The 53793-nt window shown below is 40.8% G+C and overlaps 1 protein-coding gene across 5 annotated transcripts; it reads right to left on the bottom strand.

The window, feature by feature from the left end:
- Nucleotides 1-450: 450 nt before the first annotated feature.
- LOC115056204 (kinesin-like protein KIF21A) lies at nt 451-51519 on the bottom strand. Of its 5 annotated transcripts, none has more exons than XM_029522475.1 (34): nt 51116-51519; nt 32652-32874; nt 30379-30561; nt 29011-29151; nt 28605-28736; nt 27582-27752; nt 26843-26958; nt 26352-26547; nt 26019-26208; nt 25857-25923; nt 25127-25333; nt 22583-22670; nt 22368-22482; nt 21777-21965; nt 20682-20881; nt 20361-20468; nt 20196-20264; nt 19844-19989; nt 19531-19675; nt 17263-17448; nt 16986-17087; nt 16066-16231; nt 15528-15548; nt 14791-14848; nt 14281-14335; nt 13982-14184; nt 13238-13363; nt 8711-8847; nt 8217-8391; nt 7548-7712; nt 5343-5460; nt 5013-5183; nt 4044-4243; nt 451-2548 (listed from the first exon to the last, which is right to left on the bottom strand). In XM_029522475.1, the coding sequence occupies exons 1-34, from the start codon at nt 51157-51159 to the stop codon at nt 2458-2460; spliced, it is 4704 nt and encodes a 1567-aa protein (XP_029378335.1). In that variant the 5' UTR covers nt 51160-51519; the 3' UTR covers nt 451-2457. The 5 variants fall into 5 exon arrangements, with proteins under 5 accessions (XP_029378335.1, XP_029378333.1, XP_029378334.1 ...); XM_029522473.1 differs by having other exon boundaries at nt 25130-25333; XM_029522474.1 differs by having other exon boundaries at nt 13238-13351; nt 25130-25333.
- Between the last annotated feature and the right edge of the window lie 2274 nt (nt 51520-53793).

The raw sequence follows: 53793 nt of genomic DNA, 5'->3' as shown, positions 1-53793 counted from the left end.
TACTCTTATTCTTTGTATCAAATAAAATACAAAGAATAAACTTTGAACAACAGATGAAAGTTCATGATGAAAAAAAGTCTGTTCTCTTTGTGAGAAACTGATCCCTGTGATTGCAAATTTCAAAGATGCGGTCGTATCTGATTTTGGATAAAACTCAGCACGATATGGACATAAAGACAGATATGAAATTTGTGCTCACATGTATTCCTTCAGTTAATTTATAAAAAGTGACAAAAGCATACCACTTAATGACTTACATCACGATAATGTTGATTATAACTCTTTCTGTTGGAGCCATAACTGAACCGATGATGAATACCAGTGCCCGTTAATAAATTCAAATTTATACAAAAAAGAGGCCTGACTATAGATTTTTACAACACCAACTGACCTACAGATAATAATGACAGCAGAGAAAACCTTTAAAAACCACAGTGTTGCTTGTTTTTGACAGATGGTGTTTATTCTCACCAGGCATCTGACATTAGAATCGCTACAGAGTCCGCCACGTGGGAATGGCCACTAAAATTTCAGAGGGGGACACCCAGGGTGTGTGTAACAGGGACAGGCAACAAAACTAAGAAAAAGAAAAAGCATAGGCCACTAAACATAACTCGCCACCTCACTGGGGGAAAAGCTCCATCGAAGGCATTATTAATGCCGCTTGTCAGTCTTCCAGCCAATTCTGGTCCTCTCGGCTCTTACATGGGACCCGGTTTGGATCAGTGGTCCCACAAAGCTAACATTCAGTTATTTTTAAATACATTGTTTATATACATTAGATATGTATTTGAATAGTGCCTACAGCTGCTGTTTCACCGAACATTCAAAAGTGACAGCACACAATCATGACAGACACATCAGTTACATCATGGAGACCTTGTGTGTCTCAAGGAAGGCCTCACAAGGATCAGAACTGGGAGACAGATGCCAGTTGATGTGGTTGGGCTCACAAAACTGGCAGAGTCCGAAGGCCCCTCTTCTCGGAAAAAAAAAAGAAAAGATTCTATTACATATATATACACATACACAATGCTACTGTACTGAGCGGACCTCACCCAGAGTCAGCGACTAGAAGCCCTCATATAGGGTGGAAGAAGGTGAGCACATGACAGTGTGGGAGTCAGACAAGAACAGTGAAAGTTCAGCAGGTGCTAACATCAACGTGAAGAGTGAACAGTTTCATACACAATCAAACATGGACAAGTGTAGAAGATCTTCAAATGCTTCAAAAGTCAAACACTAATTCAGTTTATTTTCACAGGTGCGAAGGACTTAAAGGAGAGCTTTGACATTTCGGGGAAAGTGTAAAGGTTACTGCTGAGAGTTAAAACAGTAAGTAGAGCCAGCAACCAGTTAACTTAGCATAAGTAATGAAATCAGAGGGAAACAGCAACCCTGGCTCTGGATAAAAGTTATAACCACCTCCAAACGCTACAGACTGTCACAGCTCGTTTGTTTATTCCTAATGAGCTAATAAACTATTAAACTATTAAACTGCAATTTTTACACAGGCTTTTGCTGGATTCAACAAAAAAGATGTGTGTTACTCAGAGGCTTTACAGCTGTTGGCAGGCAGGCTGTTCCCATGTTTCCAATCTTTATGCTAGGCTAAAGCTGTGGCCTTTATTCAACTTTCTGACATCCTTTATAACAGATACACAGTGGTATCAACCCTCTCTTCTCTAATCCTCAGCAAGAGAAAAAAAAGCAAATAAACACATTTTCCGAACTGTCAAACACTGGTGTGAGTGGGCCTGTTACTGTGAAGTCTCATCATGTTGAAGGACAGAAAAGAGAACCAGCTGCACAATTTTGGTTGCTGATCTGAAGCAGCTGCACAGCTGGAAAAGGGAGGAATCCAAAAAGGCAGGGGAGGTGAGTGAAGGTGATTCGCCTTTTTCAAATAGAGTAAAGCCACTTTTATTAATCAGGGTAAAAGGAACACGTGGACATTGGTTCTTCTTCAAGCGCAGAGAAACAATCCCAAGAAACTGGAGAACTGGGTTGTGAAGACCAGCTACCAACCTGTTAGCTCTGCCATCTTTTTCTCCTCTAACACTCTTTTGCCAAACCACACATGCTGCCACCCTCTCTGTAGGTAATTGCGTTGTGTGTGGATGCACAGCGCCGAATATATGCTAACCTGTGTATCACAAGTTCAAGTTCCTCTTGTGATTCATGGCAAATAACTGTCTACAGCGCAAAAGATAGAAAGAAGAGAATTTTATACTACACAGACTCACTAACCATACAATAAACTGAATGTGATTAACAGGAGCCTCTGAAAGCACAAGAGTCAAACAAAGCAACTATTGTGTTTGTGTCTTTTGAGACAGAGTTCTTGATGCAGTTTTAAAGGTTATATGGTGGTGACATTGTATTTAAGGAGTGAGTGTTGGACTTCAGAGGTTAGCGGTCAAAGGATGCTGTCAAACCCAGCACGTGGCGCTGCACTCAGTTACTCGCCACCTCATCTGCATTGTCAACTGCGTCTAAGGTGCTGTCCAGTCCTCCACGTGCTCGCCAGATCTTCACAGTCCGGTCACTGAAAGAAAGGAACACATAATGTGAAGGAACAGCAGGCCACTACCTGCGGGGTTTGACGTCCACCAGAGGAGTCTGGTTTAGGTTTAAATGAAAACACATTGTGATCTAATTCAAATTGCTTCTGTTAGTACTTTCTTCCAGAATATATAAAGACTTCACCGATAGACATACACCAGGTTCCTAAAGTCATGAAATCAAGGTCCCCAGGCTATGTTCCTGTTCAGGCAAGACCAAGTTCAAGATCAAGGTATAAAGTTTAACTGCCCAGGGCCCTGTTTCACTTTAGGCATTTGCTTTATGTGTGTGCAGGTGCTTGCGCTGCAGATTGTGTGAAACAGGTATGACAGGTTACGGAAGGCTCTTTAATCTGAACCTGTCAGAAGTTGATGCTTAAAAACATCAGAGAATGAATTAGGAAGCTGAGAACAGTGCATGACAGCTGCTCAAGGAGCCTCTGCCTCTGAGGCAGTTGGACAATACCTGAGAAATCCTATCCTTCAGGTGTTTTGGTTCAGTTTCTGACTGACTGTTAATCTAAATGAATTAAAAGCAAGACTGCTGAGTCAGCAGTAGGCGATTGGCAACATCATGGAACCTAAGAATCTGGACAAATCAGTGAAGTCAACTATCTGTTACTGACAGCAAACACAACATGCTGAAACAATGATGAATATGTGTTTGACCTCTGGCCCTTCCAACAGAAGAGTGCTGGGGATCAAACATGGAAACATGTTGGTATTGACATCCTTCCTTGAAAACACAACCTTTACACTGCTCTCAAGGAACATGTGAACCAAACTGGTCACTGAAACTGAAATCTCAAAAGTCAAAGCAGTGACTCTACAAAGTGTGTGTGTGCCTACGTGCCATTGCATGCATTTAAGACTCGGGCTGCATAATTAAACAAATTTTAATCACGATTTTGGCTTCTCACGATCAAATCTGCGTGATCAAGTGATATTTAAAATGCGTCATTCTGTTCATAGAACGCTCCGTATCATAGGCTTTGTTCCCAAAGCCAATCTAACGCTCTTCAGAGTGACAGAGAAAACACTCTCTCTTTAAGCCTCTGGCGCTCTGTAAACCACTGTCTGATCACGTGCCTCAATGAGCCAATCAGAGTCGTTCCCTGCACCACCGCAAAGCTTAGTTTCTAGACGTATTAACAAAAATGTTTAAGTAGCAGAGGGCAAGGTGACACAAACAAGAGCAGGTCATATGCAGTTTTTTTTTTTGTTTTCTTTACATTTATTTATTCTTTAAGGAGAAGTGCTGAATTTTGGTGAATAAGAAAACCTATTTTATTTTGATGCCCATATTTGTACATTAGCAGGAATGTGGCACCATATGGATGTGAAAGCAGTTATAACAAGTACGTGACAATAAAATTTGTTTTGGTTGAAATTTGACAAACAATCGTGATAGTTAATCATGATGAAAATAATCCTGATTATCATTTTGACCATAATCGTGCAGCCCTATTTAAGACTCACTCTGAGGCTGTGAACAAATGGCTGCCGTTGGTGGAGATACTATTAATGGGGCTCTCATGACCCTTGAGCTCGCCAAGGGTCCCCAGTGTGTCGGTGCTCCACAGCTTGAGTACCCCACCCCTGCATCCGCTGAGAAGGGCCGGAGAGCCAGGGACGACGCCCAGAGCACACACCCAGTCACGGTGAGCGTTGGGGACTTGCTGGTGGAGAGAAGTGGGTTGAAAAACATTTTTAGCTTCATAATCTCTAAACACAGGAATGACTGAGGAGTCTGAGGCTCCCAAAGCTGAGCAGGTGTCTCTGAACAATAACCCAGAACAATACATTTTGCAGTTGAAAGATCATTTTATGCATTAGTGATTGAAATTTAATTTACAACTAGTCATTTGTACACTCCAGAAAATTCTTCTGGAAGAGCTGGAAGACTTTCTGAGCCATACATTTTCCTAATACGCAGACAGATGACAGAATCTGTATCTCGTCTAATCAAAATGTACTTTTTTAAATTATGCCAGAAAAGCTGAGCCAGCAGGTAACCCATGGTGAGAAAATCAAGGGTTGAATTCTTTTAAACTATCATCTCAAAAGTAAAATCAACATGAAAAATATGCCAGAGAGCAAATCCCACGCTCATGAGTAGTAATGACACAAAAACAAAAAAGTGCTGTTCAAGCTAATTGGTCACATTGTTTGTATATTTGAAATTCACAATAAATGTGAGACGTACTGCGATGTAGGCAAGTTTGTGGTTTGTATTCCTTTTGTCATTTTATCTTATTCTACTCTACAATGGGATTTATATGCATTTTATAATGTCTTGTGTATCCTGTCTTATTGCTTTTTTATGTTACACACTGAACACATTGAATTTTCATAGTTGCAAAAAGATGATTGTTTCTATCAAACTCAACTGAACCACCACAGTCTCTGGTTGCGGTGCATTTGTTAACCATGTGACTCATCCAGTACCTGCAGCAGGTCTTTGCGGTCTAGGTCCCACTTCTTGATACCGTTGTCTCTGGAGCCGCTGAATAAAATGTCCCCCTGCACCACCAGAGACTCGATTCCGTCATAATGTGGTGGCTCAAAGTTGTGTGTAGGGCTGATGCTGCCCAGGGAGCCTTCAGTCACTTCAAAGAGCTGCAACAGCCACAAAAGCACAGAGCTTTGCTGTGAAGCATGCAGCAGCTACTCACAACTACAAGTTCTATTCCAGCCAAGCAGTTCATCTCAGAATGTTTTAGTTGAACAATCAGAAGATTTTTACTCCTTCTTCAACAGGACTCACTAGAAACACACCTTAATGTAGTGGTCCTTGGAGCCGGTGATGACCAGGTCTTGGTTGCTTCCGGACTGATCTACAGTCAGACACATTACTGGACCAAGATGACCAGTAAGTTTGCCAGTGGATGCAAATCTGTCAGAGGAAATTGTTACTCGTTACATGAAACGTAATTCCATAACTTCAGAAAGCACAGCAGGAGAAAACCTGAGCCTAAACCAGTAATGTTGAAAGAGCCAAATTTGAGCAAAACAAAGTCTACGAATAAAATTGTAGTTTTCAATCTCAGAGTAAATAACAGTGTGCTGTTATCAGTTACACTGATTCTGCCTGTCAGTCTCCAGCTGTTATTTTCTCAGAGGAGCAAAGAGGCAGTTCATCAAACCTGACACCAGCACTATCAACCATGGATGACAGGAATGGATGAGATACCAGTCACCCTTCATACAGTCGGTAGTCCAAGCAGACACTGTGTTAACTTAACGTGTGCGTGCGTGTGCAAGATGCATCGAAGGTTGTGGGAACGATAATCAGACAGTTTACTTTACATATATAGAAATTCTTCACATTGACAATATCCTCCATCCAGCCATACAAGGTCATGGGGGGTTATTACTTCATGATAATGTCTGGTGTTCCTTCTGTGTGTGTACATGTGTGTGCCCCCCTCTCCCGTTGTCATTGTTTGGGTTAACGTGTGTGACGTAATCCCTGAGAGGCTACCCTGTGAGCAGATCTCCAAAACTGATAAGAAAGCAGCAGACACCGGCGGTGTCCGGTGTGAGGCGGTCGAGATGAACTGCGAAAAAAAATTCCCAGTTTACGTGTGCAGAGCTGGTAACAGATGTGTCTGTGTCCAGTAAACGTGCTCATATGGACGCAAACATACAAAGGCAGTGTGAGGTGAGAGTAGTTCAGCAACTGTGAGCAAATGAAACCGCTGGAAAAAATCAGCTCCACAGCAAAATGAAGAACATCACTAAAGATTTAGTTTTTTGTTTGTTGAAGTAATATCTTGTGAGGGCACTTTGCATTATTTTACATTACACTGAAAACTTTGTGAGAAATATTTTGGTAAAGGTGGATTTTCTAATACAGAAGAGGTATTATTTAGTAGATTATTTCATACTATTTATTTATTTATTTGTCCACTAAGACTTGAAAAGAGAGCTATTATTTTACAAGTTGATTTTTCTAACACAGAAGAAACATTGTTTCTATCATTATTTTATAAGTAGGCTATCTCGTATCCTGTTTTTTGGAAATCAAAATATGGTCACCCTATGCACTTCTAACAGAGAATCTAAGTTTTTAGAAGCTGCCAAACAGAAAAAAAAATTGCCTTTATGACGAGAAAAGTGGATACAGGTAGGAAGACGAGAGGCATCCACAGAAAAGTTATAGGCATTCCTAACAAAAAGGAAGATTGATAACAAACACTGGATCCTCTTCTCATGCCAAGCTTTTATTAGAATATTTTGTAACATGAGGAATGTAATGTTAAATTTCACATCGATAATCAGAAAGTTTTTCATTGTACTGTTTTTTCTCTGGTACAGCTAGCATGTTAAAATAATCATTAGGTACGTTGAAATAATGTTTTAAGCTTACTACTGGACAGTGTATTTTAAATTGTTCCGCCTGTTGGTTTCCCCTGCTCTGTCTCTATCGCAGGGTTTACATATAAAGACGGCAACCATCCACACTCACGCCTACAGGCAACTTAAAGTCACCAGATACACCAAAGCTGCCTGTCTTCTGACTGTGGGAGGAAGCCACAGTACCTGAAGGGAAACAGAGCTGTAGGCTTAGGCCTACATACAGTTCAAACTTTACTGCAATCCATCCAACAGTTAAAGCATTCACCTGTTAGATCAGACAGTTTTACATCAATACCGCCTCAGCATCCATATTGTAGGATATAAAAAATGCATTAAATGGAAAAATGTTCATGATGCAGTTCATTTTATTTCTACTTACATTTATATATACATATATTGCATTTATTCTTCATAAATTTGTAAATTATTATTTTTGTTTGCCTTTTTCTGCAGCTCCCTTGTATAAACACAAGCTAATCAAGATAGATAATAACTAGATAAAAGATAACAAAAACAAGAATAAGAATAGGAATAAAAGCACCTGATGAGCAGCTAGAAATGCATCAAATACAAGGTTTTACTACTCTCTGGACAACAACAGCAAACAGTCGTTGTGCTCACCGTCTCAGATCCCAGACTCTGACTGAGTTTCCAGCGGCTGCATACAAGACTGTCCCGTTGGGGTTGAGAGAAATCTGGTTAATCTGGTTCTCTCCTGCTGGGATGGTGACAGTTCGGCTTGTGTTAGATGCACAGCTGTCGCCTACATTTACCTGACCAGAGGACCTGAAGAAACAAGCGTAAACATATGTATTATGTGACTCAGGCAGAAAACACAGAGGCAGCCCAACACTCAGCAGATGGAATCATTAAAATCAAGTGGCAGTGTTGTCCCGGTCCCAGTGTTGTCAGCTCTAAGGCACACTAATCAACTTAATGTAATTAAAAGGAGCTTTAACGTGAGAGCTGAATTTAATGCAGTGTACAAAAACGCACAAATCTAAAATCATGAGATTCATGATGGCATGACATTGTACTGTATGTGCAGAGGGTGTGTGTGAGAGATTGAAAAGTGGGTGAAAGAAGATGTAAGGTGTCTATTAAATTGTGTTAGACCACCATGCATTTAACATCCTTAAACAAACTTCAAAGATTTAAGGATTTGTAGCTGAGAGTTCACTGTATAAACATGTAAACTAAAAATGAGCCTTTGCTTGCTGATGTTAGTGTTAATAATATCAAGGCAGGCATAATCTCAGACTGCAGCATACAGTCCACTGAGATACTCACGTTAGAGTCCGGATGCACTTGGCTGAGTCACGGATGTCCCACACTTTGATGTAGGATGTTGATACAGTAAAAACCAAACTGGAGCTGTAGCGGACTGACACCACATTGTTTGGATGACCAGCCAGGGACATTATCTCCTGACCTGTCACCAGGTTCCACACCTTACAGGTCCGGTCTGCAGGAGGACACACAATCTGCCATCAGAGGCAATATACACTGAAAGAAAAGTTATCTTACAGTACAATACATTCTTCATTCCAAAAGGAACCAACACAGAGCAGCTGATTTATCTGTGGGCAGAAAGGAGAGTTGGAGTCAATGAGTTTTACTGTGTGCTCATTATTCCCATTCTGTGCATCTGAGAAACTTAAGCAATCCCTGTCGGGTTTTATTTGTTGTCATATAAATAGGAGACATGGCAAATACTGATGATAAATTCAAGTGAAGGAAGTACATGGAGGAAGTGTGATGGAGGGAGCAATGTGGTTAATGACCTTTGGATCCGGTGAAGAGGAGGTCATCAGTGCTGTCAACACAGAGAACAGCTTTACTGTGTCCTTCTGCCACATGGACACATTGTAATGTTGCCGACCGACTGCTCTTCGTGGAAGGCACCGGGTTGATGACGCCCCTGGAAAGACATACATCATCATCATCAATACCTGCATGTGGATATAAACTGACCTAATAGTCAGAGCGCAAAGCAGATTTAATTACACTCAGACTCATGCACAGCATGCCGCTCTCGTGGCTGATTAGCACGATGCTGCAAATCAGAAATAGAAAGAAATAGAAAAAACAGTGACAGTCCAAAGCAAAATGAGAAAGCTTTTAACAGTCAGCCTTATTATGCTGACGAGGGGAGGCTCTAAAGATAACCTGTACCTTAGATGCTTCTCTTTTGAAGAAGAAAATAGCTTGAGAAAAAAAAGCCCCAAAGGAGACAAAGAAAGACAGTCAATGAAACGCAGCAGTCCCAGATCATCAGGGGAGATTCTATGGCATCACAGGAATCTAGACTCAACACTGATTGGCTGCTTGTATTGACAAATTGGCATCTAATAGTGTAATTGTACAATCACTGCTCTCTAACAGCTGTATATATCAGTATCAGAAGAGCAGCAGGATGAGCTGCTGCTGTGATGTCAATATTCAGAAATGGTGATTGAATAAGCTTTAAAAGAATAGTAGTGGGAAAAAAAGGAAATGATTAGAGAAAGGTTTACTGAGGGTTTAGTCTTGATAGCAGGAATAAGCTCAGTATAATTACACCTTTGGGATTATTTTCATTACCCACTGATCCCAGAGAGAATATTCATCCACTGTTTTATCTGCCCTTTTTTTAGCTTTTAATCCACTCAATTATTATTACGTTTTAAAAATGATTTATGTGTTGATTCTATCTGCCTTCTTGTAATGTTTTCTGCATCTGTAAAGCACTTTGAATTACCCTGGGTTCGAATTGTGCTCTATAAATAAACTTGCCTTGCCTTTTAAACCACATTCACACAGGTTAGTGGAGGAGCCCACAAACTCAAAGTTGAGAGATTTCCCCACATACAAAATATAAGTGATGATGACAACAGGTTAGAAATCACACATATGTGTTGCAGCATTGCCCCTGTGCACTAGAGATGAAGTCTTTGAGGACCACATGACAGGTAAAATGCAGTGTTGCTTTGGTGGGACAAAGAGGTGGTGACACAGAGCAGAGGACTTGGCGGGAGGACAAGGGGAGGCATCCATCTATCCTGATGTGGAAGAGACGATCCTTAAAACCTGAGAGCTGATTAGGTAGGATGAAAACTCTACACTAGTCTGTTAGGACATAATATAGGTCCATTTCAGTGGTTTAGCCTAAGCAAACATTTATCTACCTTCTATGAAGCCATTCATTTCAAGACACACAGTTTTGTAGCTGTCACCTGGCCATCTGCAGTTTGGTTCACCATAATTACCCTCATGCTTTTGGTTTCAATCTTTTAAATATCAACCCACTGTTAGGCCATCCATTGGTCTGTGAACTGCCAATTTTAAGCTACTAGTTTGTAATTTGGCCACCATTTTGGTTTTTAAAACGAGAAAAAAGCATATTTGGAGGAGAAGGTGGAACTTTATCAATTTAAGAAATTATCATCATGTCACACTAAAGAAGACTTGAAATGAGAGACTGAGAATTTACGCTCATTCTGAGAATTTTTACTGAGATAATAAATCTATTTGTAAATAATCAAAATGATGATGATTTCAATGTATTACAGCCTACTGTGTAAAGTGACATGCTCAAAGCTTATTATTAGGAAATAATAAATAGAAGTTAATGCGGGAGATTTTGGGCACACAACATTTTCTTATTTCAAAAGAATGTATAAAATATAAAATATATAGAATAAAGAATAAAGAAAATAAGATTATAATCAAAACATGATATGACTTTGTTGCCAATATTTAGCTCTGATAACTCTAATATGAAATCAACCATCTACCAAACTAGATGTTTATGACAATGACCATCAAGTCTGCTTGGATTGATTTTCCCCTATATTAGGTACATTAAAAGGGCTGCATGGAAGGTGGAACATAAATTTGAAGACCTGCACCATAACCACAGGTTTGCAAAATGTTCAGTAGTAATCAGCATTCAAAAAGACCACTGGTGTCATCTTAGAAACACTTTGATCAACGTTTTATTGACATACCCTTCCATGATCAAAATGTCCATGTCCTTCTACAAATCAGCATGAATGCATCATGAATAAAATAACTGCAGAAATAAGACATTGTCCAGCAGTTGTTAAACTGACAGATTGTGGAGCGTAGTGGCCCTGCTGATCCCTGGCTCTAATCTGCCTGTCCATTTTTCTTATCTTTGGTTCTTACTTATTCTGCAGGATGTGTGCAGCATGCCCCAGAAAGCCTTTCATATGGCTAAACACAACTGTGTGCTGACTGAGATGAGCGATGTGGGCGGGGTGGGAAGTTGTGGGCAGCTCTTCGGGTTCATGATGACTGGGCTGTGAAGGAAGACATGAGGGCTGCCAATTGAGCAGCAGCATAATTAAAGTAGGTGCTAAGCTGTTTACACACTGCTGGCAGAAGTGTGGGAGGACTGCATGAAGACAGAAGGAGGACACATATGCTGCATTCATGTCACAGGGGAAAAACTGTCAGTACAGCGCCACAGTAAAATGTTTGAACTCATCTGAAGCTGTAATGATGACAATACAGAGGCGTCCTGCTAAGTGAGCCTTACTTCAGTCTATTAACAGTTGTGGAGATCCCTGCCTCACCAAAACTCCATAGAAAACATAACCTAGGGATTCAGAAATAAAAACCAATCAAGACTTTACAGCCTGCACAACAAAGAATCCTTTTATATCTGTGAGGCTTTGCTCTGTAAAATGGAAATATGAATATGGAGCAGGCAGTTTTTGGTGTGAAGATGTTAATCATACAATAATGTGAGTATTTTCTATGAATAGATTAAATCTATAATGCTTAGTGCACACCAGTGTTAAAAAGACTAATGAGAGCCAGTAAAAATGTCACATTCAGCCTGAGGTTAGTGGCACAGTAAATGCCAAAGCCTGAGGGGTTTATTCTGTGGAGTGTCTTGGTAGCTCAGTGGATATAACACAGCCCAGGGAATGGCAGGAGTTTAATTCTGGTCTGGGTCTTTTTGTGTGGCAATTTCCTCTCTTCCCTTGTCTGTCTATCTGCTTCATTAACAAAGGAAACTATTCAAAATAGAAAATAGTTTGGTTATTTATTCACTCTACGCTGACAAGGGCATTTAAAGGCCTAACTGTTTCAAATCTAAGATTTCAGAAGTTCAGAAAGTGGCATTTTTTGGCTTTTCCATATGAAACGAACAAAGTGATATACAGTTCCCATAGTGACCACATGCGCTCTCACACTGACCACGTGTGTGTGTGTCAGTTTGGAAAACAGCTCATCTGCACAAAGCGCAATGATAAGTGTATGCAAATGACTCCACCGGAAAAAGGTTGAGTTTTTTTTCCTAAGTTGACACTTGCCATTCATATGTATGGAGGCCCCAAAGTTTTTCAACAGAGCATTTGCCTAAAACATCACACTGCCTCTGCACATGATGTAAAAGATCACCAGACCATCTTCCTTCATTTCTCTGTAGTCCAGGTGTGATGAGTGTGTCCATTCTAGGAGCTTTTGGTGGTAGACACCCTGGCTGCAAATCCTACAGTACGGAACATGAACTTTTCTAGCAGTTTGAGCTACTGTTGCTCTTATCTTGATCAGATCACACAGGGCTGCCTTCATCAATGAGCGCTCAATCGTCTGCCCATGATCCTGCCAGTTTTCCTTTCTTAGACCACTTTTGGCAGGCCTTGACCACTGCAGACCAGAAACACTTCACCAGACTTGCTGTTTGGAAATGCTCTGATCCAGTTGTCCACTTTCCTGCATGTTCATTTCCTGCCTAATAAGCCCCACCCACTTACAGGGGCCACTGAAAGAAAACAATTAGTGTAATGGACTTTATATGTCAGTGGCCATAATGTTATGACTGATCAGTGTATATTCTGACACACGATGTTTAACTCATGAATTCAAATATTCATCACTCAATCATTTTCAAGGTCACACTAAGCCAGTCTTACTGAAATCTTTCTCCCTCACTAACAGGAATTTACTCTTAAGACAAGGAAAAAGAAAGGAGAGAGATTTCCTGAATAATGAAGAAGTTTATCAGCAGCAGAGGGTTGATTAGCAAGTTCAATACTGAATTTCAGTCAAAAGAAAAATCACCAATTATCACCATTATAGTTTAAAGAAGGAGTTAGACAGAATATGACTTTAAATTCAGCATAGAACTTGGCACTGCAAAGGTCATCACACCAGGCAAACTGCATTTTTGATTTAGTTGAGGCCACATGCTTCTCCAAAGCAGGAAACTGAGAGATTAGTAGTAGTAGAGCTGGAGTTGAAGTTATTTCTCTTTTTTCGGCTTTGCAGCCTGAACAGCTGCAGCGGGCTCTTACTGTTTCATCTCCTTGATCTTTGCCCTGTTGGCCGCTGCCTGTGCCTTGTCATAGGTCTTCCTGCGTGAGAGTGGGGAAGGCTCAGGAGTTCGCCTTTCCACGCCTGATGAGGTTCTGGAGCCAGAACTGATTGTTCGGTTTCAACAGTTTATCCACAAACAACACAAAGACAGTATACAGAAATAATGATAAAATGATAGAAAGATGTAAGGCAAACAAAAAATAAAGGACATGATGCAGTACACACAGAAACAGAGTTACCTGATGCTTAAAGTCCCAAAACAGTTGTGGTTCTCCGCCAAGCTCATGTCTAACTACTGAGGACACTGTGCAGGTTTGTTCTACCTTAAAATGAATGCACTGATGTATCTGCTGTGTCACTGTGTCAGCCAGGACTCCCTTTCACAAACGAGTCAATGTGCTCTCAACTTTTAAGCATGGCCTTTCAGAGGCCAGTTAAAGTGGTCTGTTAGTATTTTTGTTTCCAGTGTGTCACTCAGCTGTAACATTTGAGAAGTAGTTTATGCAGGGGCCATACAAATGTTAATCTGCTCCTGTCTGCATGCTTGTGCCTCAAAGAGCTCGTCAGGTGGAGGAGGCTATGGTCATTTGATCTAAGGAGGCATCATGAATAATGTGAAACAAAATTAAAAGAAGCAGAGGAAGCTGAAGCAACATCAAACATGCAAGCGGCAAGGAAGAAGGATTTAGTATGTTAGCAAAGAGTGCCGGGCCTGGACTTACATGCTGCCCATTTTAGAGGAAAAGCCGGGGGAGAGAGCTGTGTAGTCCCTGACTGATGAGCCTGACGTATCAACGTCTCCTCCCCCATCGGGTGTCTCCGCTAATGGCAGCATTGGACTGGAGAAGTCTGCAGTGGGTGCATCAGGAACAGAATCTGAGTTTGCGTACAGCAACTCCATCTGAGTGGTCGTCCTCCTTCGAGCCTGAGGAGCACAGATACAAAGAGGTTAGGACGAGAATGATGCCACAACTTCTGAGGAAACTGAGGAATAAACAAAACAACAATAACAGCGTAATACCTTACTCCTTGTTTTGGTGTCTCCACAGAGTTTCATAAGATCTGATGCTAAAGTGCTGGGAGAAAAACACAAGTCTTGGATGTGAGTAAAAAAACTAAACAACAACAACAAAAAAAAAATAAAAAATGATACTTTCTTTATAACAACATGACACAATAACATATTACAAAAACACAACATAAGATGGGTTACACCAGTGTACAAAACATGAAAGACATAAAATGGCTTGATATTACGTTAACATAATGTAACAAGATAGCAAAGGTACAACAAAAAGACTTTTAGTTAATTTTTCCTATAAGTTCAGTAATCTTTTGTCAGACTGTATAAGACCTTAGCTAATATGCAAAAGAAGAAACTTATTAAATAGGAGTCCCTAATTTAATTTCTGTCAGTTTAGAGGTCTTTGATGTGAAAAAGCTCAAAAAGCACTGCCATATATAACATACCATAACAGAGAAAATGACTATGATATAATAATGTGAGATAAAACATTATAATTGTACTTACGTGCCCTCAGCTGAAGGGCTCTGGGCAGACTCATCACTGCTGCTGTCATCTCCATTTTCTGCCAAATGAGATAAATGTATAATATGAGAAGTTCAAAACACCTTCAGAGCTGATGAGGAAGATAGCAGCAAAAGGCTTTCTGTATCCCTGTCCTGAGACTAAATTACCCAGACTTCTTTCTATTTCACTTCAGAGTGAATAGTCATTATATTATCAAGAACAAGGGAAGCAGATGAGCACAATGTCAGCGCATTGCCATGCTGTTCTATCCACAAACAGAAACTTGGTCCTCACTGAGCTCAGTCTGATCAGATGGATTGATAAAGGTGAGATGTCAAAGGTCAGACAGCAGCCAGGTGGTGACAGTCATAAAGAGAGAGATGTGTGGGCAAGTTGCGGCAGAAGGTCAAAGATCCAACATGAGGCACAAGGGGGAGGACAGCAGTAAGTGTAAGGAGTCATTCATCTGTTGCTCCTGATGGGGTCACCTGACCTACTGGCCCCGACTAAGCTAAGACATGTTGTATGGATCCTATGGAGGGGGTCTGGGGTTAGGGTGGAAGGAGGAGGAGGAGTGTGTCCAGATGAAGGGAAGTGAAGGGCCAGCAGACAGATGGAGGGAAGCCTGGTTTCATTCTACCTCATGCACCTGTTCATGTTACGTTGTTAGTTTTCAGTGCAGGGGAAGGAACCATGCATCATTAACACAGATAAGAGTCTAATGTGACGTCACTTACCAGCTGGGATGTTACCTAGCTCTGTAAAAACATAAGAAAGAAAAAAAAAAAAAGACAAAAAAAACAAACAAACAAACAAAAAAAAAAAAAAAAACGTGGGGGGAACAGAAAAAAGGCAATGCACAAATCAAAAACACAGTCCCCCAAATTCTACAAAAACAAAAAGAAAACAAAGTGCATCTACTATAAACACAACATACTGCTGAATAGCGGCTGGCAAACATATATAGCACCTATAAATTTGGTTAAACACGATTTTATTGTCACATGAAAACAGTGGAATTGCAGTAATTCGAGTCATAATGAGGTCAGCCTCTATTCAGCAGACGGTGACAGGCAACAGCATGTCAATAAACCCAATCATGCAACTGAACAGTAACACTGTCAACTGACATGTGGCTACATAACTGACTCTATAGAGAGAAACACCATCACCATGAACCCCATTTTTGATGATGCTCCTAGGACGCAGACTGAGTGAAGTCCAGGCTCCTTGGTTCCACTTCCCTCCCTGATCCCAAACATGTGCTGCTGTTACCTTGCAGAGCGTTCCCCAGCAGGGCGTCCAGCTCCGGGTTGAACTCGGCTTTCTCCTTCAGCATGTGAAAGAGCAGCTGGTTCTGTGTGGCGCTGGTGATCTCTGTCTGCTTCAGCCTGCCCTCCATCACCTTCACCTGGGACTCCTTCTGAGCTGCCAGCAGACCCTGAGGAGTTCAGAGTGCAGATACTGAACAGTGAGTTTTCACTGTCTTCCTCATCTCATCTGATATCTGTTTGTAGCTGATGCACTTTTCTGACTTCAATTATAAAAACCTAAAAAAACTAATTTAATAATTACTTTCATATTTTATGTATTCATCATGGTGAGAGTGTATTTTGATTACTGAGCCAATACAATTGGATTAAAAACATTTTAGCTTTATATCACAGAAATGGTAATGTTGTATAGCCAAGGTATACCTTTTGAAAAACCTGAACATAGTGATGAATGAACATAAGGCTAAACAACACCTGTCATGTTTCTTTTCCTAACACTCATACAACCCCTTGGAAAAAAAAGCCCAACACACTGCATGCAATGTCTTTCTACTTTCCTGTGTAACATGTCAAATTGCTTCCTCTTCGACCTCCTCTGTAGGATACAGTTTTAGGGCAACACAGCAGAACTGATTTTATGTGGGTATGAAATTACAAACTTAATAAGTGACACTGTAATAGATGAATGCATAGACTGAATTACCTGATACAGAAATTTAGAATAGCTAAGGAGACACGTCTATGAAGACATTTTCAAAATGTTTTCATAGCTGTCTCTTTACAAGAGATACTAACTCATTTGTGCAGTCCACACGTTCAGTATTTTGTCCTACTTAGTGAAGTTTGTTGTGAGCAGTGACATTTTGAAGCTGGTCGGTTATGCAACCATTTTCTCCCAGTGATCATTATCAGTGCTGGTACCTTGTTTATTGCCATTGACATGAAGTGATCCAACAGAAAACGAGCTTCTAACAGGGTACAAGAACCAATCACAGCAGAGACATCCGCTGTGTCTCCCTCCTCCTGGAAACAGACCATGAATGATTTGTTATGTTAAACTCACTCCACATTTCTTGGAGATTACCTGCTGAGACCATTGAGACCACACAGCAAAGGATTTTAGAAGAAGAAGACAATGAATTGTCAGGTTCATCTTGATTTTACTTTGAGCAACTCCCAGCTCGACGGTCACACTCACCTTGGTTTCCTCCATCTGCATTATGTTGGCCTGACAGTCAGCGATGCTGTCATTGATGTAGTCAATGTTGGCTGTCAGTGCATCAACTTCTTCGTTGAGGGGGGGCACTGCCTCTGGCCCCTCCCTCAGCAGCCGGTCCCTCCTCCTGATGACCTTCTCCTTTCTCTTGGTCAGCTCCTCCCGTTGCTATAGACACAGACAGAGAGAACAGGCCGTTTAAACACCTGTTTTTGGTTTTGCAGCTCAGTGATGATGACGACTGTAAACCTAACCCACAAACCGCTACTGAGTCACGCAAAATGATTTGTGGGTTAATTTCTCCAACTTCTTTCACAAATGAAACTGTCAAGGACTGCGTCTTAGATAAAAAACTAACAAAAGAGTGAATCGTCTGTCAGAGACCTATCAGTCAACTGAGATTCTCCCTGTGGAGCAGCGATTTATTTATCTTTATTTTGTCAGTCAGTTTGCATATCAGGATAAAGCATATAAGCTGACTAAAATGTCCAGGGAAAAGATTTCAATGAGGTAATAAAACTAGAGGGAATCATAAATATACCTCTACATTCGAGCAGGACTGGCTGGCACTTGCTAAAAGAAAAGTAAATCTATGTGACAATACGTGCTGGAAATGTTGTTCATCAATTTTAGACCATTTCATTTTTTGTTTACACATTTTTTTATGTTTAACATGCAATAAAAGAATAGGTTATAAGCCTTTAGCCAAATATTTTTTTGGTTTTTAAATGCTCCATGACTATGCTGCATTTGACTATGTTAATGTGGTTGAAATCAGTGAAACTAATGTATGAACATGAAAAAAAACAAACAAACAAGAAAAACAAATGGTCGAATCATCATATTGGACAGACGAATCCAACTAAACTGAAAAAAATTGAATCAAGTTGGGTAGAGCCCTATTATGCATTATGCATTATTGCATTAAAAACAATCAAATTCAAATTCTTCCTTTCAAAGAATGGACCCTATTTATCAATATGACCAAGTGTCTGTCTTCGTCTCCAATACCAGATCAGGAGAGACAAAGGATAAACACCAAAGTGGCAGATGGCTGCATTTTATTAGATCCTCTCCTGAGAAGACATATGTGTCTGTAACAGGGTTAGGGTTAGTCAATCAGAGTCACGTTCTGTCAACAGACATAACCCACAACTAATGGAACTGATTGAGAACGAATCTGTTAGAGCAGCGGTCCCCAACCCCCGGGCCGCGGACCGGTACCGGTCCGTGGGTCTTTTGAACCGGGCCGCGCAGAAAGAATAAATAACATACATTATTTATGTTTTATTTATTATCTGAATCTGAGCTATGTTTTATTTTGAAAAATGACCGGATTCTCTCCGTTACATCCGTCTATGACTCACTCTTGAGCTTGTCTCGGTCACGTGATACGTTACCGCTAAAATTAAACCCACAAGCTAGCGAAATGATTAAAAAAGGATAGTTTCTTTGTGAAGGGGAAAAGGCCCAGTGAGGAGACAGAAAAAGAGCCTGTGACTTCCATGAAAAAGAAAGCTGCATTTAGGTTCGGGGTCAGGGGGCAGAGAGGATGTTACGATGACGCTGCTAATAAAGTTGCATACGAGTGCACAGTGGATTCACGTTTATTATGACATTTAGAAAATAGCACAGTTTTTATGCCGATCGGATAATTTTATTTTGTTGCATTTATGTGCCACACCTTAAAGGCTGGTCCGTGGAAATATTGTCTGACATTAAACCGGTCCGTGGCACAAAAAAGGTTGGGGACCGCTGTGTTAGAGGACACACAAAATACAGTGGCAAACAAGAAACACATGAAATAGCAACATTCAGTGTTCTTCACATGCACCTTGTAACATCTTAGACTGTTGAGATTTGGGTGGGTGTACCTACAGCAGTCTGGACTCAGTGCTGTTAAGAGCATTGTGTGATGCAGGACATCTTCGATAATAGCAGTCTTTTCACAACAATATGGCAAGACAAAGAAACAACTAAAGCCAGTGTATGCATATACAGCAGGTAAAATAAGCATTGAACACGTCACAATTTTTCTCAGTAAATAGTTTCTCCATACTATCATTCCAAATATATTCAATATATTCATTAATTTCATAAACGGCATTCCATAATATACATTTAAATACAGTGAGAGAGAGAGAGAGAGAGCTCTGCTTTCTTCAGACTTGGTCCAGTGTTAGTATTTTGTTTACAAACAGGGGATAAAGGGAGGGAATAAAAAAAAAATGTAAATCAAAAGTCCTGCACCTTGAGGAGGCGGTTCATGTCAGCTTCCATGTTGGAGATGGTCATCCTCTGCATGATGACGTCACAGATCCGCCTCTCTAGAGACTGCCATTTATTGCGAGCGACTCTGGTGGAGTAAACACCAACTGTGCGCCTGTAGGACAAACTGCACACAAAGTGTGAGTCAGTTGATGAATTCATTGAATGACTTAGCTCTATTTTCTTATCAGTATCTTATTAACAAATGCCTCCTCCGACAGCAGAGGATTTTGTGTGCAGACTGAGTAGTTTTCTATATTTGCCTCTCTGGTAACATGAACCCATACACACTTACCGAGTACCATTGGGAGCTGTGTTGCCAGAGGAGTACATGCGACCAGATGGAGGCCTGTGGGTGGAGTCCTGGACCGGTTCCATCACGTTTACTTTCCTGATGACCTTACCAGAAGTGGGCCTGACTTGCCTCCTCAGAGCTGTCACCTGACACACACAAGGCAAGCAGACGTGTTATGACAGGTGAACACCTAAAGTAAAAAACTGCTGGATTTCTCCTTTTTCACCAAGATTAATGGAAACTAGAAGAGAAAAGAGTATTTTGAAGCACAAGTGCACATGAAGGAGCAGCAGATTTTCCCCAAAAAACTATTTAAAGCAAACCCAAGACTAAATCCAATAAATGTTTTCACCTCCTCAGTCTTTCTCCTCAGGATGAGCTCCTGCTGCCTCTTCTGAGCCTCCAATAACTTCAGTTGATGCTAAAGAAGAAAGAAAATTAGAGCCTCAACAAAACGAGCTAATCAAAAGCAGAATCGAAAGAAGGGAGCTCCCATCAGGAACCCCTTGTTGCTGACCTCCTGCTTGCGCTGGTCTTTCTTTAAGGTGGCAATTTCACGGTTCCTGCGAGATTCATTCATCCTGTTCTTCTCCTGCTGCTCCTTCATTTGTTTCATCAGACGAACCTGAAGCCATCAAATCCAAAAAAATGTACAATATAATCATTTAACATGGAGAATATCAAACGTGTTGTTTTATTTGTGGATCTAAAATCCATCTTTACATTTTCTTTATCCATTTAAATACTGCTTGTTGATTATTGTATGCTGATTGAACATCCTCATTAAATGTGGATCTTTTTAATTTTAAAAACAATCAACTTCAGAAATGTATCAAACCTTTGTCTTCTTCATCTCTGCAACATCCATCTGAAGCTTCTTCAGCTGTTTCTCATACTGTGACTGGTTCTTCAGCAGGCGGGCGTGCTCCTTCTGAGCAGACTGGAGCTTATGCAGTTCCTTATTCATGACGCTCAGCTTCTTCTCATATTCAGCCTTGATCTTGCGGGCCTTGTCCTCTGTGCCACTCTCCACAGAATCTGAAAGCATACGACACAAAAATCATAGAATTGATATGTAATGATATAAAATGGGGTGGCACAGCTGTTAGTGCTGTTGCCTCACAATAAGAAGGTTGTGGGTTCGTTTCCCAGGCCTGGGGACTTTCTGTGTAGAGTTTGCATGTTGTCCCCGTGCTTGTGTGGGTTTCCTCCCACCGTTCAAAAACAGTGTGAGTGGTTCTTGGTCTCTGTCTGTCTCTGTATGTTGGCCCTGTGTTGGACTGGTGACCTGTCCAGGGTGTATCCCGCTCTCACTGCCCCCACCCAGAACCCCCCGCAAGCCAGAAATGTAAAAGTAGAAAGGTAGATGAAGATGAAGACACAATTATATAAAATGGTGTCAATTATTTAAAATGTTACAGAATCAGTTGATCCTATAGAGCTTTCTCTTTGATTTGAGAAACTGAACACTCCTCCATGCTTTTGAAATCTTTGAGAGAAAAATTTTTGTTGCCGGCTTCATCTGGTTTCTGGCACAAACACTCACAGCTATCTCTCAAATCTAAAGCATTGTCAGTGTTTTCTTAATTACTAAAGAACATTCATTCATTCATCTTCAACTGCTTATCTGTTTCTAGGTAGTGGGGGGTGCTGGAGCCAATTCCAGCTGACACTGGATGGGTCACCAGTCCATCGCAGGACCAACACACAGAGAAGCTGTGACCTTCTTATTGTGGGGCAACAGCGCTAACGACTATGCTGCCGTGCTGCCCATGCAGAGATCAGACTCTTTTAATCAAAGCAGGACAAGCAGGAATAAACTTTGCTTTTAGACTGAAATAAACGATAAAAGATCAAAAGACCAAACAAATATAGTGAAACATCTTGCATAGTCACTAATAACCCCCCACCCTCTATTGTATTCTTGTCTTACTCATGTTTTGGAGGACACGGTCACGCTCCAGCTGGGTGTCCCTGATCTTGCACTGAAGCATCATGAGTTTCTGCTCATATTGTTGTTTGAGCGTATGGAGACGCCGCTGGCTGTTCTCCAGCTCATCAATCAGCTTCTGCTTGATGGCGATCTCACAGGTGATGTTGGCCAGGTCTGCCTGATAGTTCTCTGTCACACACAGTCACATGCAGACAGGTGTTACATGTCATAGACACATACAGAGGGAAAGGTCTCTTCAGAGGAGTTATTCTTACATCAGATGCACTACCAGTCCGCTTTATGCAAACATGCTGGATATCATCTGATCCAAATAAATTTACTTTGGTGTCATGTAGATAAAGAGTTTGCTGCTAACATTCATGAGGCTTTTTTTTGGTATATATATCAGAAATAGACTGCTACAAAAACATGGCCACCTGTCCAACAGAGTGACTGGCATAAGGTTTTAGAGTAGGGTTAGCCATGACTTCACAGCTCCCCCTTGTGGACCATTTTCAGCCAACTGCGTTCATTCCAAAAGGTTTCTGTTCTGAGAAGAGTGAGAGAGAAATCAGACACTGTCACTCATACCTTTTTCATCTGACTCGGAGTCAGAATCCTCTGAGCTCTCTTCAACGTCCATGTCCTCCTCTTCCTCCTCTTCATCCTCTTCCCCTTCCTCATGGTCGCTGGCGTCCTGAACTTCCTACAACATAAACAAACACAACAAAATACATCTGAATGCTATTCTCAAAATATCTAACAGAGAGTCACTTTAAAGAAGAAATGAAAGCAATGAGTCTCACCATGTCTGCATCCTCATTGACTCGCTCAGCCATTTCCTTCTCGGTGCCCTTTTCCTGCTCATTATCAGGAATTTCCTCCTTGTTGGCGCTGAAAGATTTAGGCACAGTGATGAGTCAGAGACATCAAACATCTGCTGTTAGTGTGTCATGAAGATTTACTGAGCAGAGCACAAGGTATATCCCAAGTGCATCGTGACAGGTACTGTAACACCCAAGTAAACATGAAGCATATTTTAACAATACATCTGTGGGTAATAAAGACAAGTGAGTTAGTGGAATATAGCATTTGTTTCGTCTTTTTGGCAAATAAGCTTTTGAATAGTCTTCGCCCAGCACAGAGAAAAAGCTACTCACTATTTAGGGTTTCATTTATATATGCATAATCTGCATTGTTCACATGTGCCATAAACCAGCCACATAGAGGCAATATTTCAGACGAATGGATGATTATTGAGATGCTGCTGTTTAATTTTGCTTATTTGTGAAAAAGACAAGACTATTGTTTTAAACAAAAGAAGGAGGCATCTCATAAGAATCCCCCCCCCCAAAAAAAAAAAAAAAAAAAAAAAAAACAGAATGAAAAGCGCATGAAGATGCAGTGCACAAAAGGAACCAAATCCATGGAGCAGATCAGTTGGATAAGTGCTTTATCCAAACATGGAGGCCTGGAAATGTTGAGATGGTGAAGAGGAATTTGTCATTTTTCAGTCAGCTGTAAATATTTAGCCTGTGCGCTCAACCAGTACCTTCAAGACATTTCTGACCATCAACAATAAAAATAGGAAAGGATTCTCATAAACACATGAATTAGAGAGATGCTGCTGAGTTCCAGAGTGCATTAAATACATACTGCATTGTCAGCAAAAAAACACAAAAAGGTGCACTGGAAAGCAGAGATGTAGCATGATGGATCAATGGATGAGCAAATACATTCATACAGAAAAGCGAAAGAGAGATTAAAGTTTATTGAAAAGGCAAAAACAGTGCTGCTACACTTGCAAATTCTCACTCAAGGAGGGGAAAAAACCTTATTGAAAAATAAATCAAAAGCAAAACAAAAAACAAAATTTGACTTAGGGGAAGCAAGGGATGGGATTGGCAACAGGAGGGTGGGTGCTCAGACAAACCTGGCATCCTCAATCTCTTCCACCACCTCCTCACTTTCCTCCCTCTCCCTCTGCTCCAACAGCTGCTGGAGTCTTCACGGAGGGTGTGAAGGGTCAAACGAGAGAAGGAAGCAAGAGGTGAACGACGGAGGGAAAAATGGAGGGGAGAATGGTCAGAGATAGCTCTGCACCAAAAAATCCCACTGTTTATCCCCAAAGTGCCGACAGCGTAACTCTAATGGTACTGTTGCAAGCTACTGTGATGATTAGCGCCGGTGTATTAGCACATACTGAGGGATTCCATAGTGGTGAATGAGAACGTGGCCTCAGACACTGAGCCCACTGTATTTGTGTAATGTATGTAGATGTCCCATTTGTCAGTTATGGTTTTAAATGCGGCCAGTAAAATATATTTATGGGAAATTACATAAAAGTCCCAGTTTATAGATCGTGACATGAAGGGAGATATTTGTAAGTTTTGCTATCGTTACATTACAGTGTTGCAGAAAGAGGTGTCTGTGTAGGTGTTCGCTCATCCAGGACATAGTTCTCAGAGAAAGTAGAGTCAATGGCAACAGATTTTACACTTCATCAGTTCTGAGTGACCGGTGGTTTCCCTACATGATCCCACCAAGGCTAAATACCTGGATTTCCCCACCAGCCACTCAGAACTGATGAAACCTCTTCACGGAGGTGAAACATCTACAAGAACTTACAACTAAATCCAGTTGTCCAGTTAGAGTAGACTTTCTTTGGGATATGAAGAGGTGCTTTTGCTGGACATTATGATGTTGCCATGCCATTGGCCTATGACCTTTGGTTTAGGAAATCATATTATTTGCATTTTATAAATATGGACTCCAACCAAATGTGTGTTCCAAATGCCAAGACCGCACTGGTTGCATGAATTGCGTTCACAAGAATGAGATGACAACCTAAAAACATAAGACCACCAGCTTTGATTCTTGAAAGTAAAGAGCAGTGATAGGAGTGATAAAAACAGCTTAAAGTAGTGATAAAAAGAGAAGCAACAGAAGCGCTGTTTTTCCATGTAAACAGCCCTTAGTGAATAAAGAATTAAGTTTCAAGCTTCTGCATTTTTAAGAAAACAGCTGCTAATGCCAAAGGTGACCCTGTAGCAATAGCAAAAATTACAAATACCTGCTCCATGTCCAGAGGAATTTAAATAGGCACGCTGGAACACTAAAGCCATATTTCTAATGGTAACGCCTCAGTAAAACTGACTGCTGGCTGCAGTCTTTGATATGCCTTTGAAAAAATATTTATGGTTTGTAATCAAATCATAGAAGAGCCAATCTAGTTGGAAACTTATAAAGATGCAAAGATAGCTGAATATGCAACGAGACACAACAGCTGGATGGCCTAAGCATCACATTTTAATGATGAAATAACCTCAACTATTCATAAGCAATCTTACTACCTCTTTTTTTTCTTCTTCTCTCGTTTCTTCAGTTTCTCCAGGTCCTTCTTGGCCAGCTCGATGATATCAGATGTCTCCTTCTCTGGGGCCAGCAGCGAAGAGGAGAAGGAGCCGGATCCTCCGTAAAATGACTGACGGTTGGAAGCGCGGGACAGATTCTTCCTCAGATTCTCATTCACAGCTTCACTCTCCAGGAGTTTGGCTCTGAGGGTGAAAACCAGGCACGGGGACCCGACAGTGCTCACAGCAGGGTTACACACTCTTATAATACACAAAGCTTTGAAGGTTTGAGGGTTTCAAGAGTTCTCCAGAAATAGTTATCTTTTAACTATCTCCACCAGCTCAAGTCACTGCAACACCTTTCAACATCAACACTGAGTAAAAGGTTTGAAAACTCAACACTTTTCAGTAGTGACTGAAGTATGAGACATGAAGACATTTACTGATTTATCACAAAACAATAAGGAGAAAAGGCCCTGTGATGGACTGGCGACCTGTCCAGGGTGTACCCCACCTTCACCCAGTGTGAGCTGGGCTTGGCAGCAGCCCCCGCAACCGGGAAATGGATAAGTGGTTAAAGATGAATGAATGAATGAATTACTAATGAATACAGCTCTCATTTATTTACACCTATTTCTAAAATGTAATGCTTTCACATGTCAGTGGGGTTGAGTACTCCAGGATAGACCAAAGAAGATGGAAGTAGAGCAGGATATGACTTATTTACCTGAGCTCTTCAATCTCCTTGATGTAACTCTGAATCATGTTTCCGATTTCTTCTGTTCCTCCTTCACCTGGAAGGGAAGCAGGGAAGATCTCAGGTTTTGTTAAATATTCACAACAGACCTCAAGACAACAGAATAATAAGAGTTTTACTGCACAGCCCTACCTGCCCTGGCAAGGGCCTGGTTGGCCTGGTCGCTCAGCAGTTGGGTGAGCCGCGCCCTCTGTGCATCGATGGTCTCCTGCATGGCTTTCACCCTCACCCTCAGGTTGCTGTTCTCCGTTTGCAGCATGGAGTTCTCATGGAACATGTCACTGAAACTCTCCACGCCATCTTCACCCACCATACGTTTGCCCTGCAGAGGGATGGGAGAAAGTGACTTATCATTGCATTTATTTCTGAGCAACAATTTTCAGCACACAATGGATAGGGTTAGTTCACAAACCACCAGAAGAAACAAAACAGTTTTTTCCACTCCCCTTTCTCTTCTTTCCTCACCGTTTTGTACTCCATCAGTTCCATCTGCAGTCGAGCAATTTCTGTTCTGAGAGCGCTGATCTGCTGGCTGGCCTTGTCCTGGTTTACCATCACTTTGTTCTTGATGTTCCGGGCTCGGTTGGCATACTTCAGTGTGTTTAGAGTCTCCATGAAGTCCTGGTCAGACGGGCTGATGCATGCGATCATCACTGTTTGGCTTATAGGAGAAGGAAGTGAATATTATTGTTTGCTTTAGCTGTACAGTTACTTGTACTGCACCTTTTTACTACTAACTAATAACCTAATTACTAGCTGAGTAAACCACTAAAATTACCCATTTGTCTCGGAATAGAACAAGGCTAGACTGAGTTCTCATGAATTATGCCAATGTTAAATGATGATGCACATTTCACATTTTGGATTTGTTGATTTTGTTCTTAATTCCTCTTGGGTCCTGAATTTTAACTAACCTAAAAACTATAAATGGTACTTATAAAAGAGAAATCATAAACCTGTTTCCTCCCAAAGAGTCCTGCAGGAGTCGGGTGAGCTTGGAGTCTCTGTAAGGCACATGGGAGGCCCGCTTGCTCCTGTCACCCAAAGCACTGATTACATTCCCCAGAGCGAGCTGCAGGAGAGAAAGATTCATACAGATCTTCACACAGCAGGAGGTCATATCAGGACTACAATACACTAATAAAATGACTGTGTAGTGCTACCCCGAAAAAAAAAAAGTTAAATGTAATTTGGGTACAACATGAAATCTTGAAGGTTTCATTTCTTTATTATTAAAAATGTGCATTCCCTTATGCATGCTTGCATTTAAATACACGTCTCCATTGTCACTGGAGTGCATGTAATTTAATTTAATTTATTCTACCACTGCCTTGCACTTCATCCCTTTGTACCAGTAACATGTGACATGACAGTGAAGTTGAATCAAATATAATCTAATGTACATATGAAATGCATACTATTCCTTCTAAAAATCGCTTCATGAAGTGTATCACTGCTGATAGCGTCATTTCAGACTAAAGCTGATGTGCTTTTTGTTGCTAAGGCAGCAAAAACCCCATGACATAATCATACATAGTACATTTTCCACTGATTCTCCACTCCACCTTTACTCTGTTGCACTTTGGTTTCACACTGAGCATTTAGAAATATCAGCCACAAGATGGCAGCATTGGACTATCAGAGCTGCTGCTCCTACTGCAGCAGTGCTTACTGTAAATGGAGGCAGAAACTCACCAGTCCACAGTTGATGGAGATGCCCTCTTTGGCTCGATCACCTGTTGCTCCCGTTCTCTTTAGTCTCTCAGAACCAGCCAAGTCCACAAAGTGAAACTTGGCCGTCAATGTCTCATACTCATCCAACTCAGAGTTTCCATTGGAGACTCTGTTATCAGTTTCATTGTCTTGCTGAATGAGGACACACACACACACACACACACACACACCATTAGCGAAATAATCACTCAATCAATAATCAAACTTGCACTTTTTTGTGCTGCAATACCAGGTCTCTAACAGTAAAAGTTACCGCAGTCCAATCAATTCAATAGGACAAAATAGACAAATACATACATAAATTGATTAAATCAGTTCAAGAGAAAATACTAGAAATCCTGCGCCCTCACATCCTCATTGTCCATTGAGTTAATGGAAAACCCTACTAAAAGCAATAAAAAAGATCATAAAAAGTTTTGAAATCGATTTTAAAACTGAGAGGCAACCAGTGAAGGGACTTGAGAAAGTGTCTTCTCCTACAGGTTTTAGTAAGCAAGACATGTTGCTGCATATTAATAATACATTTTATTTGAAAGCGCCTTTCTCAACAAGCAAGGCTACTTTACAAGTGGTAAAACCACAATTAAAAATAACACAATAACATAATTTAAAAACAGGAAACAATAGTTTTTAGATGTGATTTAAAGAGGGGTAAACAGTCCACAGTGATGTCTTGTGGTTACATCAGTTAGTGTGTTCATTACATCCTAGCTCTTTATCTTCAGAAGCCTTTATTTCTAATGTGACTTCCTACCCTACAAAAGGCCACACAGTGCAGATGGTTTGTAAATCGAATTATTTTTAATTTTTATCTTACTCTTGAAAGTCTACATTCAAGTAATAAAAAGACTGGACATCTAATCATGAAAGGAAAACTGAATTCACTAGCATTGAACTAAAATTCAAAAGTAAAGAAAGTGCATTAATATTAAGAGCTCATTTTGATTAAACACGTGACAGTAATTGTTGTGTAAATGTACTTACATTGTCGGAGGCACAAACGCGGACTTGGCACAGTTGGATGGTGAAGATGGCATGTGATCGAGAGCTCTGGACATTCATCTGGGTGCTGGCTGTGGTACGTGACAGAGCTCCCAGCTTCAAGCACTGCATCATCTGAACAGGCAGAGAAGGGGTTTCATGTGTTAACACACTATTTCAACTCAACACAACAACAAGGAAAAAAACACAACAAATCCTCTCTGATATTTAGAAGACTAAACAAGAGAGTAGTAACGGCATATGAATTGCAAATTAAAGTGAATGGCATTGTCCTGGAAAAGAGGTTTACCATCTATTAAATGTATATTAACAAAGGGTGTGTACTGCTGATGATTATATTAGCAATTGTACTGAACAAAATATTTGAGATATTCTCTCCCTCCTGTACCTCAGCCTCAGAGGTAACGGTCCGTGTGGTCACTCCCACTGTGTAGATTCCTCCCGTGGCATCTTCATGGATCTTGATGTGAGATTTCTGCTTCATATCTCGTGTGGAGTCAAAAAGGTCCAGAACCTCCTCGTTATAGAGCTGAACAAAAAACAGTTAAACTGTTGAACTGAGCAAATGAAACACTTCAAATTACTGAATGAAATCATTCAAATTATTAAAAAGTTGAATCATCTTCATTGAGATTTTTTTATCCTAACTTTGGTTACATTAAGGACCAACATAAGCTTCAGCTTCAGCTTATTTCAGAAAAATAATGTTCAAATTTTGGAAATTTAAAGAGGTGATGGGGTAAATGAAACAGACTGTGTGAAACAGACTTTGGCTGATAATATTAAATTTGATTATATTAACAATGTATAATATTTGGCAAAATATAAAAAAATACAATAGTATACTTATTTATTATTATGTATCTCTTTTGACAGAGCAAACTCATATTCTAAAAATTATACAAAGTCTCATAAAGGTGTAATGTTCATACAGAAAGAAAAACACTAACAGCTTAAATTGGATTGACTTCATCATAAAAAAGTATTGTGTTGTGATTACAGTATTTATACAGAAGAATGTTGGTTTCAGTTTGAATGGTCTTCCTTACATTTAATTTTTACTTAAAAAAATAAATGAATAAATGATTTTTTTTTTATTATACCCTGACAAAGAAACTGAAATTTTATACTCCTAAATACTTCGGTCCATTACAAAACAAGTTTAAATCAAAGGGAGCTGACATGGAATGCAAGAATAATTTCTGGTCCAGTTTAGCAAAAAGTGTGAAATACCCTTGGTTGGTAGAAAAAAAATGGGTAAAGCCAGCTTAGAGACTGACTGCACCAAACTTTACTCATATTGAAGCATGAAGTTTGAAGTGATCATTTCCTGCCAGCCATATCATTTCTGTGCGGGTCTCTTAATGACAGTTCATCCACCGTTTCCATTTCTTGGTCCAGGAATGTGAACAATGTAACAGTCTGACAGACCGACACAAGTGTCAACTGAAATCATTCCTGTTAACTCCCGCCGCCCAGACTGAGACCCCCCTGTGCCCCCAACACCTCCAACCCCCCGATGACAGCTGCTGCAGTTCAATTGTCAGGGTGGATATTTTCAAGTGATGGAGGGCTGGTGCCAAAGCTTGTTAAACGAGCTGTGTCAACTACATAAGTCTGACCCATGACATCTCTGTACAACCAGTCCCAACGCTAGTGAGTGACATATTTAATTTTTTTTTTTTTTGTTTGGTTTTGGCTGGAAGAAGCAAGAACAATATCAAAACATGGCAGCTTGTGTGAATTGGGTCTGTACCTCAAGAAACTGAGCATTGATCTTAAACTCAGGCACTGGGCGCCCCTGCTCCTGGGCGGCTTGTTGGCGCTCCTCGATGCCTCTGAAGAGGTGATGGACAGCACGGGGGATGATGCCCAGTTCCTCATCTGGGATGTTGACATCAAAGCCCGTCCCCATGGTGTAGGTTTTCCCTGAACCTGTCTGTATGTGGAGATGAAGATCTCTTGTAAAAGAACAAATACTGCAAACAATCTGAAATCAGGGTGAACCTCCCACAGATCAGGACATCAGTTTCACTGAAAGGTTTGAAATTCTAAAACTTCTAACACTCTTCTGCTGTATCTCTTTACTTGAGTAATTATGGTAACCTCCTTATACTATTTTAATGCAGTTCATTTCTTCTCATAACTTGTTCCTACAAAATTTGGATGATCTCAGTTTAATATTCTGTTTGACAAAAATAAAAGTATAATCAAGTTGTAAGTGAAGGATAGTTTGTTTTCATTTTTTAGTTTTACTATTACAATTATCTTGTTGTAGGGTATTTTTTGTGTTGTAATTTATAATTTCATTTACTGTTCAACCTTATTTCTGACTGTGGTTTTTAAATGTGCTAACTATATCAGAGTGAAGCCTGATAGAGGAGATGTAAACTGCATTGAGATGTTCAAATATATCAACGTAGTGTTGCGACCTTTACAAAAGACTTTGAACAATTCAGAGCACTTTAAATTAGAATTTTTTTTCTCTCCTCCCGGCATCATTTTTTTTTTTATCTTTTTACAGCTGAGTTCTTGTGATCCTGCCGAGTGGGTCGGTCTAAATCTAGATTAGTCCCTGTAAAGCCAGAGAGGCAAACAGTCTGATCTGGGCCAATCCAACCAGAAGTGGGCCAGCAGAAACAGTAACTGTGAGATATGGGTCAAAAACACACATTAAAGATGTAAAGCTAGTTACCTAAATGTATGTGAGCACTTCACTGTGAATTGTGTAAGTGCCATGTAGCTGGAGCTCTGTCACCACAGCAACCCAAGAAGTAGGGAAGGTAAGGGGCAGCGGGCGGAGGAGGGGGCCAGAGGTTGTACCCCAAAGTTGCACGTTATTTCCATGTCAAAAACTTGATGGAGGACATGAAGAATGCAAAGTATGCAGATAAGAAGAACAAATGAAGAAATGACTGCTTACAGTATCCAATAATCTTCAGATTATTCTCCCAGTGAAATGTTTGAACTATCAAATACCTGGAAAAAAGCCTGACCCTAATGTGTGGCATTTGTATCTCTATTCTTTCAGCCGTAATTTCTCGAGCACTTTGTGAGTGCAGTGGGGATGAAAAACATTAATCTCTGTACGTCTCAGCAATAGCAGGCTCACTGCCAGTGATGCGTTTAATACCACCGCTAAACCCCCTAAGCGTTCTTAAAGATACGACGTGATGGAGGCAGCAGCAGCACTAATAAATGAGATGGTGTGCATGCAGTGGAAACTGAAGTTTCTCTGGGCTTCATAAGAATTTTGGATTATGAGGATTATGAGCCCCATTATGAATAAATGAATAAACATGCTGTGAGGTAGACTCAGACAGATGAATCAGAGCTGAGCACTAGTTTAAAAAAAAAACAAAACTAATTTTTACAAATGTCTGTCTCCCACAGGAACAATACAAATTTGCTGTAACTCTGTCTGGGTTTTAATTTTTGTGTTGGAGTTTACGTCTGATAGAAATCAGGGCTCTCGGTGTAGAGGACTTCATACATGCCGAGGCAAATATTTTTGGGGGGTTTTAATAAAATGTGACCTAGACACTCAAATATACTCAAGTCAAGAAATCTGGAACCATCCAATGTTGAAAGATATTTAGATATCTCATTTGTTTCAGTCATACATACGCAGACTTTTTTTGTATCTTCAGGCCCATCCAGACTATTTCTTGTCACTACTGTTTATGCTAAGCTATGCTAAACGCCGCCTGGCTGTAGCTTAATATTAAGTGTAGAGAGGTAAATGCAGCATTGATCCCAAAAAGGAGGGGACTAAGTGCATTTAAAAAAATTACAGTCCATCCATCAATCTTCTACCGCTTTTTCCATTTCCAGGTCGTAGGGGTGCTGGAGCCAATCCCAGCTAAAGGAATACAAAGTATTCCTTTCAAACAATGGCTGAAAGGTAGTTTCAGTCTCTCTCCGCCTGCTCAACAGGCCTCCTTTCACATCCCACACAGACACCCACACACAGAGACCATCTCTCCGCACCGCTAGCAGTGCAGCTGAGAATTGAAGACAAAGACTTGCCTGTCCGTATGCAAAGACGGTGGCATTGTAACCTTCGAAGCAGCCGTCAATCAGCTTCTCGGTGCAGGTGCTGTAGATGGCTTCCTGCTGGGAGTCCATGTCGAACAAGTAGTCGTAGGTAAAGGCCTTGTCTTTCCCCAGGATCACCTGCGGCTCCCCTGGCATCACAAACGTACAGATGTGACATCCCTCAATTTTCTCCTTGGCCAGCTGGGGACGAATCCTATGCAAAACACAAAAAGCAGGGATCAGGTTGTGTTGAACGGGATGTAAAAATGAGGTTTGTTGTTTGAATAATAATGTTTGAAAAACTGCAAAAGTACCTGCAAACATTATAAGGGGTACATGAAAAAAAAAAAAAGTACAAAAAAAGCTAAGAAAAAAATAAGTGACTGTTAGGTTTAGTCAATGCTGAAGTGCCCTAAACCCACATTCTATCTAACTCCACTCACTTAATTCATTACCTCAGTAAATGGTTTAAAAAACCAAGATGCTGACAGTGGAATTGCAAACAACTAGAAACAGTACTGTCAACACGTTTACATTCATGTGAATGTAAACGTGTTGACAATGCAGAGTATATTCACAGTAAAGTTCAAGGGCTCGACGAAACAGGATGGAAAGTTACTGGAGCTGCTGTGTGCGTCAAGCTTTCTAACATTATAACCCATTTCTCAGCACCCTCATGGACCTGCTTCTCGAAACAGTAAACTGGTTTGTTCAGACATGGTAATTATAGCTGTGTCTGTGCAAGCATATTTTGGCAGGCAGCAATTAGCAACACAATTAAATGCCATTAGGTACCAAAAACTGTTACTGTAAAATCCATTAAACTCTTCATGGGGAGAGTTGTCTGGTGATTGATCGCTTGCAAAAGAAAGCTAGAGACCAAATTTTATTTTTTAATGTCCATCGCAAAGCCAACATACAGAGACAGACAGAGACCAACGGTCACTCACACTCAGACCTACGGACAACCAGTTAACCCAAACATGACGTCTTTGGACAACCACTACGCTGCTGTGCTGCTGTCAAAATGATATTTCAATTATTGCAATGGCTCAATTAATTTTGTAAAACACTTACAACATCAACATCCAACTCTGACCTAAAACTATGTTCCATAAAACCTGCAGGTTGGTTAATAAGTTACCACTTTAGTGTGTCTGTCTGTCTACTGTCAAAGATTAAAGTCAGAAAAGCTGAAACCTGGCAGGGATTATCTGGTTTGGGTTAGAGAGAGGGAGGGGTGAAGGGAGAGAGAGAGAGAAGGTAGGAACAGACGGTGCTGAGTCTGAGAGAGAAACAGAGGGACGGAGGTGAGAGAGAGAAGGACTGGGTGGGTGAGAAACCGAAAAAGACTGTTGTTTTGGTGGAACCAACAGTACAACAGACATGTCATACTCAAGGACAAAGCACAAAAATTAGAGTTCATCTCGGAAAAGATGAAAAGAGTTTATTCAAATCTGATTCATTCAGGACCGCTTCGAGTAGTTAGGAAAGACCAACGGGGCCAATCTTTGAGAAAATATCTCTGTCACTTTAAACTAACTCTCATCACAGGTTAAAACACTAGCTTGGGAGAAAACCACCTGATGGTGGGCTGGTCACTCTCTCTCCTGTGTGGATAAAAGCCTCATTGTGTCCCCAAGTCCACGGGAGAACAATGCTGGAAGCAGAGTACAATGCAGCCAGTGTCTGTCTGTGTGACACACAATCCCAGCGTTGACACTGATGGCACGGCTGTGGGATTACATGGCTGGACGATGGTGAGGGAGGAGAGGTAATGTCCTGCCAGAGTTTGTGACATGGCAGGGAACCTCTAAGCGAAGTCACAGGCAATAGACACAAACTGGTCATCGTTCTGCTGCTGATTGTTTTTGGTGACAGGTGGTTCTCCGAAATTCCAAAATATTTGTCATTACTTTAATATTGAGACTGACATATTCTTAACATTTGACACATGGTACTGATGGACTTCCTCATCACAAAACCAGCCTCAGGATGTTCCCTGTTGCTGTATTTTGCTCAGGAAGGAGGCCTGACTCCCGTTCCTATTTGTAACACTGTCTCAACTCTCCAACAGTTAATTTTCTACATGTATATCTGACTTCAAATAATAACGCAGTGACATCCAACGCACACACACAGTGAACAACAACATGTCTGGTTCATTCAAAACAACAATTAGCTCTTAGAACTAATCTTTCACATGAAACTGCATTTCTACTGTGGGAGGCCTTCAGCTGTGTCAATACTCATTTTTACCAGTGTTTTGGTGTGTTTTTTTTAACCTACATTTGTCATCCCGCCAGAACATATTTTCTACTGAAACATCTTCAGTTTTTAAAAGCCCTTCATCAGTTAGTATGTGCGTGTGCTCACTTAGAGGATAGCATATATTTCTCTAGGTTTCATGCCATTCCACAGCTCAGCAGTCAGTGGCAGTGATGCATTAAAAAAATGTGAGCAAAAATTTCAGCCAGCAAACATGAACAAAAAAGAAAATCTAAAAAGACAATCAAATCATCAGACAATCATCAGAGGAGGTAAAAGTTCTAATATGGGTGATCATGTGGAAGAATGATTTCTCTAATTTAGACTACAAATTGAGCGCATTTGCAAGAAACAAAGGAAAAAAAGGAAACACACATTGTGTTTTGGTTAGAAACGGGTGTCTGGCCGAAAAAAGTCAGGACAGTCAGACAATGAACCTGCTCAGTGAGTCTACAGTGTGAGATGGTCTTCATCGCTGTTTTTACACACACACACACACACACACACCAATGAAGCCCAGTCAGAAAATCAATTAACTTCCATGTCAAATTAACCATATTATCCTACTATGTTTTCTTCGCCTGTAGGAACATTCTTGAAATCTAATCTTTTCCAGTAACCACAGGAGGGGGATGGGGGTAGTATTTTTTGGGGGCTTGTCTTTGTCTCAGACAATTTAACTTTGTAATTGAGTGTCTAATCCTGGCGGGATCAACACTCTCTTACAGCACTGTCACATCCAAGAATTTCTCCAGTTTCCTCCAGTTTCATCGACATGCAAACACTGAGCATCTCTGTTGTACATCATACATGACTGTTGGTTCCTATGAATGATTTTTAGATTATTTGATTTGAGTAGAATTGGAGTAGAAGAAGCTTTAACTGTACTTGGGGTGAAACAGGAACAGGAAAAGCCACATACACTTCATCACTTCAGTGACGATAACACAGCAGATACTTCAATTGCCTTTATATTACAATATTATTATTATACTCTGTAGAATCATGTTGAAAGGTAAATGTTGTGTCAGTTTCTCAAAAAGTGTCATCGTTCAAATGAAAGATAGATAAAAGATTATACTATCAAAGGTTATGTTTGTCGCATTTCTTTTAATTAAATGATTCTATAAAGCTCCACTTCATTCAGTTCATTTCTCAACTAAAATATAATAGAATAACAACATGAACAAAAGTGAAAGGACACAACAGACCCTATGGATCTGGACATGGAAAGTAATGGAGTTTTCCATCAACCACAAATGAAATCAATACATCTGATTGACTGTCACAAGCAAATATTGAAGCCAAACTGATCATATGCGTGAAAATGAAAACTGATCCTCAGTACATAAATACAGGGGTCATAAAAACAGTTGTGGTGACTCATCTATTCTCATCTTTTCCTGTGGATTATGAACATTTTAGAATGAGCTCAGGTCAAAGGTAAAAAGTGTCAGGGGTCAGGGGTCATGATGTCTGCAGCAGAGACATGTAGTCAGACTATGATGAGTCAGATGCAAACAAAGCAGGTGGACACAACTAGATCTAAACTGACTCAACTTTCCAGTCCGAGTCATAACTTCAGCACTGACATGATGAATCTTTCACCATTCATTTCACTGAAAGGCAATTCATTGTTTTTCATTTAAACATATGGTCTCCTTTTCGCACATCAAACAGATAAATATTTTTAGGTTTTTGACATTTGCTCAGACAAAATAATACTTTTGAGAACACAGCATCACACCAACCAAAAATATCCAACAAGAAATTCTTTATGGTTTCTGAGTTAATATGAATTAAATAATGAATGAATTAACAAAAGAAGAACTAATTCTCGTTAACAATATTGTCTGTGGCTACGAGGTATGAGACAATGAAAGTCAAGTGAACAGTCTCTGGCATTTGGTGTATTCAGTCTGTCTGTACTGAAGAGCTAACACTAGCTAGCCAGCTGTGTGCAGACATCAGACTGTTGTCAACATAGAGAGCACAGACAAGTTAGCTCACTAACTCATCTAACATAAGGCCAATCGGTCAATGACATTAAACACAGTGAAGTTGGAGATTAGTGCCATATCCAACCCAAAGGTCATGTCACTGCCTCCAAATCAAATGCAGTTTACATCATTTTCCGCTGCTAGTAGTCAGTTCTGAGCATGCTCAGACCTGCAACCATGACGTCAACCGCCTGAGCATGTGTCTGTTTGAGACTGCAGCCTGTCAACTTTAAATTTCATGTATTTCAGTATTTCTTCACTAGGTGTTGCAGAAAACAGGTTTTTGGGTGATGAGGGCAATTTAAGTCATTTGGATTGAAACTTTGAAATTCTATCTTGTGACAACATGATTTCCTAGAAGAGAGAATATTATCTTATCTGTCAGTTTTTCACCAAATGACAACAAAATATTTTTATCTCTAGATGTGCCAATCTGAGGAACAGAGGAGTATCAGCTGATGTTTGTTCAATAAAAAAAAAAAAAAATCAGAAAACAGTGATTCATTATTACATTATTTTTGCCATCAATTAATATTTTAAACTGTGCAAGTAAGTCATTCCTTAAGTATAAAAAATAGTCTAGAAAATGTTTGTTGAAAGCCTTGTTTTGACAAAGATACTTCATCAAAAAGCATTGAATCCTCACATTTAAGGAAACAACACATCTTTTTCTGGAAAACTGAAAACAAGGCCCATGTCAAATCTGTTCAGACAGAGCTGTGCTGCAGTGGACCAGGCTCCAGAAAAGAGGAACCTTTGTTCTTGCGCACACACACAAACACAAAGCTCCTATCCCAGAGGTCTTTGCAGAACAGAAAGTAAGCAGAGCAGATCTTCACTTGGAAAATGTGCTGAGGGCAGCAGGGTGGCTGCTGAGGATGATGTCACCTGCCACTGTCTGTCTTTTCAACTTTAAGTGGAACATCTTAATATACTTCAGGAGAGGCAATTATAAAGAAAATGTGTGAGCACAAAACAGAGGCGGTGATAGGAGGGAGTGTGTGTGTCATACACTTGGCTCATTGTCAGACATTGCAGGTTGGTGGCTGGATTCTAATTGAGGCCAAACAAGAAGCTTTGTGAGGATCAGGCTTCACCTGCTTCTTGTGCCATGGCTCACTCACTGTAAAGGACTTCAGGCATCAGGAAGGTGGTGGCTGGTCAACACATCAGCCTATGTGAGGTGGGAACAAGCACGGAACTGCCGTGCAGCTATTTGCTGGGTTAGTCTCGCCATCAATTACTGTCCTAAAAATAGCAAACCCCACCCACAAAGATCTTGAAACTTGAACCCGTCCATGGATGGAAATGATAACATGTTAACTGAAGAGTTTAGATTTTAGGTTTTGGCTTTCTATTTTCAAACGTGCTTCCGGACAGCAGCTCAATTACCCACACAGGGAAAGACACGCTAACTCCACCTGGAGCGACAAAGATAGAATCCTGAAAAACAAACAAACAGAAAAACCTCCAAAATAAAATCCCCCAAAATAATTCCAGCCTTGAAAATAACTATCCCTCCACTGCGAGTCACTAATTTCTCAGGCAAAGTGTCATTACTGAAGTCGATCTTAAACACCACAGCAGATCAACAACCTCTTAAGCTCATCAATCATGTTCAACTAATCATTGCTCTATCTGTATTTTCAGTTCGGTGGCTCAATCAGAGTGTGTGTGTGTGTGTGTGTGTGTGTGTGGGGGGGGGGGGTTATTGGGGACTTTGATGGTATGATTATCAACTGTTACTCATGTCTAACGTTTTCTATATATCTACATGTGCACAGGATAATAGTCACAATTTAAATCATGGTTAATAGTAATTTAAGCTAATAGTACCATCCCTATTGTTAGCATTAGCAGAAATTGTACTGTACAGCACCCACATGCTCAGTTAGTTGAGCAGGAGAATCTACTATTTCATTGTTAAGGCCCTAAAGTGGCTGCAGATTTGATCTATTTATTAGGTCATTGTGATTTGTGTTATTTTGACTTGATATCCCATGGTTCATTTGTTCTCTATTTTGATTTCAGTTAGTTAATATCACTTTTAAGCAGTGTGACAAAGTGTGTGAGAATATACCATTTGTCCCTACTTTCACCATCAATGCCACGTAGCTTACTGATTGATTGTTCAGCATTAATCATTATTTTGCACACACTTACTATCCCAGGTTTGTTTGTTTGCATTATATTTGGTTAAAGTTTACATTCCAGTAACACCTATGGTTAAAGTAAAACACTGACAAATATTGTTAAGTTTAGTTATTGTTTATTGGATTAGTTCATAATTCAGTCATTCTTTCTCTGCTATTACCATACCAACCATTTGCTCCACAGACAAAAGGAGAAGGCACCCAATCATGTCCTAAAGTTATACTCTGGTGAGATCATTGGAGATGTCACTAGGTTGGACCATGTCGGGGGTGGTAGTAGATTATATGGAGTAAATTATTTACTGTGATGTTGATTTGTTTATGTATGGTTGTGAGTGAGTTATATGGTAAGTAATGGAAAATGGTTCACCTTGGAACTTGGTGAGATTGTTTTAACTTTATCTCTTACCTGTGTTTAGGAGAGACATGTTATATCCCTGCAGCAATGGTACAGTCCAGTTGCCTCTGATAGACTGCTGATGGAAGGGCTATTTAACGAGTTGCTTTTTAGCTGTCGGGGGGTTAGGACATCAGTGTGTAGCTGTGTGCACATGATGACAGTTACTTTAAGTTGAGTTTTGATCAGTTAACTAATAGTGTTTTTGTGCATATTTCTTTTTGTTACATGTGTAGCATGGTGCCACTTTTTGTAAATAAACCACCTTGTGATACCTGAACAAGGTTTCCTGTGTCTGACCAGCCACTCTGGTCAGGCTACCTCACAAGCAGACAGTTCAACATGTGTTTCCCAGTACCCAAACAGCACTACACAATGCTTTCATTGTACTAGGTTTTACTAAGCTTCTTTTTCTACAATGTCCACAGCATGCCAACATTGGCTGTAATTTGTGTGCAGATCTAAAGGGAAAACCTGGAGAAGGATATCAGAGTCTAACAAAACAGTGAAAGGTTTCAAACCTGCGTTTTCAGGCACATGATGCAATTCAGTGTGCAAGAGCAGGATGCTGATTAACAGTTCTGATTTGCTGACTTCAACAGTTTACTAGTGCAGTGAAATCTAAAACTATCCCCCAAATTAATGCCTTTCAAACTGAACATGGTCTGGTTTTCACTGGTCAATGTGCTGCAGTAGGGGACAGCACGACAGCGTAATGGTTAGTGCTGTCGCCCTGCAATAAGAAGGTCGGGACCTTTCTGTGCCGAGTTTGCATGTTCTCCCCTCTAAATTGTCCGTACTGCAGGTCTGAGTCTGAGTGGTTGTTGGTCTCTGTCTGTCTCTGTGTGTTGGCCCTATGATGGACTGGTGACCTGTCCAGAGTGACCCCGCCCTCACCCAGTGTGAGCTGAGATTGGCTCCAGCACCCCTGCAACTCGGAAATGAAGAAGCAGCTGAAGATAAATGAATGAATGAGCATATACCCATTTTCAGGACAAACAAATGACAAAGATTATCTGCTGCTGCTCTATTTAAGAGAATCCTTCCTACGTTCCCTGTAATATGATGAAAAGGTACATTTTTAGCATCAAAAACCTTCCAAGAAGTGGTTTCATGCTCTGCCCGTTCAACTAGACTAGACCACCTACAGCAACAAAAAAGAGCTCAGAGCAGTGTCTGCTTTAACTGAACGCCAGGCCACAGATGACCACAAGCACATGCAGTCTGTCTGCTGCTCTGAAAAGACTCTACTCCCTGCGTGACATAAAGGATGGGGTTGCCGTGGCAACCAGTAATAGAAGTGGAGAATTAAAGTCATAATCTGATCCCAGCAGGATATAATACTGGTCTGGCTGACTAAAGATTGCCAGGAGGAGGAGGAGGATGAAGAGACTTCAGGACAAAGCTAAGTCAGTGCTAACTCAACTGAACCAGTGTTTCCATCCTCATGACAAAAGTCTCAGAAAAGGGTTGTCATATAATTATTCTTGACGAGGGGTAATTTAAACAGTTTTATAAGCTTCCCCACTTGGACAGTCTATGGCAATACATAGTGTTAAGTGCACAAAGCAGTCATGTCCACTTGGCCTTGGTTTACATATGAAAGCGTTTTCAGCAAGAATTGTGTTTTTATGCTGCATAAATTAAACCAAGTTTTGTAGCAATTAGAATCAGAAATATTTTATTGAGCCCTGGAGGTAAATTCCTCCCTCTGGCTTATCTTCTGATGGTTAAGGAATTGTAAAGTGTGATGGCAGTGTGAATGAATGATTATGCCAGTAATGTTGGCAACTTTACTTCAAAAACTACAAACCAGAATGCAAAAAAATAACAAATTTATTTGGAAGCTGAAAAATCGTGATCTCTGTGATACAGTAAGTGTTTGTTAAGAAGTCACGAAGGTCGAATCAAATTGTCTGATTTGACATCTGTCATAGTGGGTTTTAGCAGTTCTTCACCCTATCATTGGGGCCTTATCCAGGTAAAAATAAATAAAGCAGCAGGGTAAAACAGTCTTTGCAGTCTTTGTCATTTTTTTCCTCGGTATTCACCAAAACCTAATCTCAACGTATAGTCTTAACATTAAACAGGTAAAAGCTCATTACTGTCTAGGCAGACAGAAAGCAGGAGGGAATTAAGCCCCAGGAATGAAACCAGATCAGCCCTACATTCAAGCATATTACCAGCCCAGTGCAAACTGAGGAAACATCTTTTTCTTAATCTTCAGACTGACTTGTGCCTGTGTGTCTAGAACAGACATGACTGGCACTTACTTGATATATATATCTATCTATCTATCTATAGATAGATATATATTGAGAGAGAGATATTTTTTACACTTTATTTACACTTTTTAACTATTCATTTACTATATTTAGAAAACCTTACTTGATTTTCAAGCATGTGTATTAAAAGGAGTTCAGAGAGACCTGACTTGAATCTCAACCTGCAGTATGTTCATGACGGTCTGGGACCTTAAACTGCTATAAGGTTCTGCTGATTGTAATTCCAACAATGGCAAAATGCTAAATACTAAACAAACTGGCAAATTAGTTTGATATAAAAATGTACATTTACTAACGACAGCATTTTTCTAAGCATAGTTGGTGCTGAGCTAAAACACACCATCAGTGTTTTGGGACCTCATCTTTCTGGAGTAAAGCTGGAGATATACTTGTACGATGTGGCAATGTGCCAAATACCCGTGTGCTTTCAAAAACAAATGAAGCTGCGAGTCCCTATGGCACGCTGATAAAGGTTTTACTGCTTCCTACAGTACAGGTCAAGGTTCAGGGAACAGACCACCACATCATCCCATATCTGGTGGGTGTTGGGGGGGGGTCAGGCAACAGGAAGTGTCAGCAGGGGAATCATCAATAGCTGTCTACACGCAGAGGAAACACCACAAGGCAGACGGTGGACACTTTCTGAGGGAACAGAGGCCCTCCATCAGTGGCAGAGTTGTCAGGTGGCGATAAAAACATCTAGAGATAGCCGTGTGAGCGGTCCCCACTTTCAGCTGTATTTTTAAATATAACACTGACTTGCTTGACTTACACATATTCAATGTGTTAAATTAGCCTGCTTAATTTGGGTAACCAGGCAGATTTAATAAATTGGCTAAATTAATTGATTGGGAGCCCAGCCTCGCCCAAAGTGAGCTGGGATTGGCTCCAGCACAACCTGCGACCCGGTAATGGATAAGCGGTAGAAGATCAATGACTGAATGAATGAATTTATAATTAATTAGTTAAATTAATAAGCTTAAATCATACCTAACAAAATGTGCCAAACATTCAGGTTAACTGTCCTGGCTTTTTTCTACATTGTGACCTAAATCCTTTGTTTGATTATGACTACAGTCACATTAAAATGGTTTAAGAAGAACTTCTCCTATCCAATTTGAATCAATTGTTGAGCCCTGGTTTAAATTTGAGTCAGTCGAAAGTTAGCGTCTTCTGTGATGAACATAAACTAGTTGTGTCACCTTCATGCTGTGGGTTTAAAAATCACTTGCTCACACATGCCACAACCAACCCGAGTGTCCACACAGTGCCTGGTGGTGGCTAGGACCACAGAAATTATAGAGCATCAGCTCATCTTTTCACTTTTAACAGTCACATGGCTGAAAATGGCTGGTACCCCTTATGTGTTGCGAATGATGTAACCTTTTGAGGAGTGGAAACACTCACTCAAAACTCACACATATATAACAGGTGTTTAATATCATTTAGGTGGACTCGCACAACATCTGAAATAATATTGTACACAATTATCAGGGCATCACTACTATATAGGTCTGGCGACATCATAATGCCAAACATATCACAGCAGTAGAGTCCAAAAGCAACAGAGAGGCATCATTAAACCAACCAACATGACAGTGAAGCCAACTACGTCCAATAGATACCTGCTCATGCTGCAGGAATGGAGTTTGGCAACAAGTGATGCATATGTTTGCACACTCACTGGCTGTTTTTAAATGCTCATTAACCTAATTATCTCATCAGCCAGTCACATGACAGCAACTCAGTGCATTTAGCCATGACATGGTCAGGATGATCTGCTGAAGCTCAAACCAAGTATGAAAATGGGAAGAAAGGTGATTTGAGAGATTTTGAGCATATCACAGTTGTTGGTGCCGAACACATGCATACACAGATTGGTCTGAAAATTTCAGAAACAGCTGATTTCCTGCGATTTTCACACGCAATCATCTCTTGGGTTTACAGAGAACGGTGAGAAAAATGGGAACAGGAATGGGAATGGAAAAGGGAATTGAATAGGAAATTCAAATTTTTCAGCCAAAAAGGATTTTGGCTGAAAAAAAAAAAAAATTATGTGCCTTCAAAAACCCACATCACTCAAAATTGATTTGTATTGTGGGACCAAGAATAATTATTGAAATTTGGTCTGACACAATATACAATCAAGCAGTCACTGTCAGTTCAGCCTAAACATTTACATCAATCATTCACACCAGTAAAAAAACTAACAAAGAATTGTACATTCTGTTTTTGATTTCTTTCATTCATTAAGTCAAATTTCCAATCAAGTGCCTTGATCAGAGTCATGTGTCGACTGCAGTGTCATTCAGACATGAGGTGTTGACATAGGAGTCCCATCTCTGTGTCAGCAACACAAAAGCTAAGTGTGTGTGTGTGTGTGTGTGTGCCTGACGGGCACATCAGCTAGTCACCATCTGCAGCTTTCAAGGCACCCAGATAGCAGATAATAGGTTAGGTAAACACACTAGTCAAGGTTGAGTGGAAGTCAGCTCAGCTCTACAGTTAACCATTTGCATCTCTGTCAGATTTGGTTTAATTTTTCTCCATTATATGCCAGCAGGCAGCCAATCAACACTAAGAAGCTCAACAGAAACGCCACCAACACTGAGTGTTCACACCTGCAGCAAAATTCAGATGACTAATATCTCATGAATATGCAGATTCAGACTCGGATTCACTGTTACTTGATGCCAGCAGGTGTTGAAGGCAGATTTACATCTTCTGCCTCCAGTGGTGTTTTAATACACTGCTGTATTATAGGTGCAAGACCGTCTGTGGCGAGAAGGTGTCCGACAGTGTCACTGTACAAAACGTCTGAGGAGCGTGTGTGAAGAAGCTGTTCTATCAGTACATAATATAGGACTGTTGTAGTGGAGTGCATTAATGTGGGCTGAGTATACATAGTAAACTGGCAACTGAATGCAATACAGTATAATGAACAAGGAATAAAAGGAATAAAAGCAGGTAGGACTGGCTCCAATTCCTTAATAACTATGAAAGTGTTTGCTACAGCTTGAGAACAAATGAACAAGTTATTAATAGTCTACTTCTATCAGCTTTTTTTGTGTTTTACCAACCAGGTGCTAATTTCTATCAGTGAACCAGTGGTTAATGTATTTCAGCTTGGTGTCTAAACACTTCATTCAACAACAAAAGATTGTTGCATTTGTCAGGCAAAAACTTGTAGCTTAATGTTATTTTAGCATAGTGGTTAGCTCTGTTGCCTCACAATAAGAAGGTCGTGGGTTTGGTTCTTGCGCCTGGAGTCTTTCTGTGTGGAATTTGCATGTTCTCCCCATGCCTGTGTGGGTTTCCTCCCACTGCTCAAAGACATCATGTTTGGGTTAACTGGTCTCTAAATTGTCTAAATCGTACTGCAGGTCTGAGTGTGAGTGGTTGTTGGTCTCAGTCTGTCTCTGTGTGTTGGCCCTGTGATGGACTGGTGACCTGTCCAGAGTGATCCCGCCCTCACCCAGAGTGAGCTGGGATTGGCTCCAGCACCTCTGCAACCCAGAAACAGATAGGCAGTTTAACATGAATGAATGAATGAATGGTTGAATGAATATATTTTGGATTTTTTTGGGTATTCATTACTCTGCTCATCGTATAAGCTCAGCTATTGGTTTTTAGGATAACTGACAGCTTACTCAGTAACAGTCCTTGGGTTATGCCCTGAGAATGGAGTACAGTTTTGACAACAGCAATGCCAAACAGCCAGTCATACATTTTTAATAAACTGGATTACTATTTAAATAGCCATCTTTCAAACTTAGCCAGTGTCATCTGATCGATGACAGATATAACTTCATGTCACGTGTAATGGAAACAGGTACCGTCATGATTCCCTGGGCTACCTGTAGAGAAGGCCTCTTGACATAAATAACAAGATGGCAGCTCTCTATGCAAACACAGCTATTTGTGACTATCTGAGGCCTATTTCGTCATCCTGCTGGCAGTTTGATGATAGAAGTTAAGTTACATCCACATACTATTTGTGGCATTGCATCTGTATTTAGATCTCATCCATTTTAGCTAATCCCTTAACTGGACAGGTCTGCTCTGGGAGAAAAAGTCAAGCAGAGCACTCTCAAGAGTCTGGAGTAAAGTCTATATGCCAGCAAAAAAAAAAACCCAGCATATTTTTAATGGGTGTGGTGTACATGTTAGCTTCTCTCCAATTACATCCAATCTATTTTGCATGACCAGCAGTGCTACATAATGTTGGTGGTGGTGGTGGTGGGGGGGTCATAAACAGACCCACATGTTTGTACATGCAGTTCCGTGGTTGAAGGCACTCTGCACTGATGCAGATGTGTATAGCTAAAATGTGCTGACTCCTTAGGGCTGTGATATAGATAACTGAGGTCTTCGAGCAATGCTGCGGCCAGTCAGGGAGCTATTTTGGGGAAAGTTGCATTTAAGTGCAGGCTATGCTTAGCGGTGTCTTGGAAACGGAGGAGACTTCTGTCTTGAAGGAGGTCACAGAGGCTAAACACTGGAAGTGTATCTGGGTTTCACTCAAATAGCTGTATCACAGAGCAGCCTGCTACCATAACAAAGTTTGTTACCAAAGATATTGCAAGAACCTGATCATTAGAGTCCATCAGAACTTTCCTTTTAATTGCTCTAGGGGGGAAACTAACAACTATTTTAATCATGAAATCCCCTGCTCACTATCATTTTGTAACCCATGATTTTCACAACAAGATGTTTCCCATGTCCCATAGTGATTACTTTAAACTGCTGGTTTTCCGATCTACTGACCTTACAATTATACAACTCTTAACATCTGAAAAGCTAGGATCATAGACTGTTTTCCATGTTTGCTTGATAATTGACTTAAAAAACTAAACTTTATGCTCTTTAACCTTATAAAGCCTGCAGCAGCACAAATACAAGCGATGTAAGGACAGCTATGTTACTTTGTAATGAGCTGAATCTATTCAAAGCATGCCTGTGTTGAGCTCTAACCCCATCACTGGAAACACACTCTTCCCTGTCACTTACTTCTGCAGGCATACTAGGTGATATTCATAGCTTCCAAGTGTGTAACCTGGCAAGCTCTTGAACAAATTGGCTCACACTTAAAGAGATGAGCAGAGTATCAAGGAAAGTATTAATACAGCATGATTTGAGCTCTCCTCGGGCCATTTCTCTAACAAAAGACATAGGATGATAGCAGGTTTGGGTTAGGGCTAGAGGACAGAAACAACACAGGTCACAACGAACACTCAAAGAAACAAAGAGTAACCCAGGAACCCATGTGGCAGAGCAAGAGAAAAGGTTCGGACTGAGATTTTCAAACACTCAGGGATGATAATGTTGGCAGCACACATAAAACAGCCATGAATGTCAGTTCCTGACGTCATCACTTCACCTCCATAATATTGGCATCATGAAACAGTCAAGAAACTCGCCTGAAAGTTTAGCATACACACCAGTAAAGCAGCAGACTTCATTGATATCCAAAATGTAACATCTTGATGGCCTACAGTCTGAATATTCATTGAATAATGAACACACAATCCTGCCTCAGACCATCAAGCTCTCAGTGTGCGAAAGTGTGAGTCTGTGACAGTATAGCAAGGTGTAAATCCTACAGTGAACCCACAGTTGCAACAATGAAAAGAAAGAGAGAGCAGCTTCAGACCAACACACACCTATACACACACAGTTATCACAGGACCATGGGTCAGTGGCTAACTCCTGACAGGCAGACTTGGCTCAATGGATGTGAACAAAGCACAAGCTCTGCAGAGGCTTTAGTCCCCCGTTGGACCTTTTGTGTTTGCATGGTGCTGCCATGGGTGATGAGCATGCATCTGAACGTCCCATATCTGTGCTCCCACTGGTCCTCCCTGCCAGTTCTCTCCTGGCTCTGTCCATGTGTGCTTTGTGCCCAAACTATGTGCCCTAGAGTCTAAATGTAAGACATGCAAGATGTTGTGTATAAATTGTGACAAATACATAACATTATCTTTATCAACTGCTAAAATACATCAATACTATTTATAGGCAGGATTTAAACCCTGCTCCAAAAACACTTGACTAATTCTTTTTTTTTTTTTTGGGTGTGGAGGGGGGCGTACGCTCTGAGTTGAGAGGCTCCCTGTTTTTACGCTGTAACCCCCCGCAGCTATTGTCAGCTGTTGTCTTTTGTCAGCTGAGTTAAGGCCTGCTCTGGTCCTTTAAGCAATAGTAGATATCTCCTCTGATCGTGCAGCTCATTTTAACAAGCTTCCTCTACCACAGTTAGCTCTGTCTCTACAGTTGGCTCAGGATCTGTGACCTGGGGCTTTGACCTGGAGACTTATACCAGTTGCTACCCACCTCCATTGAAGTACACATGTAATTTAAGTCTTAAGAGATTTAGGGAGCTATTTATCATTATTGTTACTGCTCTGTCCTTCATATGAGGGACAAAATCAAATGCTGATCAAATAAATACTTTATTTCCTATACATCTTTAATTTACTAGGCTGTTTTATGTCATTCAGTGGTTAATGGCAACAATCACCAAACCTTCACACACTAAGTTGTCAGAGTAGATATTACCACAGATAAATCACTTGCTCTTTCTTTGATCTGTCACCACCTGAAAATAAAAGGTAACTGCTCCAAGTTTGTTGTGTAGCAGTAAGGGCCTTAGCAGGCAGGTTCAACAAGTCTTCAGCTCCACCTAAGCCCTGCCCCCCAATGCAAACCTTCCATTCAAAACAAGCTATTGTGACATTTTGCACTGTGTAAATACGGGGACTTAAGTTCAATCTATATACTGTAGTCAGCATGGTGCAACTCTGCCTCAGTGCACCAACAATGCTCACCATTTCTGTGCATGAGTATTCACGTGTTATTAAAGCAAGATGTGGAAGGGATTTGAAAGAACAGGGCTGCTTGTGGTGAGTTAAGCTTAAACTGAACAATCTCGTCTGGTGCCCCAGTCTTTACAGTGACCCTGGTTCAAAGGTAGTAAGCAATCTAGGCTCAGGCACTCAGGATTAAACTGTGCCTTGGAAACATTCTCAGATAAATTCAAACACTTTTTGCAGGTTGTTGACACATAGCAGCTCCTGCATTGTGATGCGTGAGCACACATATGTATGTGGGAGCTAGTTGGGTTTATTTGGAATTCAAGCAGCTGTAAGAATGAGCTGTCACACTCCATTTTTGCTGGTTGTACATGAGCACGGTGAGACTTGTCAACAGTCAACAGTCCTGATAAATTGACAAATTCTGCCAGTTCGTAGCAGTTAAAACAAGCCAAAGTAGACCTATCACAGAGGAGAATACTACGGTGGCCGAGAGGTGCAAATCAACCTTACAAAATACAAAAACCAGGGCAACTTTACAAGTCCCAAAACAAATTTGTATTTCAGGACTTGTAAATTTGTATCAGCATTCATAAAACTGTTCATTTGTTTTCCAAAATGTCAGTTTGTCTCAAATTCTGTAAAAGTGTTTCAGATTTTGTATTGTTGGTTTGCATCTCTCAGCCACTGTGAAATATACTGGTTTTACAGGCAGCACAGACTCCCGAATGCCTCAAAACTGTAGATTATGAGCTGAGGTCAAAAGCCTTAACTTACCCTAAGCATTTTACTTATCAAGATTAGCTCTGCCTTTGTGTGCAGCTTTTTAAAAGAAAAACCAAAAACGACTGCTTTTGACAAATTAAAATGTAGTGTGCTAAAATCAAATCTGTAATTTCCCTTCCTGGAACCACAGGAAAAAATATCCACCTGTCACTGGATGAATTCTGTCCACACTTCCTGGCTGTAATTTAGGCTTTAATTTGTGTCCTTGTTGTAATGCACTGCAATATTCACTCTTTCATCCAGTTTATCAGGTTCATCAGGATAAACTAGAACAGTGGCACACTTCACTCCTGCCAAAACACCCAACCTTGGTAAAGGTTGTGGTGTTCCATTGGATCTGCTCAACAGATGTTTTTACTTTATGTTTGTGCATCTCTCTTTATCTCATTCAGGATTGGCTGAATAACACAGAGTATTACAGAACACAGCTCAACAGCAATACAAATCGCATCCTCCACAATGATCATCCACCACAATGAATAAACACCTATCTCAGTATAACAACAAAGAAGGATTCATTGCAGGCCTGCTTGCGATGAAATGAATGAGCACTTAAGTTGATATTAACTGATGAATCACTTTGTGCATGTTGAAACCTCTTCTCTCGAGAGAAAGCCTGCCCTGCTCATTTGAGTAGCAAGATCTTAAATACATTGTCCTTGCTTCAAAGCTTAAAAGCTTTTATGTGAATGTCCACATATAAATGATGTGACTACCTTTAAAAAAAACAAAACACCATAGAAATACAAATATAGCATCACCAGCAGCATTGCAATGTGGAGTTTCCATCTTCCCAACAGGAACTGGAATCGGGAAGCTCTGGACAAACGGCACATAAAATGATGATGCACTTTTAAAAGTGAGGGCATACATGGGTGAGTGTTGGGGATAAATTATGAAATTGGTGTGTAGACAAGTGGTAAAACAGTGCTATCAATTAAAAGGATGCAACAATATAGCTATTATATCTTTTTTTAAATTATCTCTGCATGGCCTTTAATAGGAAACTTATTGTGCCACCTCATCTATCTGTTGGGAGTGGCCTACATTTGCACGACAGCACACATTAAGTGCATGAACTTGAAGGAAAGAAAGGTTGACTCTGTCTTTGTGCTGAAAAAAGAGGCTGAAATCACTAAGAGCATGACTGGGCTTTGAACCCGATGTCTCCAAACAAAGAGCAGACTTGACAGCATTACAAGAGCTGCACTGAACTGGTCCACTGTCCTTTCCCTGAAACCTGGCTGTCAGTGAAGCTCCTCTTTCATCGATTAACTGTCTCCTGCAGGAGGCCTTGAAGCGAGGCCAGGCTTCTGGAGAGAAACAGGCCGATTGTCTCTCTCCCACCCTTTCTGCCTTCTGGTAGCCCAACAATAGGCATCGTCCTTCTCAGTAATGCCCAACACAGCCCATGTCTGTCTGCACCTGTGCAATGAGTGGGACACTTTGTATTTCTGCTCTGTCCACGTACAGAAAACAAACTGTGCATCACACTTCAGGAAACTGTAAACACCAGCCACAGCGGTATCGTGTCCTTATAAGCCCCTGGTACCGTAGCATGGAGAGGTGTTCAGCTAGAACTGGGTCACGGTGCTAAAATGAAATGAGGCTGATCATTTATAGACCCACTGTGTGTGTATTAGCAGATGCTGTTGTTGACCTGCGGCGCTGACTGACAGGTGGCACCGGGCAATTAACACACAGGCACGACTTTACCAGCTGATGGAGAATTCCAAGGTATTTACGTGACTTACCTCAGAGCCACACGGACTGAGCTTTCATCCTGCCCCGTGGTCATGATTCCTCAGACAGAAAATCTGCAGCAAAAGGAAGAAAAAGCCGGATTTATCTGTGCTGGCTGCTTGCTCCCTGGCAAAGCGCAGCAGTTCACCTCCAACTCATCGGCGCCATCTCAGAAGAAACACAAAAACACTATCTGAGTGGAGTCTGGACCATGATATCAGCGAAGGTGAGGCGCCGCATCTCTGCGCAGTTTGGTCCGGATGCTCCTGCTCCTGCTCCGGCTCCGGCACACGCACGCCGCTGCCGCTGTTGCGCCTGCCGCTAAATCAGCCTTCGCTGCGCGCCCGAGCGCGCGCACACAAAGCCTCGCATATATGCATATGGGCGCCGCACCGCACCGCACCGCACCGGTCCGCGTCAAGCCTCTCCTCTCCGCTCCACTCCGGGGAGGAAGCCGCAATGCGTCAGCAAGCCCCGCCCTCTCCATGGAACCGGCTGCCAGATGACGTCATAACAAGTGCCTTGCGCACATTTTATGAGTCGTGATGATGGCATTTTGCTGTGAACCAAAAGAGCAATTAGGTTAGAAAATAAATTTAGAAAGAGATTGGTTGGCATACATCTGAGTGTGTGAGGGATTAAACTATCAGGATAATTCCACAAACTCTGCACAATCCGACGGTTAATCCAGCTACGATGCAGGACGGAGAGAAACAAAAAGTCACTCATTCTCACTGACTGTAACTCGGTGATACCACGAGTAAAGCATTTCTGGTTCTGATTCTGAGCCACTGGAGACCGAAGCATTCAGATCCTTTTATTCGTTCTGCAGCAATCACATGACACTAAACCACGTAACAGGATAGCTTCTTTTTAATTATTATATTTAATTAATATTTCATTATTATAAAATGTATTTACAATTCTTATTATTTAATTCTACGTCACGCTAAGAAGGAATAAATATTTTTCACAAACAATAATAAGGTCGCTGAATTAAAAAAAGAATAAGATAAAAATTGAATTTTATCCACTGTAATTTTTGAGTATGAAAGATTTACGGGGAACAGTTTGAATGCAAAATCTTACAGCACAGTAACATAAATGTTATGTGAAATACACCTGAAACCCAACTTCTTTTATGACCTGTGAAACCATTTGCAACAAATTGAACAGATAAAGTCTTTAAAGTATCTAATTCATGGAAGGGTTAAAACAGTGCCTCAAAAACGCCTCAAAAAACACCACACCTCCACTTTTTCCTCCAAGTGATGAAAGAGAATATTTCACCATTCATATCTGGTTGAAATTCATACTTTGGTTCCACTCAAGATGAAAGTATATATTTTGCAAAAGAGCCAATAATAATAAACATTTCTGCATAGTGCATATTGAATAACTTTGAAGAAATTAAGTTAACAGCAGATTTTAGCTGAGATGCCACTGCAATCTCATCTTTTGGTCATTCATTCATCTTCTACTGCTTATCTATTTCCAGGTCATGGGGGGTGATGTAGCCAATCCCAGCTCACCTTGGGTGAGGACGGGGTACACCCTGGACAGGGCTACAGTCCATCACAGGGCCAACATACAGAGCCATCATGCTATTTATGTCAAGAGGCCTTCTCTACAGTTAGCCCAGTGAATCATGTACCTGTTTCCATTTTACACGTGATGTGAAGTTATATCTGTCATCGATCAGATGACACTGGCTAAATTTGAAAGATGGCTATTTAAATAGTAATCTAATAAGCCAAGGATTGTTACCATGTAAACTGCCAATGATCTTTAAAACTTATAGGTGAGCATATATTGTGAGCAGGGCAGCGCAGTGGCGCAGTGGTTAGCACTGTCGCCCCACAATAAGATGGTCGTGGGTTCTCCCTGTGTTTGCGTGGGTTTCCTCCAGGTAATCCAGTTTCTTCCCAATGTCCAAAGACATCATGTTAATTGTCCATAGGTCTGAGTGGTTGTTTGTCTTTGTGTGTGGGCCCTGTGATGGACTGGCGACCTGTCCAGGATGTAGCCTGCCCCTGCCTGGAATGTTCGCTGGGATTTACTTCAGCACCCCCTACGACACAGAAATGAAAAAGTGGTAGAAGATGGATGGATATAATGAGCAAAGTGATGAATGCCTCTTGTCTTTGCCAAAAAAATAAAAATAAAATAAAAATATACAGATAACCATTCATTCCTCTTCTACTGCCTATCTGTTTACGGGGGGTGCTGGAACCAGTCCCAGCTTACTCTGGGTAAGGGGGAGGTACGTCCCTAGACAGGTCGCAAGTCCATCACAGGGCCAACACACAGAGACAACCACTCACACTCACACTCACTCAGACCTACGGACAATTTAGTCACCAGTTAACTCAAACATGATGTCTTTGGACGATGGGAGGAAAGCGGAGTACCAAGAGGAAACCCATGCAGACGCAGAGAGAACACAGAAAGGCCCCAGGCTGGGTATCAAACCCACAACCTTCTTGTTGTGAGACAACAGCATTAACCACTATTCCCACCTCTTGATCAATTCTGCAAAACTATCAATTATTTTTTCAACAATATGCAAATTGTGGAAAGTCACTGTTACAGTCCACCTGACAAACCACCCACAATCCTTTGTCTCAGCTTGGCAGCATTGGATGAACAAATACATAACATTCAGTCAGTGCTCAGATGGGTTTAATTC

Source organism: Echeneis naucrates, chromosome 16 (assembly GCF_900963305.1).
Source record: "Echeneis naucrates chromosome 16, fEcheNa1.1, whole genome shotgun sequence".
In the NCBI taxonomy this organism is placed as follows: Eukaryota; Metazoa; Chordata; class Actinopteri; order Carangiformes; family Echeneidae; genus Echeneis; species Echeneis naucrates.
Note: the sequence above shows the minus strand (reverse complement) of the source record. Positions and strands in the feature narration are given on the sequence as shown.

Coding starts and splice junctions, on each gene's coding strand:
- LOC115056204 (XM_029522475.1), bottom strand. CDS start 51,159: ATGACCACGGGGCAGGATGAAAGCTCAGTCCGTGTGGCTCTGAG. Junction 25,924..26,018: donor CCAGGCCCTTGCCAGGGCAG/GTAGGGCTGTGC, acceptor CTTCCCTTCCAG/GTGAAGGAGGAACAGAAGAA. Junction 17,449..19,530: donor ACATGAACCGCCTCCTCAAG/GTGCAGGACTTT, acceptor CTGTGTCTATAG/CAACGGGAGGAGCTGACCAA.